The sequence below is a fragment of the Ranitomeya imitator genome, chromosome 4, assembly GCF_032444005.1.
Source record: "Ranitomeya imitator isolate aRanImi1 chromosome 4, aRanImi1.pri, whole genome shotgun sequence".
Lineage (NCBI taxonomy): Eukaryota > Metazoa > Chordata > Amphibia > Anura > Dendrobatidae > Ranitomeya > Ranitomeya imitator.
In genome coordinates, this window is record NC_091285.1 from 193,823,509 (window position 1) to 193,895,597 (window position 72,089).

The 72,089-nt window shown below is 46.5% G+C and overlaps 1 protein-coding gene across 1 annotated transcript; it reads left to right on the forward strand.

Moving 5' to 3' along the window:
• Positions 1-20,129: 20,129 nt before the first annotated feature.
• TMED9 (transmembrane p24 trafficking protein 9) lies at positions 20,130-43,717 on the forward strand. The gene is made up of 5 exons (XM_069764211.1): positions 20,130-20,291; positions 24,774-24,874; positions 24,950-25,075; positions 29,104-29,250; positions 42,722-43,717. The coding sequence occupies exons 1-5, from the start codon at positions 20,165-20,167 to the stop codon at positions 42,869-42,871; spliced, it is 651 nt and encodes a 216-aa protein (XP_069620312.1). The 5' UTR covers positions 20,130-20,164; the 3' UTR covers positions 42,872-43,717.
• Positions 43,718-72,089: the final 28,372 nt, after the last annotated feature.

The window sequence follows — 72,089 nt, forward strand, 5'->3', positions numbered from 1 at the left end:
ATGACAATCATGGTCACTGCATTTCTTTGAGCAATAGAGATATATACCGCTGGGAAGGGGTACGTTGTTACTGCAATAGCAGTCACCTAGAGGCTGTGTTCTGTCTCCGCCATCTAATATTGTTGCCCTGATTATTTGCTTGCATAATTGCAGTTTCCTCAGTATACAGTATTGATATATTCATGCCTTTATTCATCTGTGATGCTTTGGCTCCCTCTAGCGGTCAGAGTTATGTTGGCAGTTCAATCTTGTTTTTGTATTATCCATGTCTGATTCTCCTCCTCCTTTGCAATGCATTATGGTAGCTCAGCCTCCATTTCCCTCCATTTTTCCTTTCACTTTCTTCAGTTTGCCTTCAAGGAAAGATGCTTCACTTCATCCCCCTTGCGATTGCATTGCCGGTATGTCTTTATGCTTCCTATAGATATTCCTGCTCTATATTAGCTTAGTTTAACCAGTTGTACTCCCAGTTTAGTCACTAGCTTTCTAAATGTTATGCATAATGTATATCATGTGTATTATGTATCTGTTCTATGCCATGCACTGATTCTATGTATATCATTGTTCACAGTTTCACCGCATCAATATACCACTACGTTTAATAAAGCACAGACTCAACCACAGTCTCCTTATTGGACCCCGGTATAGCGGTTTAGCTGACTGTATAGCTACGTATGAGCCTGCCTCAGCTAGTGAGGACAGAACAGTGAAACGGCAATGCATCCAACTAGTGGGATTCAAGTCACCGGGTTAGAGCTTTGTGCCGCAGTCTTAGCCGTTGAGTTAGCGGAGTTCATCGCATCCAAAATGGATATCGACCTGACACAAGCCAAGTTCTACTCAGACAGCAAAGTAGTCCTGGGATATATCCACAACGAAACCAGGCGATTCTACGTTTATGTCAATAACAGAGTGCTACGAATCAGGAGATCAGTTCACCCACAGCAGTGGCATTACATACCCACAGACCAGAATCCCGCAGATCATGCAACTAGAGCAGTTGACGCAAGTCGACTAGGAAGCACAACGTGGCTCTCTGGACCAAAACTATTGTACATTGAGGAATGTTTTCCAGACACCTTCGAACTTGTAGGAGAGGACTCAGATGCTGAAATCCGCCCTCAGGTGTCTACACTACATACAATGACCTCTGTTATCCAGCTTGGATCTTGCAGGTTCGACAGATTCTCAAATTGTAAGTCACTTACTCGAGCCATTACCTGCCTGACTCATATAGCTCGCTAATTCAGGACCACCAGAACTCGTGACATGGAAAAATGTAAAGGAGCAGCAAGGCTTACCCACGAAAGCCTAATCACCTTCATGGCTGAAGCTGCAGCTATAATCAATGCAAGACCCCTGGTTCCAGTTCCTAACGACCCTGAGGAGCTCTTATTATTGACTCCAGCTACTCTACTTACCCAGAAAACAGGACTGTCCAGTGCCCCTCCAGGAGGATTCGACGCTAAGGACCTCTACAAGCGCCAATGGAGACAGGTACAAAGTCTTGCAAATACTTTCTGGGACAGGTGGCGCAAACTATATTTGTCTACCCTGAAGCCACGTACGAAGTGGCAATCTACTAAACCTAATCTGAACATAGGTGACCTTGTTCTTGTGAAAGACTGTCAGATTCACCGGAACCAGTGGCCACTTGGTCTAGTTACCGCAACGTTCCCGAGCAAGGACGGCAACGTCCGCAAAGTTGAGCTAAGGATGACCAAAGAGAATGAACCTAAGACATTTTCCAGACCGGTATCTGAACTGGTCCTATTGTTGCCTTCGGAAGAAAGGAGTAGTGACATCCGTTGATGCCAGACGGGGAGTGTTCTGTCTCCGCCATCTAATATTGTTGCCCTGATTATTTGCTTGCATAATTGCAGTTTCCTCAGTATACAGTATTGATATATTCATGCCTTTATTCATCTGTGATGCTTTGGCTCCCTCTAGCGGTCAGAGTTATGTTGGCAGTTCAATCTTGTTTTTGTATTATCCATGTCTGATTCTCCTCCTCCTTTGCAATGCATTATGGTAGCTCAGCCTCCATTTCCCTCCATTTTTCCTTTCACTTTCTTCAGTTTGCCTTCAAGGAAAGACGCTTCACTTCATCCCCCTTGCGATTGCATTGCCGGTATGTCTTTATGCTTCCTATAGATATTCCTGCTCTATATTAGCTTAGTTTAACCAGTTGTACTCCCAGTTTAGTCACTAGCTTTCTAAATGTTATGCATAATGTATATCATGTGTATTATGTATCTGTTCTATGCCATGCACTGATTCTATGTATATCATTGTTCACAGTTTCACCGCATCAACATACCACTACGTTTAATAAAGCACAGACTCAACCACAGTCTTCTTATTGGACCCCGGTATAGCGGTTTAGCTGACTGTATAGCTACGTATGAGCCTGTTTCAGCTAGTGAGGACAGAACAGGCTGATAAGTGATTATAAACATAGCCTGCTGGGGCGTTATCCTGCCTGTTGATCACAGTTGTGGTATAGAGTCGTGAGATCTAGAGGTTTACGGATTCATAGTCTCTAGCCTGTTTCTGTTTAAAAACACTAACGTATGTTTTACATACCAAATAGTGTTTTACTGCGCGGTTATATGCTCATATGTTTTTATATGTGTCTCCATGTTGGTACGTATGCACTTTGCACTTTTGTCAGCACTATATGTTTGCACCTTTTTTTAATGGTCCAGAATTAAAAGTTATATTTTAATTATATTTAGGAACCGGCTTGTTTCAATTCAGTTATATTTGGTTCTTTTTTGATTACTTGAGCCTAGCTTGGTTCTATTTAGATAAAGGAATGTATTTATTGGAACACTATATATATAGGGACGTCACAGTAAAGTGACAGATCGCTGATCTGACACTTTGCTGTCCACTGTGTCAGATCAGCGATCTGACGTGCACAGCAGGGAGGCTTCCCGGCGCCTCCCTGCAGGACGCGGAATGAGCCCCGCGGCCATTTTGAATCCGGGGCCTGCAGGGAGAAGAAGGTACGAGATCCTCAGAGCAATGCGATCACATCGCATTGCTTCGAGAGTCTCAAGGAAGCACGCAGTGAGCCCCCTCCCTGCGCGATGCTTCCCTATACCGCTGGAAAACTGCGATCATGTTTGATCGCAGTGTGCCAGGGGTTAATGTGCCGGGGGCGGTCCGTGACCGCTCCTGGCACATAGTGCCGGATGTCAGCTGCAATAGTCAGCTGACACCCGGCCGCAATGGGCTGAGCTCCCCCGTGAGCGCAGCCGATTGTTATGATAACCTCGATGGGATAGTACGTCTAATGTCAGAAAGGGGTTAAGCATCCTATTTATTAGAATGCAATCCGCATTTGTTGTGCACATGCTGCGTTTTTTTCCACGGCGGAATCGCATTCTGGAAAAAAACTCAGCATGTTCATTTTTTGTGCGGAATCGCGGGGATTCCACACACATAGGAATGCATTGATCCGCTTACTTTCCGCATGTGGCGGTGCCCACCATGCAGGAAGTAAGCGGATCATGTGCGGATGGTACCCAGGGTGGAGGAGAGGAGACTGCCCTCCAGGCCCTGGAAACCATATAATTGTAAAAAAAAAAAAGAGAATTAAAATAAAAAATGATATTCTCACCTTACAGCGTCCCCGGCAGCCTTCCCGCTCCTCGCGATGCGATGCTTGAATTCTGAACCCTGCCTCCTGCTTTCCGTCTGTTACTACGTTTCCCATCTGGCTTTGACTCTTTGGCTCGTACCCCGACTACGTCTTCTGTCTCACGTTTTGGATCCCCGCTCCCGTCTGGTTCTGATTTCTGGCTTGTCTCTGACCACGTGCATTGCTGTGACTTCTGGTACTTCGTCTTCCTGTTTGTTGCTGACCGGCCTGTCTGACTACTCTGCCGCCTCCTAGCGCCTCGCTTTGATCTGTGGAGCTACACGGCGAGTGCTACCTTTTTCCCCTTACCTGCGCCCCCTGGTGGAGGTTGCATGCAACTGCCTTGCAGTTACATTACAGGTAGATCTGAGTATCATCAGCGTATAGGTGATACTGAAAGCCATGGGACTTTATGAGTTGTCCCAGGCCAAAAGTATAAATTGAAAAGAGTAGGGGTCCCAGGACAGAGCATTGCGGGACCCCGACCGAAAGAAGGCTGCATGAGGAAGTAGCGTGGGAGATGCTAAATGTGTGGATAGAGAGGTATTAGGAGATCCAGGAGAGGGCAAGGTGTTTGATACCAAGAGAGGATTTGTAATAGAAGGGAGTGATCAACTGTGTTGAAGGCAGAGGGCAGGTCTAGAAGTAGGAGTGTAGAGAGTTGTCTGTTAGCTTTGGCAGTAAGTCGTTAGTAAGTTTGGTCAGGGCAGATTCAGTGGAGTGGTGGGGACAGAAGCCGGATTGTAGGTCAAAGAATGAGTTACATGAGAGATGGGAGGAAAGTTCACCATGGACATGCTGTTGGAGGAGTTTGGAGGTGAACAAGAGCAGCAATATAAGCCGATAGCAGGATGATGTTAGCAATAGGTTGAAGAGATGGGTTAGGGCCAGGATAATCTTGCTTGGAGGCATTGGCTGACAGACAAAAAAGAGGCCCAGTGTAAGAACAATATATGGGCCCTTTGCAGTCCAATAGTTCCTCATAATGCATAATTTCACCTGCTTTGGAGGTAGAAGCACCAATGGAGTACTTGTGAACACAGTCTTTTACCTCTACAGTCAGGATATGTGCACACGTTCAGGATTTTTCACGTTTTTTTCGCAATAAAAAAGCATAAAAAACGCATACATATGCATCCTATCATTTAAAATGCATTCTGCATTTTTTTGTGCACATGATGCGTTTTTTTTCCGCGAAAAAAACGCATCGCGGTAAAAAAGCAGCATGCTCATTAACTTGGCACTTATCTCACACATTGTTAGCATTGATCCCAATTTATTTATTGTAATAATTTCATTGAGTTTCTCTGCTTCCCGCAAATAGGAGTTAGATGTATGGATACCCATTAGATATATGCACTTCTACATTTTGAGTCTATAATAAGAGGACTATGTGCTTTCTATAGGTTATACAAATCTGTATCATGGCTTTGGTTTGATATTATTATCCATGGGTCTCAGAGATACTATTTATTATAAAAGGGAACCAGTTACCATTTGTTAATTAATTGCGGATATCCAATGTGTTTAATGAGATCAGTAGCCGCATAGTCCCTCACATCTAAGGTATTGGTGAATTAGTTTGTATGGTTGTCAAGTTTATATCTTTAATTTTCTAATAAAAAAGGATTTTATTATGAAGTGAGGATGTTGTGCTTTTTCTGTTCACCTTCCACGGGCATGTATGGTGAAACGGACGGAATTAGATGTTGTTGATAGCACATTATTATTGCTGGATCACTTGGTTGATTAGTATGTTCATTAATTTTGCGGATTTTTTGCATTTTTCCCGCTATTTAATGCATTGGGAAAAAAAAAACATGCAAAAAATGCATGTGGATTTCTGGCAGAAATGTCCGGTTTTTGTCAGGAAATTTCTGCAATAAATCCTGATGTGTGCACATAGCCTAAACCTTGCTCTGAAAGCATATCTACCCATGTGTTTAGGATAGCTATTAGTAAAAAGATGTGCTCCCTTGTGCACTGGGCAGTCCCAAACATCCCTACCTACTATTATCCAGCAGGCTTACTTTCCCGCTGGCCGCAATATTGTCTTGAATTTGATTAGGTTTCCTCCGCAGTACACGACTGCGCAATGCAATCTCGCCTTGCGCACGCGCAGTATGCTTTGCCCATCTGCGGGCAAAGCTGAAAAGCATTAGTGTGCATGCAGCGACGCAGTATTTCGCTGTGTTCTGTGAATTGTGGCCAGCGCGAAAGGAAAGGGTGCATGAAAGAACAGAAAACACCGCCCATCGGACCGTTAACAGAGCTCGCCAAATTCAGGTGACAGGTTCCCTTTAATAATGGCCCCATAAGATGCTCCATAAAGATATTTGCCCCATATAGTGCTGCACAAACATTGATTATGGCCCCATACAGACACTTGCCCCATATAATGCTGCACAAACTTTATGGCCCCATAAGATGCTCCATATAGACATTTGCCCCATTTGCTGTTGCTGCGATAAAAAAATAAAAAAATCACATACTCACACCTCCGTCGCTCAGGCCCCCGGCACTTTCAATATTCGCCTGACTTCGTTCCGGCTCCGCTCCATCTTCACGGTCTTCTGCACTGACGTTCAGGCAGAGGGCGCGCACTAACTACGTAATCGCGCCCTCTGACCTGAGCGTCACTGCTGAAGACGCTGAAGAAGCGGCGCCGGAACGAGGAGCAGGTGAATATCGCGCAGCGCTGCGCTCCTCTCCCTGTTATACTCACCTGCTCCTGGCGCTGTGCAGTCCCTGCTTCCCCGGCGCTGCTGCTTCTCCCTGTACTGAGCAGTCACCATTACCGCTCATTACAGTAATGAATATGCGGCTCCACCCCTATGGGAGGTGGAGCCGCATATTCATTACTGTAATGAGCAGTACCATGTGACCGCTCAGTACAGGAAGAAGCTGGGGCGCCGGGCAGCCAGGTACTGCGCCAGGAGCAGGTGAGTATAATTAGACAGCCCCCGCTCCCCCTCCCCTGCCGACCCCTGAGTATGACTCGAGAATAAGCCGAGAGGGGGACTTTCAGCCCAAAAAAATGAGCTGAAAATCTCGGCTTATACTCGAGTAAATACGGTACGTCTGTTAGCCAGCTTGATTACATGTGGGGATTCCCTAGCAACCAGGCAACCCCCACATGAACTTATGCTGGCTAGTAGCTGTAAATGATTCAGCTGCGGCGATGAAAACTAAATCTCCGAGCACTAAAAAAAATACTCGGAGGACCCCCGATGGTGCTCGAGAAATCTCAAGTAACGAGTATATTCGCTCATCACTAATAGAGACGTTACAAACGTTTCTGTCCTAGAGGCTGATAGACAGCTTCTCTGTAAACTAATTCTGAAACCAGATATAGTGACTTTACACAGGTGCAACATTTTTTACAAAACCCAATTACAAAAATTATTTTTCCCATATATACCGGCATTTAGCACCACCACCCCAGCATTTTTTTTATTTTACCACTGGAGTGGTGTTAGTACTGCACGTTCCCTGCCCTTGGTAACATACTTACCAGCTGCCATCCTCTGTTCTCGGTGCAGCGCCGGTCATCTGCTGCAATCTGTGACCTGCCGGATCGCTCCAGTGTCTGCTGGGTGAGCCGGAAGTCACTACTCAATGTAAGTCTATGAGCAGGGGCGGATTATAATGAGGTCAATCTGGGCAGTATCCCAGGGCCCAGTGGTGTGGGGGGCCCTGGGCTACCGCTCAGATTGACCGCCGCCATCAGGGCATTACTGCCCTGACTGGCGTATTGGCCCGGTGGGCAGAGGGGGCCTGCATCGGGCCCCATCACATCTGCTCACTGGGCCCCTACCGGCCTGGTTTTTTTTTCATCTTTTGACAAGCACTTGCTTATTACTGTGATTTTTTTTACAACAGAGTATTTTTGACCTCACTGTGCTTTTTTGTGTCTTCAAGTTTTTTGGTGATGTGAACAGGTTCCTACAGACTTGTTCAGTGTGCAAGTAGCCCATGTGTTTTTGGTTCTATAACTGTATACTGTATACAGAGCTCCTGTGTGTGTCACCAGTGATCACTATTTCCTCTACACAGACACTGCATACTAAGTACAGATCTCCTGTGCATAATGGCACTTATAGTGATAGTATTGTGTTTTATTTTTATTACTGATCAGTATTGTAGTATTCAGTCACTATGTGGTGGTAATATGTGGTCTGGTCATGGTGTTGCGATATTTATCCCTTGTATGTGCTATTTGGTCAGTTTGTGGTGGTAATATGTGGTCTGGTCATGGTGCGGTGGTATTTGTTCTTTGTATGTGATATTATTCAGTCACTGGTGGTAATATGTGGTCTGGTCATGGTGTTGTATTTGTTCCTTGTATGGAATATTTGTCATTTTAAAAATTGAAAAATAAATAAAAATATACCTAAATTGTCTTGCATATTTTAAGAAATATTTAATAGGTTACAGTAGCGTAGGAAAAACAAAAGGGGAGAAGCCAGCGCTGCTAGTGGTCAGAACGCAATACTAAAAATGCACATGCACATATTAATTTCTGACTGTATATCAAAATGAGACATTTAGCAAACAATTGATCAATTCTTTGAGCCACCCCGCCACGGCATTCTCTTGGGGCAGTCCTGCTCTACGATTTTTATATTCGCTGTGCCATTACGGCCTCCTTAATATGTTAGGAGAAAGACCACATTAGTCCCACTCTACGTTTTTTTGTTTTATTCACTGTGCCATTACGGAGTCCTAAATGTGTTAAAAGTGGGACCATATAAAATGCAAACCGTACCTGTAGGTTTTCTGAATCACTCCCACGGCGCCAGAAAGGTTATGCGACAATAACGGTCGACCAGGTCCAAGCATGGACATTTCAGATCTGACCTCCACAATGCCTGACCAGAACCATGGATAAAGAGAGACAGGCCCAGGCACACTAATTAAAACAGAGCCCGGGGCAGGGCAGGGCTGCTGCATGTATGTATGTACAGCAGCCTAGATCAATCACAATGAAAACAGAAAGAATGGCGTAAATGACCAAGTGCGCACGGCAACAGTGGTGGTCAGCCACAAACCAATACAAAAACAAAAGGGAAGAAGCCAGCGCTGCTAGTGGTCAGAACGCAATACTAAAAATGCACATGCACCTATTAATTTCTGACTGTATATCAAAATGATAGACGGTCGACCAGGTCTAAGCATGGACATTTCAGATCTGACCTCCACAATGCCTGACCAGAACCATGGATAAAGAGAGACAGGCCCAGGCACACTAATTAAAACAGAGCCCGGGGCAGGGCAGGGCTGCTGTAAAGGTACTGTCACACTAGACGATATCGCTAGCGATCCGTGACGTTGCAGCGTCCTCGCTAGCGATATCGTCCAGTGTGACAGGCAGCAGCGATCAGGCCCCTGCTGGGAGATCGCTGGTCGGGGAAGAAAGTCCAGAACTTTATTTCGTCGCTGGACTCCCCGTAGACATCGCTGAATCGGCGTGTGTGACACCGATTCAGCGATGTCTTTGCTGGTAACCAGGGTAAACATCGGGTAACTAAGCGCAGGGCCGCGCTTAGTAACCCGATGTTTACCCTGGTTACCATCCTAAAAGTAAAAAAACAAACGCTACATACTTACCTACCGCTGTCTGTCCTCCAGCGCTGTGCTCTGCACTCCTCCTGCTCTGGCTGTGAGCGTCGGTCAGCCGGAAAGCAGAGCGGTGACGTCACCGCTCTGCTTTCTGGCTGCCCGGCGCTCACAGCCAGACCAGAGAAGCAGAGCGCCGAGGACAGACGGCTGTAGGTAAGTATGTAGCGTTTGTTTTTTTACTTTTTAGGATGGTAACCAGGGTAAACATCGGGTTACTAAGCGCGGCCCTGCGCTTAGTTACCCGATGTTTACCCTGGTTACCGGGGACCTCGGGATTGTTGGTCGCTGGAGAGCTGTCTGTGTGACAGCTCTCCAGCGACCAAACAGCGACGCTGCAGCGATCCGGATCGTTGTCGGTATCGCTGCAGCGTCGCTATGTGTGACGGTACCTTAAGTGTGTACAGCAGCCTAGATCAATCACAATGAAAACAGAAAGAACGGCGTAAATGACCAAGCGCGCACGGCAACAGTGGTGGTCAGCCACGAACCAATGTCAAAATATAAAAGGGGAGAAGCCAGCGCTGCCTATGGTCAGAACGCAATACATAAAGTGCACATGCACATATTAATTTCTGACTGTATATCAAAATGAGACATTTAGCAAACAATTGATCAATTCTTTGAGCCACCCCGCCACGTCACAGCATTCTCTTGGGGCAGTCCTGCTCTACGATTTTTATATTCGCTGTACACAGGGGTGGATTAAGGGTAGCCAGGGCCCCGGGCTGTTCAGACACTGTGGCCCCCCCCCCCCCCGGTCATGTGACGGGGGTCATGTGATAGGGGTCATGTGACGGGGGTCATGTGATACCCGAACCAGATTCTTCCAGAAAAATGGCCGGGCCCTACTCTACTGTAACCTATTAAATATTTGGTAGAATCTGCAATAAAATTTAGGTAGATTTTGACCAATAATATCACATACAAGGAACAAATACCACCTCAACATGACCAGACCACAAATTACAACCACAGTGATCGAATAATATCACATACAAGGAACAAATACCACCGCACCATGTCAAGACCACATATTACCACCACTTGGAGACCAAATATCACATACAAGGGACAAATACCACAACACCATTTCCAGACCAAATATTACCACCACATAGTGACTGAATACTACAATACTGATCAGTAAAAAACAACAACACAATACTATCACCATAAGTGCCAGTATTCACAGGAGATCTGTACTTAGTATGCAGTGTCTGTGTAGAGGTAATACAGAGATCACTGGTGACATTATACACAGGACCTCTATATAGTATACAGTGTATGTTACGACCGCCGCACATACTTGCCCGGCTTCTCTCATCCCTCGGCGCACCAGCGATCCTGTCCCGCGCCGCTCTGCTTCCTCCTTCGCCGGCTCACGGCGTCCGGTCTCACTGCGCATGCGCGGTCGCGTCTCCTCCATCGCAGAGCCTTCTGGGAGGTCGCGACCCGGTGGCTCCGCCCCAACATGGCGGCGCCCATCGGGTATTTCTTCCCGGCGTCTTCCTAGGTAAGACGCCTTTGCTTTGTAGGTGCACTGTCTGCCGTCAGTGTCCCTATGTCCTAGGCTCCCCTATTCTGATATCTTTTCCCTGCTCAGTGTTCGCTTTGTTTCAGTGCTGTGTCCTGCCTAGTTCCGTGTTCCTGCTGTGTCCTGCCAAGTTCCGTGTTCCTGCTGTGTCCTGCCTAGTTCCGTGTTCCTGCTGTGTCCTGCCAAGTTCCGTGTTCCTGCTGTGTCCTGCCAAGTTCCGTGTTCCTGCTGTGTCCTGCCAAGTTCCGTGTTCCTGCTGTGTCCTGCCAAGTTCCGTGTACCTGCTGTGCCCTGCCGAGTTTCGTGTTCCTGTCTCCCGCCAAGTTCCGTCTTCCTGCTGTGTGTCCTACCCAGTTCCGTGTTCCTGCCGTCTCCTGCCAAGTCCTGTGGTCCTGCCGTGTTCTACATCGTCTGTGTTCCTGTCATCTTCAGTTAAGTCCTGTTTTCCTTTTATGCCCCGCCACTCTAATAGCTCTGTAGTCTCCATCTATCTTGGGTCATCCCTTTGGCTCTAGCTGTTGTGTCTCCATTCCCCCGAGGTCCTGCTCCTAACGCTCCCTGTATAGGGGGTGATTCCATCTGGTCCGCTCGACCCCGGGGGCTCCAGAGTCACGACCCAGAGGGTCCACTCTCGGATTTCTGTCCGAATCCCTACAGTAAGCAAAGGCCATGGACCCCGCTGGGGCCTCTGCTGCGCAAAAAGAGCTGCTCTTTTTGCGGGAGAATCAGTCCCGTATAATGTCCTTTTTGAAATCTATGGATTCTCGCTTGTCTTCGCTCCTGCCCTCTGATCCTGGCAACGCTGCTCTACTCGTTGGCGTACAGCAAGAGTTAGCTCAGCAGCGTGACACCCAGGCCCATATTCTTAGTTATTTGTCTTCAATAGACGATCGGCTGCTTTCTATCCAGACAGCCACTTCTACATCTGCTCCTGCTTCCCACCCTCCACCCCGCTTGGCTAAACCGCCTCGGTACAATGGGGATCCTAAATCCTGCCGTGGATTTTTAAACCAATGCCGTCTTCACTTTGAGCTTCTGCCCCAGCATTACCCAACGGATCGGTCCAAGGTTGCTTTTTTGATTTCCCATCTGGAGGGTGACGCCTTGGCATGGGTTAATCCACTCTGGGAGCGAAACGATCCTCTAGTCTCCCGGTTGTCTGAATTTTTGGAGACTTTCCGTCTTGTCTTTGACGAACCTGGACGTCTGGCCTTTACTACTGAAGCTCTATTTTCTCTCCATCAGGGATCGCTATCCGTAGGCCAGTACGCTATTCAGTTCCGCACCCTCTCCTCTGATTTGGGCTGGAACAATGAGGCGTTGGTGGGTGCTTTCTGGCGGGGTCTCTCTGGGCGCATAAAAGATGAGTTAGCTGGTCGGGACACCCCTACAGTTTTGGAGGAATTAATTTCCTTAGCTACCCGTATTGACCTTCGGTTCCAAGAACGCACCCGCGAGCGGAGATCTCTTCGTCCTTCTCCTGCCACCCGAAAGCCACTCAGCCCACAGCCTAGAATTTCTTCTCAGGCGTCCGCACCGGAACCTATGCAGGTGGACCGTCTTAAGATGTCCGAACAACATCGTAAAGAGAGGCGCACTCAGGGGTTATGTTTTTACTGCGGGAGTGCTGCTCATTTATTGCGCTCATGCCCTGAACGTCCGGAAAACTCCTCCGCCTAGGTCAGGTAAGAGAGGCCTCCCTAGGTGTGTGTGATCCCTCTCAACCCCTTACCTTGTCCGTTCTTTTGCATGTTGCGGGCAAGGGCATTTCTTTGGATGCGTATGTGGATTCGGGCGCAGCAGGGAATTTTATCAGGTTGGAAGAGGTTTTGAAATTCTCCGTTCCAGTCAAAACCTTAGAGGCTCCTGTGATTCTTGCATCTGTGGATGGTAAACCTTTACAGGAGACCATTACTCAAGTAACACTTGAGGTGGAACTTCAAGTTGGGGCTCTGCACAAGGAGAGAATTGCATTTTATGTTTTAGCTGGCCTGTCTCATCCTATGCTCTTAGGTCTTCCTTGGTTACGGAACCACGAGCCCATTTTAGATTGGCGCAATGGCAATATCTTGCGCTGGGGTGAGTTTTGTCGGGAACGTTGTCTGCTGCCGGTGCGTCCTGTGGGGTTTTCCTCTAATTCTTCTCCTTTCTCTTCTCTTCCCGCCTTACCCTGTGTCTACAGCTCTTTTTCTGATGTCTTCAACAAGAAGGAGGCTGAGGGTCTTCCGCCTCACCGTCCCTATGATTGTCCCATAGATCTCGTGCCTGGAAGTAACCCGCCCAGGGGCAGAATCTATCCTCTCTCTCCTGCTGAGACTCAAGCTATGTCTGAGTACATTCAAGAAAATCTTGCTAAGGGATTCATTCGCAAGTCTTCTTCTCCGGCCGGAGCAGGGTTTTTTTTCGTGAAGAAGAAAGACAGTTCTCTCCGTCCCTGCATTGATTATCGAGGCCTAAACAACATCACGGTGAAGAACAAATATCCTCTGCCACTCATTCCGGAACTCTTCGACCGTCTTCGGGGTGCGCAAATTTTTACCAAATTAGATTTACGTGGCGCATACAATTTGGTTCGTATTCGTGCAGGCGATGAGTGGAAGACTGCCTTCAATACTCGTGACGGTCACTACGAATACTTGGTTATGCCGTTTGGTCTCTGCAACGCCCCCGCGGTTTTTCAGGAATTTGTGAACGATGTATTTCGGGATCTTCTCTACTCCTCAGTCGTAGTTTACCTTGACGACATTCTCATCTTTTCTCCGGATCTCTCCACTCACAGGCGAGATGTCCGTCGTGTTCTGCAAAGGCTAAGAGAGAATCATCTGTTCGCTAAGATTGAGAAGTGCGTCTTTGAACAATCTTCCCTTCCCTTCCTTGGATATATGGTCTCAAGATCTGGCTTAGAGATGGATCCAGAGAAGGTTTCTGCTGTCCTGAATTGGCCTCGTCCTCTTGGAACAAAAGCCATCCAACGTTTTCTTGGCTTTGCCAATTACTATAGACAATTTATTCCTCATTTTTCTTCCTTGACCAAGCCTATCTCTGCCCTAGTTCGCAAGGGAGTCAACTCCAGTCTTTGGACCCCTGAGGCTGAAGAGTCCTTTCTGTCCCTCAAACAAAGTTTCGCCACGGCCCCTGTGCTTCATCGTCCTGATGCTAATAGACCGTTTGTCCTTGAGGTCGACGCATCCTCAATTGGAGCTGGAGCTGTACTTCTGCAAAAATCTTCGTCCGGACGTTTGGTGACCTGTGTTTTTTTTTCTAAAACCTTTTCCGCCCCTGAGCGTAACTACTCTATAGGGGACAAAGAACTATTGGCTATCAAGCTAGCCTTGGAAGAATGGCGTTATCTTCTTGAGGGGTCTCTTCATCCATTCACCATTTACACAGACCACAAGAATCTGGCCTATATTCACTCTGCCCAAAGACTAAATCCACGACAAGCCAGATGGTCTTTATTCTTCGGACGATTTGAATTTGAACTTCATTTCCGACCCGGAAATAAGAATGTCAAAGCAGATGCTCTTTCGAGATCCTTTCTGCCTCTGGACATTGAGGATTCTTCGGCTCACTTCATTGATCCTGCGAAGATCGTCACTCTTGCTCCGCTTAGAGTGATTTCAACTCCTCCTGGCAAGACTCTTGTGGCTAATCAAGACAAGGAGAGAGTTTTACGTTGGGGTCACTCCTCCAAAATTGCAGGACATGTAGGAGTCAAGAAGACACTTTCTCTTGTCTCTCGGCACTACTGGTGGCCATCTCTCCGACAAGACGTCACCAACTTCATCGCCTCTTGTCCTTCTTGTGCCAAGAATAAAGTCCCTAGGCAGCTTCCTTCCGGTCTCCTGCATCCTCTGCCTGTGCCTTCCGTCCCTTGGAGTCATATAGCTATGGACTTCATCACTGATCTACCGTGTTCCTCGAATTGCTCTGTCATCTTGGTTGTTGTAGATCGGTTCTCTAAGATGTCTCACTTCATCGCATTGCCTGGTCTGCCTTCCGCTCCAGAGTTGACAAAGATCTTTTTACACCAAGTCTTCCGTCTTCATGGTTTTCCACATCATATCGTCTCAGACCGTGGAGTACAATTTACCTCACATTTTTGGAGAGCTCTCTGCAGTCTATTAAAGGTTAACTTGGATTTCTCTTCCGCCTATCACCCTCAGTCCAACGGACAAGTGGAGCGAGTTAATCAAGTTCTAACTACATATCTGCGACATTTCTCCAACGCACACCAAGATGACTGGGTCTCTCTTCTCCCCTGGGCCGAATTCTCATATAACAATCTTCCCAGCGAGTCTTCCTCTAAAACTCCTTTTTTTGTAGTCTTTGGTCAACATCCGAACATTCCTCTTCCTGTTTCTCTTTCCTCGGGGGTACCGGCAGCGGATTTCTTGTCCCGGGAATTCTCTACGATTTGGAATGAGACCAAAGTGGCTCTTGAGAGAGCTAGCCTTAATATGAAAAAGTTTGCTGACAAGAGGCATTTGGATGCTCCGCCATATTCTCCGGGTGATAAAGTTTGGCTCTCCTCTCGCTATATCAAGCTTAAAATTCCCTCTTGCAAACTGGGTCCTCGCTATATTGGTCCTTTTCCTATCTTGAGTCGCATTAATGATGTCTCTTATAAGTTGAAGCTACCTGCCTCTTTGCGCATTCCCAATGCCTTCCATGTGTCTCTTCTCAAACCCGCAGTCTTTAATCATTTTCACTCCGCTACCTCTCCCTCTCCTCAGCTCTGTACTTCTGATGGAATCTTTAATGTTAAAGATATTCTTGCTAAAAAGGTGGTTAGGGGTAAGACTTATTTTTTGATTGATTGGGAGGGATTTGGTCCTGAGGAGAGGTCCTGGGAGCCTCGAGAGAACATCAACGCTCCTCTTATCATGAAAAGATTCCTTTCCAGCCTTAAAAAGAGGGGGGACTTAGTATGCAGTGTCTGTGTAGAGGTAATACAGAGATCACTGGTGACATTATACACAGGACCTCTATATAGTATACAGTGTATGTTACGACCGCCGCACATACTTACCCGGCTTCTCTCATCCCTCGGCGCACCAGCGATCCTGTCCCGCGCCGCTCTGCTTCCTCCTTCGCCGGCTCACGGCGTCCGGTCTCACTGCGCATGCGCGGTCACGTCTCCTCCATCGCAGAGCCTTCTGGGAGGTCGCGACCCGGTGGCTCCGCCCCAACATGGCGGCGCCCATCGGGTATTTCTTCCCGGCGTCTTCCTAGGTAAGACGCCTTTGCTTTGTAGGTGCACTGTCTGCCGTCAGTGTCCCTATGTCCTAGGCTCCCCTATTCTGATATCTTTTCCCTGCTCAGTGTTCACTTTGTTTCAGTGCTGTGTCCTGCCTAGTTCCGTGTTCCTGCTGTGTCCTGCCAAGTTCCGTGTTCCTGCTGTGTCCTGCCTAGTTCCGTGTTCCTGCTGTGTCCTGCCAAGTTCCGTGTACCTGCTGTGCCCTGCCGAGTTTCGTGTTCCTGCTGTCTCCCGCCAAGTTCCGTCTTCCTGCTGTGTGTCCTACCCAGTTCCGTGTTCCTGCCGTCTCCTGCCAAGTCCTGTGGTCCTGCCGTGTTCTACATCGTCTGTGTTCCTGTCATCTTCAGTTAAGTCCTGTTTTCCTTTTAGGCCCCGCAACTCTAATAGCTCTGTAGTCTCCATCTATCTTGGGTCGTCCCTTTGGCTCTAGCTGTTGTGTCTCCATTCCCCCGAGGTCCTGCTCCTAACGCTCCCTGTATAGGGGGTGATTCCATCTGGTCCGCTCGACCCCGGGGGCTCTAGAGTCACGACCCAGAGGGTCCACTCTCGGATTTCTGTCCGAATCCCTACAGTGTGTAGTGTCAGTGTATAGGTAACACTGACTCACCAGTGACGTCTCTAGGTGAAGTCCTTCATCTTTCATCCAGCACAGACCGCCATCATTTCTTCCAGCCAGGACTCGTTTCTGCAGGAAATAACACAGTTATCTCGAGCTCCGCTTGTAGAACACATTACTTAATTTTTCACAACTTCTACATTACACCACATGAAGAAAAAAAGGCGATATAGTGTCACTCTGCACAGTAACATGACCGACCCCCATTTAAAACAGTGTACTCAAAAAATAAAATAAATACATCACTGCAGTAATAATATCCCTTAATTAGCCCCTATGGTAATAATATTCCACATCCTGGCCCCGTGTGTCTCATTCCTGGCTCCAGCCATATGTTCTCGCATCCTGCCCTCATGAGTATCCATTCTACCCCATTTGATCTCCACATCCTGCCCCATATGTCTCCATCGTATCCATCCTGCCCCATGATCCAATCCTGCCCCATGTCTTTCATTCTGCCCCGCGTCTCCAATCATGCCCCGTGTCTACATTCTGCCCATGCCTCCAGTCCTGCCCCCAGTGTGTCCAGCAATCTGCCCCAGTATGTCCAGCATATTGCCCCCAGTGTGTCCAGCATTGCCCCCAGACAGTGTGTCCAGCAATCTGCCCCAGTGTGTCCAGCATATTGCCTCCAGACAGTGTGTCCAGCAATCTGCCCCAGTGTCTCCAGCATATTGCCCCCAGTGTGTCCAGCATTGCCCCCAGACAGTGTGTCCAGCAATCTGCCCCAGTGTGTCCAGCATATTGCCTCCAGTGTGTCCAGCAATCTGCCCCAGTGCGTCCAGCATTGCCCCCAGACAGTGTGTCCAGAATATTACCGTGTGTCCAGCAATCTGCCCCAGTATGTCCAGCATTTCCCCCAGTGTCTCCAGCATTGCCCCAGTGTCTCCAGCAATCTGCCCCAGTGTCCTCCAGCCATCTGCCCCAGTGTCCTCCAGCATTGCCCCAGTGTCCTCCAGCATTGCCCCAGTGTCCTCCAGCAATCTGCCCCAGTGTCCTCCAGCCATCTGCCCCAGTGTCCTCCAGCATTGCCCCAGTGTCCTCCAGCAATCTGCCCCAGTGTCCTCCAGCAATCTGCCCCAGTGTCCTCCAGCATTGCCCCAGTGTCCTCCAGCATTGCCCCAGTGTCCTCCAGCATTGCTCCAGTGTCCTCCAGCAATCTGCCCCAGTGTCCTCCAGCATTGCTCGTGTCCTCCAGCAATCTGCCCCAGTGTCCTCCAGCAATCTGCCCCAGTGTCCTCCAGCAATCTGCCCCAGTGTCCTCCAGCAATCTGCCCCAGTGTCCTCCAGCATTGCTCCAGTGTCCTCCAGCCATCTGCCCCAGTGTCCTCCAGCCATCTGCCCCAGTGTCCTCCAGCAATCTGCCCCAGTGTCCTCCAGCATTGCCCCAGTGTCCTCCAGCAATCTGCCCCAGTGTCCTCCAGCCATCTGCCCCAGTGTCCTCCAGCCATCTGCCCCAGTGTCCTCCAGCCATCTGCCCCAGTGTCCTCCAGCATTGCCCCAGTGTCCTCCAGCCATCTGCCCCAGTGTCCTCCAGCCATCTGCCCCAGTGTCCTCCAGCAATCTGCCCGTGTCCTCCAGCATTGCCCCAGTGTCCTCCAGCCATCTGCCCCAGTGTCCTCCAGCCATCTGCCCCAGTGTCCTCCAGCCATCTGCCCCAGTGTCCTCCAGCATTGCCCCAGTGTCCTCCAGCATTGCCCTCAGTGTGTCCACCGTTATAAAAAAAAAAAACAAGCAGTCTCCTCACCTGTCCGCGCTCCAGGCGGCGAGCTCCCTGCAGCAGAGCACACTCGCCGGCGACTGACAATGCGCCTGCGGCCAACATCAGCCGCCAGCCTCCAATTGGCTGGCGGCTGTTAACTATTGACGTGCGGGAGCGCGCCCGCACGTCAATAGGAAACCGCCGCAGCACCGGAAGGGGCCCGATGCGGGCCCCCTCTCTCTGCCCACCGGGTACGGCGGGGGGGCACATAAATGCCGGCGGCGGCCGCCGGCATTCACGGATGATTATCAGAGGGTCAATCTGTGCGGTAGCCCAGGGCCCCCCCAGACCACTGGGCCCTGGGCTACCGCCCATATTGACCTTCTGATAATCCGACCCTGGCTGTACAGTAGCATAGGGCCCGGCCAAAAGTGTCTACCGTGTTATGGTGGTGGCTTGAAAAATCTTTTGGCCAAAAGAAAAGCTGCCGTTTATATGCGTGATCTGGTGATGGGAACAGATAGGTGAGAAGTGGAGTTTCACTCAGCAACTATTTTTCTGGAATAATCTGGTTCAGGTATATGATGACCCCGTCACATGACCGGGGGGCCTACAGAGTCTGAACAGCCCGGGCCCTGGCTACCCTTAATCCATCCGTCTATGAGAGCCCGAACGAGGCCAGAACCAGACTCTCAGAGACTTATAGTGAGAGCTTGTGAGTTCCGGTCAGTCAGAAGCTGCGGTCACAAGAGCGGCGCTGGGAGGAGCAGAAGATGGCGGCTGGAGAGTGTATTACTGGGGGCAGGGAACATGGATGAGTAACACCAGTGGGGAGATGAAATTTAAATAATGCTGGAGTACTGCTTTTAAGTAAGAAAAAAAATTGTCCCCAAAAGTAGAAACCCCCTTTAAAAAGCAAAGAATCAGGTGTGGAGTCATTGCAAAATTCTGTCACATATTTACAGCAGCGAATCACTGTCATAAAATGACAAGCCGTAAACGCTAAAGGGGCGCTACACGCACACCATGGTACATGGCAGCCCACCCTTGTATCCCCAGCTTTACCTTTCCCGTCCTAGTCAGCGCCAATAGCTGATTATTGGTCACGTAATGGCGGCGGACACATTATCCCACATCTGTGGCATCTTTAGGTTTAGGCTGTGTGCACACGTTGCTGATTTTTCACGTTTTTTGCTATAAAAACCGCAAAAAAACAGCATAAATTGTGCATCCCATCATTTAGAATGAATTCCGTAATTTTTGTGCACATGATGCTTTTTTTTTTCGCGAAAAAAACGCATTGCGGTAAAAAACGCAGCATGTTCATTAATTTTGCGAATTTTTTTGCGGATTTCCCACTATATAATGCATTGAAAAATGTCCGGAAAAATCTGCAAAAAAACGCACCAAAAACGCGCACAAAAAACGCATGCAGATTTCTTACAGAAAATTTCAGGTTTTTCTGCAAGAAATCCTGAACGTGTGCACATAGCCTAGTCTCAGTGTTATTAGCAGCCCAGCCCACACCCCACAGTGGCAATGTCTATGGCGCCCACGCCTCCTTCCTCAGCCATGCGCCTCACTCCCACGTCCTCAGTGTTCCGCTCGCTCTGCTCCCAGCTCCCCCGCTAAACTCGCGCTGCCGACATGACGTCAGCAGTGCCGGGGAGCATGCAGACTACAACTCCCAGAAGCGTTTGCGGCCCAGCCTCTGATTGGTGGACGTGGCAGCCGGTTTGATGCTACCTCAGCTTCCGGTGAGGTGCTGGTCTTCCAGGAAGATGGCTGCTGCCTGGCTGCTCTTGCTCGCCGCCTGTATGGGCCCGGCCACCTCCCTCTACTTCCATATAGGCGAGACCGAGAAGAAATGTTTTATAGAGGAGATTCCGGACGAAACCATGGTGATAGGTAAATTTCGGGGGGAGTGGACAGTTCCTCACGTCTCGTGTTGCCCCTCTCCCTGCTCCTTCAGTAGCTCCTCAGCCTCAGACATGCTGTCCATTGCTATAGTGTTCTGCCATGACACTTCCCTTCCACTGTCCCCTATAATGGGAGGCTGCTGACAAGCCCCTGCCAGGAGAGGCCATTGTGGGGAGGGGGCTGCAGGTCTGACTTCTCCTCTAACACTCTGGCATGTCACTGCTCTTTGGGGGCTCTTAGTCAGGTGACATTTCCATGCTACTAAGGGGGAGGCACTGATGCCATCTTCTGCTACGTCTTCATGGCAAAGTAAAAGGATAAAGCAAACTATGGCCACGGTGACAGCCGCATTTACCTCACGATGCAAGGACCACCACTAACCCCACAGTCCTCTGGTTACATACAGACCCCTGTTGCCCCATTATGGACCCCTAACCTCGTACTGTTCTGTCCTAACAACTGGTAGCACTCGAGGGTCCAAGTCTGAGGAGTCCGGGTGAGCCGTGGCGTCATTGGCGGGAGGTCAGGATCTGTCACTATAAGCCAGGTCGGGCGGTATTTAGGAGACGACTTATGACAGGCTGTATTCTGCTGTACCGCTTACCAGCCCCTCCTGAGATAAATGGCACCAACCATACAGTGCACACCTAAACACTCAATAATGGGGTCTGGCTTTTGGCAGTGGCGCAGATTGCACAGCCTGAGATCACTGGATGTCGCTGCTATAATGCAGCTGTGTGCAAATGTACGGGGTCTCATTGTGACCCCCAAGATACCAAGAGAAACCAGTGGAACCAGTTGAATTTTTTTCTGACATGCCTGTTGCAGTACTTTGCAGCTCATTCACTTGCACTTTGCTGCTACGTAGCAGTGGCATGTAAGCCTGTGTCGTGGCCACTGTCTCCTGGAATCCCTACCTTAAGGTACCTTCACACTGAACAACGATAACGATAACGATCTGTGACGTTGCAGCGTCCTTGATAGCGATCTCGTTGTGTTTGACACGCAGCAGCGATCAGGATCCTGCTGTGACATCGCTGATCGGAGCTAGAAGGCCAGAACTTTATTTTGTCGCTGGATCGCCCGCTGACATCGCTGAATCGGCGTGTGTGACGCCAATCCAGCGATGTGTTCACTGGTAACCAGGGTAAATATCGGGTTACTAAGCGCAGGGCCGCGCTTAGTAACCTGATGTTTACCCTGGTTACCATTGTAAATGTAAAAAAACCAAAAACAATACTCACATTCCGGTGCCTGTCACGTCCCAGGCGTCCGCTTCCCTGCACTCCTCCTGTGTCAGTGCAGGCCGGCGGTAAAGCAGAGCACAGTGGTGATGTCACCGCTCTGTTTTATGGCCGGCGCTTACACAGGATGCAGGAGGAGTGCAGGGAAGCAGACGCCAGGGACGTGACAGGCACCGGAATGTGAGTATGTAGTTGGAAAGTTGCTGAGTGTGACGGTACCTTTACTTGGGACAGTAAAGAGCTTACAGGGAAGCCATCATCTGAAAATGACCTATTGAATACACCAGGCTTTTGTTACATGTATTTTGTTTTGTTTTAGCAATTTTGTTTTTTTTCATATGATTATAATTATAAAATGAAAAAAACTAACTAGCAACCTTGCAATCTTCCCACTGGCCACTGCGAGTTTTCAGAACCCGTTTCGAGAATAATAATTTTCTTTCTATAGCGCCAACATATTCCGCAGCACTTTACCTTATAGAGGGGACATGTACAGACAATAGATATAGCAGAATAACAATAGTCGCATAGATCAAAAGAGCTACCAAGAGGAATGAGGGCCCTGCTCAAAAGCTTACAATCGGAGTAGGATTCTGATGTCTATACACAGCTGATAACACAGGATCCACTATTCACGATAGGTGATGTCATTAATGACCCTGCTCCCCTTTCCTCACAATGACTGTTGCACAGGCTCATTACACAATTTAATAGAAAACGATAAGGCAAGGGTCCAAGCATTGTGGCTACTGCGCATGTGTTATTTCCTGAAACAATTGGAAGTTTGACTCTGGAGGTATGTGCACATTGGGGGTATATTTATTTTTTTGGCTGAGTTTTTGTAGCAGAAACTACTAGTTTTTGAGGAGGATTTAGGCTATGTGCCCATGTTGCAGAATTGAAGCAGTAAGATTTGTGATGTATGGGTCACCACAGCTAGTCACCCCCCAGTTCTGCTCCTGCACCCCTACTTTGCCAGAGCTAGGTGAAACTGGTATGAAAAAGCCAATAGTTGCAAAAATGTCATGACTTCTCAGTGATTTATGCCAGAATTCTGGCATAATTGTTTTGCTGAATCAGGCCCACAGTGTGCACATATCCTAAAAAAGGTAACTAGTGATGAGTGAACGTGCTCGGATAATGTGTTCTTGGAGCACGCTCGGGTCTGAGTGTCTTTGACGTGCTCGAATAATATGTTCATGTTTCCACGGCTGCATGTCTAGCGGCTGTTTGACAGCCACAACACATGCAGGAATTGTCTAATAAACATGTAATTCATACATGTCAGGTGCAGGGACTCAAGCCTGCTTGGATAACACCTTATCTGAGCACATTCGCTCATCGCTAAAGGTAACTGAAAAAAATGAACACGAGTACAACTTGGTATGCAAAACATAAGAGCGTATTCACAATGGGCATCAAACAGACAACACCTAGACAGAAAGAAAAAGTAATGTATACCTTGCTGGAAGTAAATCATACAATAAATAGTGTATATAAATAACGTATTGTACTTGGTGAACACGTTTGTTTGTTTTTTTTTGTAAAAAAAAAAAAAAAGCATAAAAGCTATCCCACCAACGTCAAGATGTACCAAAATCAGGATGGTACGAACCCTTAGTATTAAAACTTTACCATGTGTCAAAATGACATCAATGTGAATAGAGGCCGAGCAGGACTGGGTCCCGAATACAGACACCCAGCAGCTGTATAAATGTAATGTGCAGCTCAAAGGAAGGGAGGCCACACTCTTGCACTAAGTGCAAAAACCGATTTGGGTATACCTTGGTGCTGGTGGGATGGCCTTTATGCCAGTGTTTACGAAGTACCCTGTTATTTGTATGCACTATAGCTTTTACTTGCAGCAGGGTATATGTTCACTTTGTTTCTATCTTAGTTTTCATGTCTTGAGGCAAGTATGAAAGTTGCTCGGACAGACAGGCGGCTCAGCAGTGCATTAGTGTACAGCCGTCACTCTCAGTGCTATGAGTGGTGATTGTAATTGTTCTGGGCACGCCAGCATGACTGAAAGCCGGCAGTTACCAAGAGAAATAGTGTGACTGACGGGCACCTTCATAATGCTATCAACCTGCAGCGTCTGACTTGACAGGTTCTCTTTAACAGATTGTCATGTGGAAAAATTTTAAAAATCTAAAACTAATATAAACAGTGGTTCATTTTTTTTTATAGTCCCTTTAACTATGGATTATTAATTTCCAAAATCAATATATCCTATTCTACAAAAACCTTGTAAAAATGAAATCCACGATGCCGATATGTACAGCCTACTTTATGAATGTGCTGAGAAAGCCGTGCGGTTTACAACTATACCGTTTGTCTTTCTGTGATCTTCGTGAAGCATGTAGTATGGACTGACATCCTAATTTGCATTCTTTTAGTCTGGTTTTTACTTTTTTTGTGACCACAAAGCACCACTAAAATGCATTTTGAAACTGTTTACTTTCCGTAACAATTATTTTTATGTATCGGACACTTTTTTTTTTTTTTTTTTTTTTTTTTTTACAGGTGCTGGGTTAGTTACATTAATTTGGACTGGCAGCAACTTTATTTTTTCCTGCTTTTATCTATTTCTTATTCATTTATTTCACACATTGAGCCACCCATAAAGTTAAAAGATAACATTTGGGGACATTTCAACATTTTGAATACTTTTCTTTCTTTTTTTTTTTGATTTGCACTGTAACTGGGTCTGGTATATTAGCGCCAGTTACAGGGAAAATGAAGGCTCTTGCCTACATAGCCGAGCTGACTGGGTCTCTAAGGATCCAGCAGCAACTGCTCCATCCCTATACCCAGTGATCATATGTTCGCAGGTGCTTTACTGTGCAGTGTTTTTTTTTTCGTTTTTTTTTTTAATAATGTCACTGCAGAGTACTATGTGGACCACTCAGATGTTGATGGTCTATGGGCAGTGCGGAAATAGTAAAGCTGGCTATGCAACACCTATGTAGGGGTTACAGTATCTACTATCGATACTAAATGACCGGGCTTATTAGGATTCTCTGCTATGAGGGAAAATTAGGAAGACCTCATGTTTTGGGTTGTCAGCTGTCTTTATTTACCTATGTGTATAATATTCTAAAACAAAGGCTGTACAGTACTGCTTGATAATGCTGGTCTCTACAATGATAATTACACACAAGGTAAATAAATGACATGTGGAAGTGATGTTTATTCTAGGTTTTTACCCTTCCTTCTTTTACAGGTAATTACCGCACCCAGCTATATGACAAGCAGAGGGAGGAGTATTTACCCGCTACACCTGGCCTTGGCATGTTTGTAGAAGTGAAGGATCCAGATGATAAAGTAAGTGCATAATTCATATAATACAGATATTTATCTTCTTAATGTTACTAACATATACATGCTTCCTCTGTGTAGGTCATTCTTTCTCGTCAGTATGGATCAGAGGGACGCTTCACCTTCACTTCCCACACCCCAGGAGAGCACCAGATTTGTCTCCATTCAAACTCCACTAAGTTTTCTCTCTTTGCTGGAGGGATGTTGGTAAGTTAATAGTTGGGTGAATCTAAGTATGTTTGGACCACCAGGTATTATTATTATTATTATTATTTATTTATATAGCACCATTGATTCCATGGTGCTGTACATGAGAAGGGGTTACATACAAGTTACAAATATCACATACAGTAAACAAACTAACAATGACGGACTGATACAGAGGGGCGAGGACCCTGCCCTTGCGGGCTTACATTCTACAGGATTATGGGGAAGGAGACAGTAGGTTGAGGGTTGCAGGAGCTCCGGTGTTGGTGAGGCGGTAGCTCCGGTGTTGGTGAGGCAGTAGCTTCGTTGGTGATGAGGCAGCAGCGGTGTCAGTGCAGGCTGTAGGCTTTCCTGAAGAGATGAGTTTTCAGGTTCCGTCTGAAGGATCCGACTGTGGTTGATAGTCGGACGTGTTGGGGCAGAGAGTTCCAGAGGATGGGGGATATTCGGGAGAAGTCTTGGAGGCGATTGGATGAGGAGCAAATAAGTGTGGAGGAGAGAAGGAGGTCTTGGGAGGACCGGAGGTCACGTGAGGGAAGATATCGAGAGATTAGTTCAGAGATGTATGGAGGAGACAGGTTGTGGATGGCTTTGTAGGTCAGTATTAGCAATTTGAACTGGATACGCTGAGGGAATGGGAGCCAGTGAAGAGATTTGCAGAGGGGGGAAGCGGAGGAGTAGCGAGGAGAGAGATGGATTAGTCGGGCAGCAGAGTTAAGGATGGACTGGAGAGGTGCAAGGGTGTTAGCAGGGAGGCCACAGAAAAGGATGTTGCAGTAGTCAAGGCGGGAAATGATGAGGGCGTGCACAAGCATTTTAGTAGATTGGGGGTTGAGGAAAGGACGGATCCTGGAGATATTTTTGAGCTGGAGGCGACAGGAGGTGGAAAGAGCTTGGATGTGTGGTTTGAAGGACAGGGCAGAGTCGAAGGTTACTCCGAGGCAGCGGCCTTCGGGTACAGGGGAAAGCATGATGTCTTTGACTGCGATAGATAGGTCAAGTAAGGAAGATTTGTGGGATGGAGGAAAGATGATGAGTTCAGATTTGTCCACATTGAGTTTGAGGAAGCGAGAGGAGAAGAAGGAGGATATGGCTGATAGGCACTCTGGGATTCTGGACAGCAGAGCGGTGACGTCTGGGCCAGAGAGGTAGATCGGAGTGTCATCAGCATAGAGGTGGTACTGGAATCCATGGGACTTTATGAGTTGTCCCAAGCCAAGTGTATAGATTGAGAAGAGTAGGGGTCCTAGAACAGAGCCTTGGGGGACTCCAACAGAGAGAGGGTGGGATGAGGAGGTAGTATGGGAGTGGGAAACGCTGAATGTGCGGTTGGAAAGGTACGAGGCGATCCAGGATAGGGCGAGGTCTTTGATGCCAAAGGAGGAGAGGATCTGTAGTAGGAGGCAGTGGTCAACTGTGTCGAAAGCAGAGGACAGGTCTAGAAGGAGGAGTACAGAGTATTGTCCAGTAGCTTTGGCGGTAAGTAGGTCGTTAGTGATTTTGGTCAGGGCAGTCTCAGTTGAGTGATGGGGGCGGAAACCAGATTGTAGATTGTCGTACAACAAGTTAGATGAGAGGTGGGAGGAGAGTTCAGCATGGACGTGCTGCTCCAGGAGTTTGGAAGCAAATGGGAGCAGCGATATTGGGCGATAGCTGGACATAGCAGTTGGATCGAGGGTTGGCTTTTTAAGGATAGGCGTGATTGTGGCATGTTTGAACGCAGAGGGGAAGGTGCCAGAAGTTAGTGATAGGTTGAAGAGGTGGGTTAGGGATGGGATAAGTGTGGTGGTGAGGTTGGGGAGGAGGTGGGATGGGGTCGAGCGCACAGGTGGTGAGGTGGGATTTGGAGAGGAGACAATTAAGTCCCCCTTCAGTGATGTTGGATAGGGAGGTTATGGGGTTTGGGCATTGGTCTGGTATACAAAGGGGTTGTGGTGGTTGAACAATAAAGTCTTGCCTTGTCTGGTCGATCTTATTTTTAAAGTGTGTGGCAAAGTCCTCAGCAGAGATGAGGGAGGTTGGAGGGGGCAGTGGGGGGCGGAGGAGGGAGTTAAATGTTTTGAATAACTGTTTGGGGTTGTGGGATAGGGAAGATACGAGGTTTGTGAAGTAGGCCTGTTTAGCAGAGGTGAGTGCAGATTTAAAAGCGAGTGTTGCTTGTTTGAATACAGTGAAGTCGTCTTGCGAGTGTGTTCTCTTCCAACGCCGCTCCGCAACCCTGGACACTTGCCTTAGCTTTTTGGTGGTGTTATTATGCCAGGTATCTTATGTGGTTAAGAGGGGGTGCTATATGGTGCTCAAAGTAGAGCTAGCTCATATGCTTCTTTAAAAACAAAATAATAATAATTAGCTCCATGAAGATCAAGGAGATCTCCAAACAAGTCATAGACAATGTTGTTGAGAAGAACAAGTCAGGCTTGGGTTATTAATAGTGATGAGCGAATATACTTGTTACTCGAGATTTCTCGAGCATGCTCGGGGGTCCTCCGAGTATTTTTTAGTGCTCAGAGTTTTAGGTTTTCTTGCCGCAGCTGAATGATTTACATCTGATAGCCAGCATAAGTACATGTGGGGGTTGCTAGTGAATCCCCACATGTATTTATGCTGGCTAACAGATGTAAATCATTCAGCTACGGCAAGAAAACCTAAAACTCTGAGCACTAAAAAATACTCTTAGGACCCCCGAGCATGCTCGAGAAATCTCGAGTAACGAGTATATTCGCTCATCACTAGTTATTAAAAAACAAAAAATCCTAATCTCTGATGATTCCTCTGAGCATCATCAAATCCATTATCATGAAATGGAAATAACATGGTACCACAACAAACCTGCCGAGAGATGACTGCCACCACAACTCTCAGCCAGGGCAATGCGGGTATTAATCAGAGTCAGCACAAAGGCCAAATGTAACTGAAGGAGCTGCAGCGTTCCCAAGCAGAGACTGGAGTATCTGTCTGTACGACCACAATAAGCCATACACTCCATAGAGGTGGCCTTTATAGAAGAGGAGGCAGAAAAAAAGACACAAATTGTAAGTTGTTTAGAGTTTACCAAAAGATGGGGGAGACTCCCCAAATGTATGGAGGAAGGTGCTGTGGTCGAACGAGACCAAAATTGAACTGTTTGGCCACCAAGGTAAACGCTATGTCTGGCTCCAAACAAACACCGCTCGCTACTCCAAGAACACCATCCACACAGTGAAACATGGTGTTGGCAACATCATGCTGTGGGGATATTTTTCGGCAGCAGGGACAGGAAAAATGGTCCGAGTCGAGGTAAAGATGAATGGTGCAAAATACAGACTTATTCTTGAGCAAAACCTGTTTGTTGGTGATTTGAGACTGGGACAGCGGTTCAGCTTCCAACAACAGTGGTTTAAAGTTAACGTGTAAATGTTTTTGAGTGGCCTAGTCAAAGCCTCAGACCTTAATCCAATTGATAATCTGTGGACAGACTTGAAGATTGTTATTCATCAGAAGAAACCATCTAACTTGAAGGAGATGGGGCAGTTTTGCCTTGAGGAATGGGCAAAAATCCCAGTTGCAAGATGTGGAAAGCTCAGAGACTAATCCAAAGCGACTTGAAGCTGTAATTGCTGCAAAATGAGGCTCTACAAAATGCTGAATTTAGTGGGGTCAATAGTTATGCACACTGAAGTTTTCAGTTTTTCTCCTATTGTTTGCTTCACGATAAAAAGAAAAACAAATATTCACAGTTGTAGGCATGTTCTTTACATGAACTGATGAAAACCCAAAAAAACTGTGACATTCCAGGTTATGATGTAGAAAAAATGTGAAAAAATGCCAAGGGAATGAAGACTTTCGCAAGCCACTGTAATTGCCAAAAGCGCACTTTGGCTTGTATTGTATTCTGTGTGCGATGCTGATCTCTGTATAATATATTGTCCTATTTGATTAAACGCTGGCTTGTGTATCATATTTGCATGAATTTTCTTGGCTTATCCCCAGCCGTTTTTGCCCAGTCTACTAAATGATTTAGCTACCCAAAATGTGTGTTTGCTTAACAGAGGGTTCACCTTGACATCCAAGTTGGGGAGCATGCCAATAATTATGAAGAGATTGCTGCCAAGGACAAACTGAACACGCTACAGCTGCGCGTACGGCAACTGATCGAACAAGTGGAACAGATTCAGAAGGAACAAAACTACCAAAGGGTAAGAATACCAGTATTACTGCATTTGATATTGCATCCTGAAAAGTGATTGAATGGGTTATGAAATGCTGTCGTGCATGTGCCTAAAAAGAGTACGATCTGTTTAACCCCTCTCTTGGCATCACAATGTAACAGTACATCATGGAGTGGGCTCATGATCAGTGAATGGGTAGTGATGTACGGACTGGCCCTTGGTCTCATCTTGTACTCAACAGCCTCAGAGGCATGTATGTGGCTGTTGCGTTCTGGTGAGTTCAAATATCACTGTTCACACGCAGACGATGTGACATGGATATCTGAATTTGGCCTCACATGGAATATGCAATCTGTATGATACAACTGCCTTATGCCTGTATCGACAGCAATGGGAGATAGCTCCAATTGCAGCTGTTTAACACTTTAAAGGGAATGACGCCACATGTGACCTATCTAAGGCTACGTTCACACTAGCGTTGTGCGCCGCTGCGTCGGCAACGCACCGAAAAACGTGCGTCGTTTTTTGATGAAAATCGGACGCAAGAAAAATGCAACTTGTTGCGTTTTCTTGGTCCGACGCTAGCGTCAAAAAAGACGCACGTGTCGGAAAACGCAACAAGCAAAAACGCATGCGTCCCCCATGTTAAACATAGGGGCGCATGACGCGTGCGTCGCCGCTGCGTCGCCCGACGCTAGCGCGACGCACACTAGCCGAACGCTAGTGTGAACGTAGCCTAAGCTATTAATCTGGGTATATAGCTTGTAGACTGCTGGAAAAAGTCCTCTCTGTGTGTCTCATCATCAGATGCCTTGTTGAGAAATCATTGCGTATCACTTTATGTAAATTATCTCCTCCAGGCTATGGGGAGGTTGCTGCCTGGAAGATAACTCTGCCTCTTGAGATTATTTTACATGAAGGGGGAGTTACCAGTGAGACATGTAACTAACACAGAACAGGGGAAATTACATTAGTCTTCTTACAAACACATTTTTTGCATCTCTGTGAGCTGTGCTGTATTGTAACAATATTAGAACCCAATCTGTCTGTGAGCTGGAAGCTGAAGATGGGAGAACCTGCAGATGTGTCAGTTAGGCCGGAGTCACACTAGACCGTAATACGGCCGAGTGCAATGCGATAAAAAATCGCATAGCACTCGGCTCAATGTTAATCAATGGGGCAGCTCCTATTATCCGTTGTTTTCTCGGCCGTATTCAGGATCCGAGTGAAATCGCAGCATGCTGAGATTGACGGCGTATCTCGGCCGAGAATCGCCAATGAGAGTCTATAGGGGCGAGAAAAAAAATCGGATTACACACGGACCATCAGTATGACTTGCGAGAAATACGCACCGGTGTTCTATAGAAAAGGCGGCAATTCAGTGCGGTGTACAGGAAAATCAATTCAGTGCGGTGTACAGGAAAATCACACTGACAGAATAGGTAGACTAAATGTGTACACATAGTATAGGTAGATAGATATATATATATCTATATATATATATATATATATATATATATATATATATATATATATATAGAGTTATATATATATATATATATATATATATATATATATATATATATATATATATATATACATATACATATACATATACATATACATATACATATACATATACATATATATATATATATATATATATATATATATATATATATATATATATAACTCTATATATATACAGGTCCTTCTCAAAAAATTAGCATATAGTGTTAAATTTCATTATTTACCATAATGTAATGATTACAATTAAACTTTCATATATTATAGATTCATTATCCACCAACTGAAATTTGTCAGGTCTTTTATTGTTTTAATACTGATGATTTTGGCATACAACTCCTGATAACCCAAAAAACCTGTCTCAATAAATTAGCATATTTCACCCATCCAATCAAATAAAAGTGTTTTTTAATAACAAACAAAAAAAACATCAAATAATAATGTTCAGTTATGCACTCAATACTTGGTCGGGAATCCTTTGGCAGAAATGACTGCTTCAATGCGGCGTGGCATGGAGGCAATCAGCCTGTGACACTGCTGAGATGTTATGGAGGCCCAGGATGCTTCAATAGCGGCCTTAAGCTCATCCAGAGTGTTGGGTCTTGCGTCTCTCAACTTTCTCTTCACAATATCCCACAGATTCTCTATGGGGTTCAGGTCAGGAGAGTTGGCAGGCCAATTGAGCACAGTAATACCATGGTCAGTAAACCATTTACCAGTGGTTTTGGCACTGTGAGCAGGTGCCAGGTCATGCTGAAAAATGAAATCTTCATCTCCATAAAGCATTTCAGCCGATGGAAGCATGAAGTGCTCCAAAATCTCCTGATAGCTAGCTGCATTGACCCTGCCCTTGATGAAACACAGTGGACCAACACCAGCAGCTGACATGGCACCCCACACCATCACTGACTGTGGGTACTTGACACTGGACTTCAGGCATTTTGGCATTTCCTTCTCCCCAGTCTTCCTCCAGACTCTGGCACCTTGATTTCTGAATGACATGCAAAATTTGCTTTCATCAGAAAAAAGTACTTGGGACCACTTAGCAACAGTCCAGTGCTGCTTCTCTGTAGCTCAAAAGTGGCTTTACCTGGGGAATGCGGCACCTGTAGCCCATTTCCTGCACACGCCTGTGCACGGTGGCTCTGGGTGTTTCCACACCAGACTCAGTCCACTGCTTCCTCAGGTTCCCCAAGGTCTGGAATCGGTCCTTCTCCACAATCTTCCTCAGGGTCCGGTCTCCTCTTCTCGTTGTACAGCGTTTTCTGCCACATTGTTTCCTTCCAACAGACTTACCATTGAGGTGCCTTGATACAGCACTCTGGGAACAGCCTATTTGTTGAGAAATTTCTTTCTGGGTCTTACCCTCTTGCTTGAGGGTGTCAATGATGGCCTTCTTGACATCTGTCAGGTCGATAGTCTTACCCATGATGGGGGTTTTGAGTAATGAACCAGGCAGGGAGTTTATAAAAGCCTCAGGTATCTTTTGCATGTGTTTAGAGTTAATTAGTTGATTCAGAAGATTAGGGTAATAGGTCGTTTAGAGAACCTTTTCTTGATATGCTAATTTATTGAGACAGGTTTTTTGGGTTATCAGGAGTTGTATGCCAAAATCATCAGTATTAAAACAATAAAAGACCTGACAAATTTCAGTTGGTGGATAATGAATCTATAATATATGAAAGTTTAATTGTAATCATTACATTATGGTAAATAATGAAATTTAACACTATATGCTAATTTTTTGAGAAGGACCTGTATATATATATATATATATATATATATATATATATATATATATATATATATATATATATATATATATATATATATATATATATATATATATATATATATATATATATAATTATTCAGTGCAACATAGCAGAAAAGCCGGTAATTCAATTGCCGGCTTTTCCTATCTCCTTCCCAAACCCGACAGGATATGAGACATGGTTTCCATATAGTAAACCATCTCATATCCCTTCTTTTATTACATATTCCTCTTTACTAATGTAAGAAGTGTCTTTGTGACAAATTTGGGGTCTCTAGCTATTAAGTTAAATCGCGGAAAAAAATGGCGTGGGCTCCCGCGTAATTTTCTCATCCAGATTGGGAATGCCAGTGACTGAGGGCAGATATTAATAGCCTGGAGAGGGACCATGGTTATAGGACCCCCCCCTGGCTAAAAACATCTGCCCCCAGCCACCCCAGAAAAGGCACATCTGGAAGATGCGCCTATTCTGGCACTTGGCCACTCTCTTCCCATTCCCGTGTAGCGGTGGGCTATGGGGTAATGAAGGGTTAATGTCACTTTGCTATTGTAAGGTGACATTAAGCCAAATTAATAATGGAGAGGCGTCCATTATGACACCTATCCATTATTAATCCAATAGTACGAAATGGTTAATAAAACACACACACACACATTATTACAAAGTATTTTAATGAAATAAAGACACATGGTGTTTTAATATTTTATTATACTCTTAATCCACCTGAAGACCCTTGCCACCTGAAACAAAGTTTAAAAAAAACAAACAACAATATTCCATTCTCGCCCTACGGATGCCATACGGATGTCACACGGATAATTTGATGCGAGGAAATCGCATCCTCGCACTGCACACGGATCGCTGTTTTGTAAACATTTGTGCGATTCTCGTCCGTGTAAAACAGACCGTATTTTTATACGTTGTGTGTGTCCCTGGCCTTATAGTCACACACAGTTCTGCAGTGAGATCAGGGAAGCAGAGAGCGGCCATTACATGTCTCACACTGGTAACTCCCCCTTCATGTAAAATAAGCTCCGGAGGCAGAGTTATCTTCCAGGCAGCAACCTCCCTAGAGCCCAGAAGATGTAAATTATATAAAGTGATATCAGATGCTATGTTGTGGATAAATTATCTGATATGAGACACACAGATACGACTGTTTTCAGCAGTCTATAACTTTTATGCCCATGTTAACAGTTTAGATAGGTAAAATGTGACAGACTCTCTTTAAGTGTTGCTGTCAATCTGACAGCTGCATTGAAGTGATTCCGTCCTGTCTGGGCATTTATTGAGGCACCAATCAGCCACTCGTGACCTGATTGTGGATTGCTGATGGGTTGCCATGACAGCCTTTGTTTTCGGGGCTTGGTATGCTTGTGAAGCCTGAGCTTTGTAGGAGACTGTCCATTTCATTATATGCTGTAGTACCGTTTAGCGCAAGCAATCAAACATTTGCAGGTTCAATTCCCCCTAAGAGAGCTAACAAAATAAAGTGAAAATTAAAAAAACAACTTTTTTTCTCTATCGCCTTTCATTGGGGGACACAGAAACCATGGGTGTATGCTGCTGCCACTAGGAGGCTGACACTATGCAAATAAAAAAGTTAGCTCCTCCTCTGCAGTGTACACCCTACCGACAGGAAGTAGGATATTCAGTTTAGCTTAGTGTCAGTAGGAGGTGGACACGGGTCTTTCATTAGACCCTTATCTACCTCAATGTGCGTCGTTTCTTTTCAGATTTTTCCGGAGGGATACAGGGTGAACAGTCACACCTGTAGTCCCACTATGCGGACTATGAGTACGGCGTGTACTGCCACCCCGTATCCTCATAGATCCCTCTCCAGGACCAAGATCCTAGCACACCAGCGTGCTCAGAAGTCCGGTCCTGGCTCCGTCCCCCACCCACTCGCCCACCAGAGCCTGTCGGTTGGAGGAGACGAGGACGTCCATCACAGCTCCGTGGACGTCTGATACCTTCAGGTTAGTAACTGCGTGGGATGTTTAGGTGAGTATTTCCCCTAAATTTCCAGATCTTCCCCTTACTCTCTCACGGTGTGGGGGAGTAGTTGGCCCTAAATACGCTGCACTATCTTCTATGGCGGCGCTGATTTTATTTTAAAAGGGATCCTAGGGGCACCAAGACGAGCAGTGGCTCTGCACTACGGGCTATCCCCTTCATCGGGGCCGCAGTGCCCTCCCTGCGGCCGCACTGCGCAGCGGCCGCAATGTCACTTTTGTGGCGACGCCGGCACCGCTCCCCCCCTGCGGCCGCCCTGCGGGCTTCGGCGCCGCGATCCCCTTTCCAGCGGCGCCAGCCTCTAATTTAGGTCCCGGCTTCTGCCGGGGCCTACTTCGGCGCCACGTCCCGTTCTCCCTGCGGCTCTGGCAGGCTGCCGCGCTGCTCTGCGGCGCACTGTTCCGGGGCCGCGGTTTCTTTTCCAGCGGAGCCGGCCTCTCCTTTAGGTCCCGGCTTCAGCTGGGGCCTACTTCGGCGCCGCCTCCCGTCCCTGCGGTCCTGGCAGGCTGCCGCGCTGCTCTGCGGTGCACTGTTCCGGGGCCGCGGTCTCTTTTCCAGCGGCACCGGCCTTTCCTTTAGGTCCCGGCTTCTGCCGGGGCCTACTTCGGCGCCGCGTCCCGTCCCTGCGGTCCTGGCAGGCTGCCGCGCTGCTCTGCGGTGCACTGTTCCGGGGCCGCGGTCTCTTTTCCAGCGGCACCGGCCTCTAATTTAGGTCCCGGCTCCCGCCGGGGCCTACTTCCGGTACCGCGCTCCTTCACTTCCGCTTTCTTCGGGCGGGCTTTCTCCCGCCCGACAAACTGTGCCCTGCAAACTCCGCCCACCGGCGCCATGTGGGCTGTCTCCGCCCCTTCCCCCACGTCGCTGCTGAGCCAGGGCAGGAGATTCCAACGTGCCCGCATTTTCTCCTGGGGGCACAGCACATCATCTGCGCGGATCACACCAGAGGCTGCAGGGCAGCAGCTCCATCTTTCTGTTCCACTGCTGTTCTTCAGGCCTGCAGTAAGTTCCGGACAAGAGTGCCCCAGATGTGTCTACCTGTTCTCCTAGGGGCTATTGTTCCTGAGGAGCATCTTCCAAGCCGTGCAGCTTTCCATCTGGACACCGCAGCGCCTGCCGTGAGTACCTCTGCACCGCAGTTTGACTCAAACCCCTAATCTTCTGACATTTCCCTTAGGGGCCCGTTCGGTCTAATTTTAAGGGAGGTCGCTCCCGGCCTCCTACCTTTTCCTGTGTCTTAGTGAAACACTTTCAGGGTTCGCCTTGTAACCACAAGCTCCCTTCAGGCAGGCCTGCAGCAACCCACATTTTGTTCCTGCTGCTCCGCCTCAGAGCGAAGTCCCCACCCCAGGTTGGGCCTCCCCTCTGTCTCTCAGTAGCGGATCTCACACGGGTGTCCCAGACCCTTGTGTCCGTGCTCGATCGGTTGCCCCTGCAGCCTTCCGTAGTAGCCAGCAGGTCGCAGGAAGCCCTGTCCGAGTTTTCCAATACAGGCCGCGAAAGATTCAGTCGGGAACGCCAGTCTGAGTTATCTTCTCGGTCCATCTCGCCCCACGGTCTTTCTCTGTGGTCCCCCCCCCGGAGTCAGGCGAGGCTTTCTCTGATGTGCCTTCGGAGGATAATTTGGGGCCGGAGTCGAACCATATCTTATCATGAGGGATATGGTTCAAAGCCTCATTGGAGCGTCCAATCTGACTTGTGGCTACAAAGATTCCTCTACGAAACCCGCAGATCAGGCGGTTTCGTTTAGACGGTCTAAACTACCTCACAAGGGATTCGCTCCTCATCCTGAATCGAGGAGCTTCTGGCCAGAGAGAGAGCGAATTCGACCAGACGTTCTCAAAGAGGAAAGCGTCTTGGAGTCTCATATCTCTTTCCTCCGAATCTCATCGCCAATAGACTTGCCACCAACACAGTCCTCACGCTGTCCGGTGGGGCGACTCTGACAGGTTCCATCGATAGGATCATGGAATCCTTTGTGAATTCGGCTCTCGAACCTGCCGCATCATCCCTATGCCCGCTTGCACTTGGGTTTCGAAGTCGGTATCCGAAGGGGCTAAAACAACTCCGTTGGGGCATTCTAGCTGGAGCTCCACCAGACTGGCTGGCGGAAGTTACCACCCAGATTACTCATGCCGGGGAGTAATGTGTTCTCTGGACGTCGCGTCTTCTGCCGCTCAGACACCCGGTAATGTTATTGCCAGCCGTCGTTCTGTTTGGCTCAAGAGTCATCAAAGAAGTCCCTTACGAGCCTGGCTTTTTCAAGGATCACGTTCTTTCGGTTCCAAGCTGGACCAAATTATTAAGGACGCCACTGGCGGCACCAGTTCTCTTAGGCGGCAACTTCGGTCCTTTTCGGCCTTTTTTGCGTCGTTTCGCGGCATCAGATTCCTTTTCGCAACAGAGGCCACAGGCACGTTAAGAAAAGAAGGTATTCTTCGACTCACTCCTTCCTGGCGTCCCCGCTACTCCTAAGGTGGATTCTCCAGGTCCAGGACTGGAAGTTCCACCTAGGCATGACCCACGACTAGACTCTAGCCCGTTTCTCCTGTTCCTCAGGGACGTCTGGGTCTCCTCAGTAGAGGACGCATGGGCCAGGGCACTTGTATCCTCTAGATACAAAATCTTCATTTCACGGCCCTGGGATCGTTTTCTTCGAATCCCAACCTCCAAGAGACCCCGCTCTAGTCCCGGGTTTCTTTACAGCCATTGTTTCCCTCCTTAGATCCGGGGTAATCGTTCCCGTCCCAGAACAGGAACGGTTCAACGGTTCACAGGCTTCTCTTCGAATCAGAGGACGACAAGGTTCGTCCCAGTCCGGATCTCAATTTGCTGAACAGGAGGTTTCGTCGGAGACACTTCAGGATGATATTCCCTCGTTCAGTAGTCGCTTCCATGGAGGCTCAGGAATTTCGGTTTCAGGCTCCCGAATGTCTATCCATCTTCCCGACACTCTAGCCGTTGCGGGTGGCTCGTCAACAGGAAGAAGTTCCGTCTTGTTCAGCGCCTCGTATCTCCGGGCATGTTCTTCGACACTTGTCGGACCAGAGTCTTCCTTCCCGAAGACAGGATATCCCTCCTTTGTCAGGAAGTTTGCTTGCTCCAGGGTTTTCGGCTCCCCTCCTTTCCGATGGGCCTTAAAGGTCCTAAGGAGGTTGGTTGCAACATCGGGAGCAATTTTCCCTTCGCCCGTTTCATTCAAGACTTCTTCAGCAGGCTATTCTATCACAGGGGGACAGGTCTGTCTTCTCCCTGCATCGTCCGATCCGGTTTTCCCCCGGGTCAAACGGTTCCCCGACTGGTGGCCGAGGTCACTTCTCTTATCCCAGAGTAGATCCTTCACAGCATATCTTTCCTTTCAGTTCCCTGGCAGGTGGTGACGACGGACGTCAGCCCGCTCGGCGGAGGCGCGGGGCTTTGTCACCTGTTCTTTTCAGGGTTGTTGGTTGGTGCAGGAGTCCTCCTTGTCGATCAATGTCCTCGAGTTCCGGATCATCTTTCTGTCTTTCCTTCACTGGGTAAGGATTCTCAGCAGCCTAGACAGACAATGACACAGCAGTGGCATATATCTACCACCAGGGGTGGACTCGGCGGTCTCTGGCCTCGGCCGAGTTTCCAGGATCCTCCTTTGGACAAAGGTAACGGTCCTGGTGAGCTCCGCAGTGCATGTCCCCAGCGTGGACATTTAGGCCGCCGACTTCCTCGGCCGCGAGGGCCTTGTGGCAGGGGACTGGTACTTCAGGAGGTTTCCTATCGGATTGCTCTTCGATTGGGGGACTCCAGATGTGGACCTCATGGCGTCCCGATTGAATAGGAAGGTCCCTTGGGTCGGTCCAAGGTCCCGCGATCCTCTCACAGTAGTGTTAACACTCTGGCCAGTGGCCATTCCTTGGTTGCAGTTCGCGCTCCCCTATCGGTTCCCACTCCTTTCCCTTGCTTTCCAAGCTGTCGAAAAGATCAAGGCAGGATGGGTGTCGGTCATTCTGATCGTCCCGGATTGGCCCAGGAGGTCTTGGTTTGCGGACATCATCAATCTTCTCCCGGTCACCCCTGGTGCCTTCCAAACAGACCCGATCTGCTGTCTCAGGGTCCGATCTGCCACCCGAATTATCGGTCGCTCAGTTTAACGGCGTGGCTGTGGACTCCACAGTTCTAAGAGCGTCCGGTCTTTCGGCCCGGATGGGTCACGCTATAATCCAGGCTAGGAAGCCTTCGTCTTCTTTCAGGATCTACTATCGTACCTGAAAGGCTTACTTTCGTTGATGCGAGTCCAACCGCTTTTCACCTATGTCCTTTCCCTGCCTTCCATTTGGTTTTCCTTCAGGCAGGACTGGATTTGGGCTTCGCTCTCAGTTCCATAAAGGGCCAGGTTCCTGCGCTCTTCTTCCCTTTAAGAAGACGTTATCTTCTCAGCCACAGGTTAAGACCTTGCTTCAAGGAGTAGCCCACGCTGTCCCTCTGTACAGGGCCTCTGTGGATTCATGGGATTTAAAGGTTGTGCTGGTTATTCTCAGGGGTTCCCCCCTTTTGAGCCTCTCAGGGAGTTTTCCCTGTCAGTTCTATCTCGGAAGGTGGCTTTTCTCAAGTCCATCTCTTCGATCCGCCGCGTGTTTGAGTTGGCGGCCATTTCTTGCCGACCTCCTTTATGGTTTTTCCACCAGGACAAGGTGGTCCCAGGCCTCCGCCTTCCTTCTTTTCACGAGGTGGTTTTCATCTTTCCACCTCAGCGAGGACATCGTTCTACCTTCCTTTTGTCCAGCTCCGACTCATCCTCTGGAGCGATCGTTGTACAGGCTGGACCCCGTCAGGGCAGTGAGGATCTCCCTGGCTAGCACGGCCGCTTTCCGAAAGATGGATTCTCTTTTCGTCATCCTTGATGGCGTGCGTAGAGACCTGCTGGCTTCCAAGGCGACTATTGTTCGCTCGATCAGAACGGCAATTTTGGAAGCTTACCGGGTCAAGAACAGAGTGCCCCTCCTGAGATAAAGGCTCACTCTACCCGGGCAGTCGGCGCTTCCAGTGTGGTACGTCACAGGGGTTTTCGCCGACGGCTTTGCAAAGCGGCAACCTGGTCTTCCATCCACACGTTTCGCCGGACTACGGCGGACTCCAGCCTGGGCAGAAGGATCCTGCAGGCGGCAGTGGTGAGTCCTCGTACTTGATGGAAGTCTGTTTTTCCCACCCCAGGGACTGCTTTGGGACGTCCCATGGTTTCTGTGTCCCCCAATGAAAGGCGATAGAGAAAACAGGATTTTTGGTTGCTTACCGTAAAATCTGTTTCTCGGAGCCTTCATTGGGGGACACAGCTCCCTCCCAAGTTGAACAGCTCTGTTTACTGTATACGTTTGAGTTCTTTGAATACTCTTTGAGTGCTTGAAACTGTTAATCTATGGAGCGCCGTGGAATTTGTTGGCGCTATGTGGATAAAGTTTATTATGTTATTATTATTCTTTCTCTTTTACACGTTGCTTCTCCTACTGCTTTCTCACTAACTGAATATCCTACTTCCTGTCGGTAGGGTGTACACTGCAGAGGAGGAGCTAACTTTTTTATTTGCATAGTGTCAGCCTCCTAGTGGCAGCAGCATACACCCATGGTTTCTGTGTCCCCCAATGAAGGCTCCGAGAAACAGATTTTACGGTAAGCAACCAAAAATCCTGTTTTTTTTAATATAGTAAAAAAAAAAAAAAAATTGTCTCCTTCTTAAAGGTAAAAAAAATGAGTTATGAGTTTGACAATGACTTTTTTATATTTACTTTTTGCAAAGACTAAAATATCAGAATGCTATATAAGTTTGGTCTCGCCATAGTCATACTGTCCTGAAGAATAATGCTGCCCACTCATTGTTTACCACACAATAAATGCCATGAAAACAAAGGCGGAATTGTTTCCCCACCCTACCCGTTTCACCCTACTTGGTATATTTTTTTTCCTATTTTTCTGTACATAGTGTAATTGAAAACCACAAATTGTTCTGCATACAGTGATGCCAAAGGAAAAATTAAAGTTAGAACTCTCAGAAGTTGAGAAAAATAAAATGCAAAAGGACTACTTAAGGGGGTAAATAAAATTAAAAATGAGATGCAAAAGGATACCGTATATACTCGAGTATAAGCCGACCCGAGTATAAGCCGACCCCCCTAATTTTGCCACAAAAAACTGGGAAAACTTATTGACTCGAGTATAAGCCTAGGGTGGAAATGCAGCATTTACCGGTGAATTTCAAAAATAAAAATAGATCATTATTTCCCCATTGCTGTGCCATATAGTGCTCTGCACCGTTCATATTTCCCCATAGGTGTGAACCATATAGTGCTCTGCACCGTTCATTGTGCCCCCTAGCTGTGCCATATACGGTGCTCTGCACCGTTCATTGTGCCCCATAGATGTGCCATATACGGTGCTCTGCACCGTTCACTGTGCCCCATAGCTGTGCCATATACGGTGCTCTGCACCGTTCACTGTGCCCCATAGCTGTGCTGTGCCATATACGGTGCTCTGCACCGTTCACTGTGCCCCATAGCTGTGCCATATACGGTGCTCTGCACCGTTCACTGTGCCCCATAGCTGTGCTGTGCCATATACGGTGCTCTGCACCGTTCACTGTGCCCCATACATAGCTGTGCTGTGCCATATACGGTGCTCTGCACCGTTCACTGTGCCCCATAGCTGTGCTGTGCCATATACGGTGCTCTGCACCGTTCACTGTGCCCCATAGCTGTGCTGTGCCATATACGGTGCTCTGCACCGTTCACTGTGCCCCATAGCTGTGCTGTGCCATATACGGTGCTCTGCACCGTTCACTGTGCCCCATAGCTGTGCTGTGCCATATACGGTGCTCTGCACCGTTCACTGTGCCCCATACATAGCTGTGCTGTGCCATATACGGTGCTCTGCACCGTTCACTGTGCCCCATAGCTGTGCTGTGCCATATACGGTGCTCTGCACCGTTCACTGTGCCCCATACATAGCTGTGCTGTGCCATATACGGTGCTCCGCACCGTTCACTGTGCCCCATAGCTGTGCCATATACGGTGCTCTGCACCGTTCACTGTGCCCCATAGATGTTCCACATAAATTTGTGCCGCCGCTGCCGCAATAAAGAAAAAAAACCACATACTCACCTCCCTTGATTGCAGCTCCCGGCGTCTCGTTCCGGCGCCTCCATCTTCCCGGCGTCTCTGCTCTGACTGATCAGGCAGAGGGCGCCGCGCACACTATATGCGTCATCGCGCCCTCTGCCTGATCAGTCAGAGAGCAGAGACGCCGGGAAGATGGAGGCGCCGGCCGGGAAGATGGATCGGCGGCTGGAACGAGGACAGGTGAATATGCTATACTCACCTAGTCCTGGCGATCCTCGCGCTGTCCCCTCCTGTCTTCGGTGCCGCAGCTTCTTTCTCTATCAGCGGTCACCGGCACCGCTGATTAGAGAAATGAATAAGCGGCTCCGCCCCTATGGGAGGTGGAGCCGCTTATTCATTTCTGTAATGAGCGGTCCCACGTGACCGCTGAAGAGAGGAAGAAACTGCAGCGCCGAAGCCCGTGGGACGGCAGGGACAGCGCGAGGATCGCTGGGACTAGGTAAGTATGCCTCAGCGCCCTCACCCCCTCACCCGCCGACCCCACCGCTACCGTGACTCGAGTATAAGCCGAGGGGGGCACTTTCAGCCCAAAAATTTGGGCTGAAAATCTCGGCTTATACTCGAGTATATACGGTACCTTAAGAGGTTAATTTGAGGAATCATTTATCTTATTGATGTTAAATGTTATCATCATTGGTTAAGTATCAAACTCTTGAGTTGAATATTTCTACTAGTGATGAGCGAATATACTCATTGCTCGAGATTTCCCGAGCACTCTCGGGTGTCTTCCGAGTATTTTTTAGTGCTCGGAGTTTGTTTTTCTTGCTGCAGCTGAATGATTTACATCTTAGCCAGCTTATTACATGTGAGGATTCCCTTACAACCAGGCACCCCCACATGTACTTGTGCTGGCTAACAGATGTAAATCATTCAACTGAGGCAAGAAAAACTAAACCTCAGAAGGCTAAAAAATATTCAGAGGACCCCCGAGCGTGCTCGAGAAATCTCAAGTAGCGAGTATATTCGCTCATCACTCATTTTTACCTGTTTATTTTCTGATATATTACATGACGTATTGATCAGTTATCCTGGTTCTTGCAGTGGCGGGAGGAGAGATTCCGACAGACAAGTGAAAGTACCAACCAGCGTGTCTTATGGTGGTCCATTGCTCAGACACTGATACTTGTGGCTATTGGGATCTGGCAGATGAGGCATCTGAAGAGTTTCTTTGAAGCAAAGAAATTGGTGTAAACTGTAAAAAAGAGAGTAGCAGTGTCTGCTTTACCAGAAGTGTTGGATCCATCCCCTGCTAGGTGTCTTCCACCATTAAAATCAATTAGATGGAACTGTTACACGGTGACTCCAGCATGTGGGACCAGAACACTCTACTTGGATCACCATTGTCAGATAGATATGTCCCTGTCAAGCCAGCGGGACTTGTCCTAAAATACTGAATGATTTGTTCTTAATATTCAGTTTTTGCATTTTTTTTTTTAAATACATTTTTTTCTATTGAACTAGAACTTGTCCCAAAATGCACCAAAATAAGCTTTGGTTTTTTTTTCCTCATTTTTTCCATTATTGCAGAAATCAGGGAAATTATACTTGCAGTAAAAATAAAGGATTTTTTTTTTTCTTTTTTCAGAATTGTTTTTATGGTGAAGCGGTTTTTGGGTTAATTTTATGTGCTTTTATCATTACTGATGGTTATAGATTTTTCTTTCTATAGAGGTGGATACAAAATATGAATACTGCTCCTGGCCTAGGCTGGCACTGCACTGGAGGAAACTGCCACAGTGGCTAGCAGATTTTTGTTCTGTGACTGACAAAGGTTTGTAGGACAGAATATGACTTCGCTGCTGTTGTACCGTCATGAGATTTTATTCTATCACGTTTTGAGATTGAATTAGCACTTGCCAAAAATGTGCACACCACCTGCAGTACTGATCTCTAAGAGACTGTCATTAAATTGGCTCCCTTCTTTATTCAGGGATTTAAGCCACTAGGATCCAAGATTATAAGGGTCCTGAAGTTACTGATTTTGATTGTCTGGATATTTTCATGTTTTGCTTTAAATAAAAACAAAATTTCCCTTTATCTCGGTCTTAATTTTCTCTCTTTACTCGCTATACTTGTGGCTCCAGTGCTTTTTGTTGCATGTATTAGAAAACCCGCTGTGCACAAGCTTTATATTGCATTTTGTACAATACTTATCGCTATTAATAATCTCTCAACACAGGATAACGACGCAAGAAAACCAGACAGTAAACCTGGTAGTCCCCCAGTCCCCCCTTCCCCCCCGTTACCCCTGTGACCCCCAGTCTGTTTTCACCTTCCAGACCAACCCAAATTTTTCAATTCTGACCAGCACCGTTGTCAATTTGAGGTAGTGACTCTAGAACGCTTCAACGGATCCCACTGATTGTGAGATTTTATTTTTTTTTGTGACGCATTGTACTTTGTTAGTGATACATTTAGGTCAATATTATTAGCGTTCATTTCTAAAAATATCAAATTTTACAAAAAAAATCTGAACTTTGCCATTTTCAAACTCTTTATTTTTATGCCCTTAAGCCAGATATACCACAGAAAATAGATAATAAATAACATTTACCACGTCTCCTTTACATCTGCATCTTTTTTTTTTTAGGATGTTATTTAGCAATTATTAATTTTTCCAACTTTATAACTGTACAACTATACTTTTGAGGGGCATGTGTGACAGAAAATACCCAAAAGTGACACCATACACCATTTTAGAATTTGCACCCCCTCAAAGTTCCCAAAACCACATTCAGAACATGTATTAACCCTTTAGGTGCTTCACAGGAATTAAAGCAGTGTGGAAGGAAAAAATGAATGTTAAGCTTCTTCCCACAAAAATGTTGCCTTAGCCCCACATTTTTCATTTTTACAAGGGGGAGAAACAGAAGAAAATGAACCATAATTTTTTTTTTGTGTAGTCTGAGTACACAGATACCTAATATGTGGTGGAAAACCACTATTTGGCCATATGGCAGGGCTTGGAAGGGAAGGAGCATCGCTTTTCTTTTGGAGCATAAAATTGACCATGTCGCATTTGCAGAGCCCCTGATGTGCCTGAACAGTGGATTACCTTCCCCCACAATTGACTCCATTTTGGAAACTACACCTCTCAAGAACTTCATCTAGTCATGTAGTGATCATTTTTTACCCTCAGGCAATTCACAGAATTGTATAGCATTGGGGTGAATAAATGAAAAATTACCATTTTTTTTTCCACTAAAATGTTGCTTACTGTAATAGGAGTTTAGATTTTGCTGAAATGGTTTGAGGGTGCCATGTCACATTGTCAGAGCACGTGAGGTGCCAGAACAGCAGAAGTCCTTTATAAGTGATCCCATTTTACAAACTACACCCTCAAATGAATTCATCTAGGAGTGGAGTGAGCATGTTGACACCACATGTGCCTCACAGAATTATATACCATTGGGCAGTTAAGGAAGAGTAATTACATTTTATCTATCCCCCATGACAGCACCATGGAGAGGGGATCAGCCCTTCAGGGACAGGAAACCTACAGATAAAAGGGCGGCACCTCTCCCACGCATCAGTTGGTTTCCTGTCCCTGATGGGGAACTTGCAGTTTTGCGGTACCTGAATGGATGTCGGAAGAAGATTCCAGGGCTGGCCAGTCCGGGTTCTGGCAGCGGAGAGGCCCCTGCTACGGCTGGTGCGGTGCCTGAGGCCGCCTAGCTGGGACCGAGGAGTCTTGCAGGGGGAAGCGCGGCCGCCGCTCCAGAGATGAGTCTGGGGCTTCCGGGTTACACGCGGGCACACGTGCGGGCAGCATGCGCTCTGAAGGAGTACAAAGATGTCCGCCGCTCCGTAAGTAAAGCGGTGTTTCCGGAGCGGCGGACATATGCAGCTGAGGCGCTCCCCGGTGACGCGGCTGTGGGGGTACGGGGGGGGGGGGGGGATTGGGCTGAAAGTGAGCGCCCGGCACCAAATTTAAAAGCGGAAATAGGCAGAGGCTCCCTGCTGCATTCAGTCCCTGTGAATCATAGAGGACAGTGACCAGCAGCACCAGCAACCTAAAGGGCGCAGGCTAAGAGATATCCTTCAAGTTGCAAGCGATGTGGGCGGTCTAGCAGCCACTCCAAACAGCGTGGCAGAAATTCTGGCACGATGGACAAGACACCGTCTCCCAAAATCCTTTTACTGGAACTTCTGCCCCCCTCTGGAACCGATACCTGCGGCTGCGTCTGATGGGTGAGTGATCTTCGTGAAAGTTCACCATTATAACTGGGGTTCCCTTCTCTTCCTTTTTTTTTTTTGTTAGGGAAGAAAGAGATTGGGAAAGATGAAGCACAGATGTTGCCCAATGTGCGATAAAGCATTACCTGAGGCCTGGGATAAGAAGCTGTGTCATTCTTGCATAGAACAGGTCCTGTGTGAGGAAATCCCAGAATTCGCCTCCGAACTGAGATCGTAATCAAAATGGAGGTTGAAAGCGCCTTTAAGTACATCAAATGGGGATAAGGTTAGGAAGAGGGAAACCACAATTGACTCCCAGTCTGATTCCTCTAGCTCTGGAGGTATAGGCTCAGATGTATCGGACTCCTCCTTGTCCTCGGATGATGAAAAGGGGGGGCGTCACTGTTTTCCCCTAGATGAAGTATACACCTTAGGGCAGTCCCACACGTCCATATAATTCCGGTACCGGAAAAAATCTGTACAGGAATTATCCGTGTCCGTGTGCCGCTGCGTTTCTGTGGCACATCAGTGTGGCACTGGGTACCACACGGACAATGCAGGAGACAGCGCTAAAGTTTAGCGCTGTCCCCTGCATCGTGCTGAAACCGCGATTCATATATTCTGTGCAGCAGCATTTGCTGCAGAGAAGATATGAATAATCCTTTTTTTTTTTTACGTTTATCGTGTATAAAATAAAGGTCCATGTCCCCACCCCCTGTGCTGTCCTGGCCGCACCTACTGTATGCAGTCACGTGGGGCCGCCGATTACAGTCATGAATATGCGGCTCCAACACCCATAGGGGTGGAGCCGCATATTCATTACTGTAAATGAGCGGCCCCATGTGACCGCATACAGTAGAAGGTGCGGCCAGGACAGGAAGCAGCGACAGCCAACGAGGGAGCTGGGTGAGTATTTTCAGAACAGCGGGGGGGGAGCACACAAGGGGTGGGAGGGGGTGGTCACATAGATCTTTATTTTAAACGCTGCTGCACAGAAGATATGAATCGCGGCTTCAGCACCAGTGGGGGGGACAGCGCTTACTGTAGCGCTGTCTCCTGCACGGCACACGGACAACGTCCGTGTGCAGTACGTGTTTTACACGGACCCATTGACTTTAATGGGTCCGTGTAATACGTGCGCTCCCACGAACACTGACATGTCTCCGTGTTTGGCACACGGAGACACGGTCCGCAAAAAATCAATGACATCTGCACAGATGCATTGATTTTTATGTGTCTACGTGCGTCACCACACAGAACTAGCGGTGGACACCGCGTTCCTCACCATCATCCGTCCTGGAACAGGAACATATTCCTGCTCCATTTCTATGGTCCGCATATAGCTACTACCGATTCTGGGCAAGAGGTGTTCTTTGGTCCACCTGTTAGATCCATACAACACACTTGTTTGGTCCATATTTAGCTACTGCCGATCCTGGTTTCAGTTCTACTTACCATAGTCAAGAGCCACCATTGGATTTTCCCTACACATGACCCTCATTGTGACTTGTATACGGGATCTACATTAGGACCTTCCCTGTAAACTTACACTAGGACCTTATCTACATTTTGAGCCACACTCTCGCTACCTTTGACTATAAGTACACTGAAGAAGGTCAATAATACTGACCGAAACGTCTGTACGAGTGGCTGCTAATAAAATTTACGACATACTTAAGTTGAGTGCCAAAGTTTATTTTTAATAGTTACTGGTTTGGGAACCTTCTTTGTGCACCTTACAGCTGTGCCACGTTGCTCCATAATATACGTGTGTCAGTGGCTCCAATACGTGAGGAAACTGTCACCTCACGTACCAGAGCCACTGACGTGTGAAACCGGCCTTAGTAAAAGCTGTGAGATCTACCATGGGGGTAATTGACCCCCGCCCTGACAAAACGGTGCAGGACATAATGTTTGGGGGATTAGGCCAGAGTAGGCGTAAAGTTTTTTCCCCTGAACGAAAATATCTGGGCCCTAATTAAAAAGGAATGGGAGAAGCCTGATGAGAAAAACTTGTCGGTACCTTCCCTTAAGAGAAAATACCACTTTGAGGATGAAGCATCTACATCACGGGATAAGGCCCCTAAACTAGATGTTGGAGTAGCCAAAGCTTCTAAAAAATTTGCTCTTCCCTTTGAGGACAGGGGTACTTCGAAAGACCCCTTAGATAAAAAAAAGCTGACATCTTCCTTAAAGGGGCATGGAAAGCGGCAAGGGGTTATCTTGGGCCCGCCATAGCAGCCACCTGTACCACCAGATCCCTTATGATATGGGTGGATCAGTTAGAGAAACCGCTGCGAGACGGGGTACCCAGAAGTAAGGTTCTGGAATTCATTTCTTTAATTTGGGGTTGATATAGAAGGGTTAATAGTTTGCCTTTAAGTGCCTTTTGCCTTTAATTGCTAGAATTTCTAGAATCTGTTGATGCAGTAGTTTGATGGTCTCCTCTTATCATGTATGTTTTCAATAGTCAGCCACAACATGTTCTGGGTGCGTGGTAAATAAGGTATAACCCTGGGTAATGGTGGGGGTTACATGAGTTATATTTGTTGTAAATGGTATAAAATACTGCCTCTTGCTGCATTACATCAGATAAAAGTGACTTTGCTCACAGAACGTGTGCGATTTCCTTTTTTCTCCAAGCACTTGTAAATGAAGGGCGTAACCTCCTGATTTGGCCTCACTGGTGATCTGGCATGTCTGACATTGGGTCAGAACGTAAACAGCTACAACAGGTGCGGACAATTTTTTTTTTTAGCTGACTCATCAGCCGATTCAGTTAGGTTAACATCCAAGTCTGCAGCCCGTAGAGCGCTCTGGCTCAAATGCTGGCCGGGAGATTTACAGACTGAACAGAAATTATGCTCGATCCCATGTGAGGGAGAATTTTTGTTTGGGGAAACACTAGACGATATCCTCCAGAAGGCAGGGGACAAAAAGAAAGGATTCCCTAATCTGCCCCTTCCCCCCCCCTCCTCACTTAAACGGTCATTTCGGAGCCAAAAAAATTTCTGTAGAAGGCCCCTCGGAAATCCCTCTGAAATAAATCCTCCAAATGACGTTTTTCCCCTGGTGGGGGGAAGATTATCCAGTTTCCTTCCTGCCTGGGAAAATATCTCAAACAACCCCTGGATACTAAATCTGGTCGGGGCGGGCCTTCGGATAGACTTCCACTCCCTCCCTCCCCAGAATTTTGTAAATAAGTCCCCTATGGTCCTCTCCAAAAGAACAAACAGCCCTGGAATGCGAGGTTATGGAACTCTTAAAGAAAGCCGTTCTTCAGGAAGTTCCTCCTCAAGAAAGGGGGAATGGATTCTCCTCGCCTCTGTTTCTGGTGTCCAAACCAGATGGGTCTTACTGGACAATCATAAACTTGCAGAAACTAAACGGCTATATAAAAAAAAATGAGAAATTCAAGATGGAATCAATAAAATCGACCATCAAAATACTGTTTCCGAATTGTTTCATGACTGGATTTAAGTGATGCTTACTATCATGTCACCATTCACAGGGAGTCCATAGATTTCTCAGGCTAGCGGTTTCCCTAAAAGAGGAAATAATGGAGTTTCAGTACAAGGCCCTTCCCTTCGGATTATCAACAGCCCCTCGGGTGTTTACCAAACTAGTGGCAGAAATCATGGCACATGTGATGGAACAGGACATTTTGATAGTCACCTATCTGGACGACATTTTGATAGCGGCCGACTCGGCTGAACACTGCAGAGAGCAGCTAAGCAGAGTAATACCCTAGTAGATCTGGGTTGGATCCTGAACCTGAAAAAGTCAAGATTATAGCCAAGCACGGCACAGGAATTCCTGGGACTAATTCTTGACTCTCTAAAACAGGAATGCAATCTCCCAGTCCAGAAAAAAAGGGAAGATTATGGACAGGGTATCAAAAGCTTCACAGCGCCCTTCCATGTCTTTGAGGAAAGCCATGTCCCTGCTGGGCTCCCTCTCTGCTTTTTTACCAGCAGTTCAGTGGGCACAGATACACACCACGGATCTCCAGTGGGACATACTGAGAAACCAGACCTTGTTAAAGGGTCACTTAGAGGGCCACATGACTCTGTCTTTAACCGCTATTCGTTCCCTAGATTGGTGGAGAGATGTCAGCAATCTATCCAAAGGGATTCCCTGGGTAACAAAGGTGTCTCGGGTGGTTACCACCGATGCAGCCCCATGGGGTGGGGGGGTTCACCTGGATGACATGATTACTCAAGGGATGTGGAGAAGCCAAGAGTTAGTGGCGTCATCAAACCAAAAAGAACTATTAGTAGTAGGTCACGCACTGACACATTTCCTGAATATTTTATGGGGACATCATGTTCGGGTGTTTTCAGACAACCAGGTGGTAGTGACATATCTGAACCATCGGGGGAACCAGGTCCCAGACCTTAATGGACACAACATCCCAGATTTTCGGATTAGCAGAGACCGACCTGTCCCTTTCTGTTTTGCACTTTCTCGGGATAGAGAACCAGAAGGTAGATTTTTTGAGCCACACTCAGCTGAGACGGGGCGAATGGTTTAGAGCAGATTGTAAGCATGTGGGGGGCCCCGGTCATAGATCTGTTTGCCAATGTCAACAAGAGAAAGATGGAAACTTTTTGTTCTCTAGATCCCAGGGGGAATCTCAGGCCCTGGATGCCTTCATGATTCCATGGAATCTGAGCCTAGCATATGCTTTCTTCCCAATTGTCCTCATTCCAGCGGTTCTATGAAAGGTCAGGGAGGCCAAATCGAGACTAAAATTAATATCTCCCTTCTGGCCAAAAAGCACTTGGTTTTTCTGGCTGAGAATGTTGTCGGTCACCGATCCTTGGGTCTTACTCGGAACTCCTGGACCTTCTTTCTCAGGGACCGGTGTTCCACCCTCAGGCAGCGAATCTTCATTTGACAGCGTGGAATTTGAGGGTTGCACAGTTGAGGGAAAGAGGATTTTCGCAAAATTTGGTTTCTACACCACTAAAGAGTAGGAAAATTGTGACCACGAGAGCTTATAATAATAATAATAATAATCTTTATTTTTATATAGCGCTAACATATTCTGCAGCGCTTTACATACATTATCACGTTCCCCGTTGGGGCTCACAATCTAAATTCCCTATCCGTATGTCTTTGGAATCTGGGAGGAAACCGGAGAACCCGGAGGAAACCCACGCAACCACGGAGAGAACATACAAACTCTTTGCAGATGTTGTCCTTGGTGGGGTTTGAACCCAGGACTCCAGCGCTGCAAGGCTGCTGTGCTAACCACTGCGCCACCGTGCTGCCCGTGGTAAGACCTGGAGAAAGTTCCTGTCCACTTATGGGGTAAGGGTTCAGGATGGGGTTCCAATCTGAGATCCTGGAGTTTCTCCAGAAGGGACTAGAATGAGGCCTAGCAGTTAGCACCTTAAAGGTACAGGTAGCAGCCCTTGGAGAGTTATATAACCAGGATATAGCGGGTAATCCATGGGTGGCACATTTTATCAAGGCCTCTGCACGATCTAGGCCAATAACCAGCCAGAAGCTACCACCTTGGGATTTAAATCTTGTCTTATCAGCTCTAACAGGTCCTCCTTTCGAACCTCTAGACTCAGTCCCTCTCAAGGTCCTATCTTTTAAAACTGTTCTCCTTGTGGCTCTAACATCAGCCAGGAGAGTCAGCGACATCCAGGCCTTATCTGCAGGTCCTCCCTTCACCAAGATTCTAGATGATAGGATTATTCTAAAACCTGACCTGGCCTATTTACCGAAGGTAGCCTCTCACTTCCATAGATCCCAAGAGGTAGTCCTTCCTTCCTTTTGCTCTAACCCTAAGAATAGGGAAGAAGAAAGATTCCACAACTTAGACATTAGGAGATGTCTGATTCAGTACCTAGAGTCCACCCAGAGGTGTAGTAAGGAAGGCTCTTTGTGTGTTTTCAGGGTCCTAGGAAGGGTCTCAAGGACTCCAAGAGTACCCTGGCAAGATGGATAAGAGATGCTATAGCCTTGGCCTATTCTAGTGGGAATGTCGTGCCAGAGGGACCGAAAGTTCATTCTACGAAAGCAATGGCAACCTCCTGGGCAGAAAGATCGGAGGTATCAATAGAACAGATCTGCAAGGCCGCCACTTGGTCATCACGTTCCACCTTTTTTAAACACTGTCGACTGGACCTAGTCTCTTCGTCTGACTTAACCTTCGGGAGAAGGGTTCTTCAGACTGTGGTCACTCCCCAAGTTACAAATCTCTGTAATTCTCTCCGTGGTGCTGTCATGGGGGATAGAGAAAGACGTAGTTACTTACCGGTAACAGGATTTCTCAGAGCACATGACAGCACCTGTTATTCCCTCCCATCACATGTGTGGTGAGCACATTTTACCTGTTAGTAGTGTGTTTATGTATAGTCACGGTGTTTTTTCTGATAAGCTGTACGATAGATATTTTTGGTTGTCATTAACCTGGAGGCCCTCCGATGCTCTGTAAACCAACTGATGCGAGGGAGAGGTGCCGCCCTTTCATCTGTAGGTTTCCTGTCCCTGAAGGTTGGATCCCCTCTCTTCGTGGTGCTGTCATGGTCTCTGAGAAATCTCGTTACCGGTAAGTAACTATGTCCTTTACCACTAAAATGTTTTCGGCCTAAGTTATTAACTTTTATAAGTGATGATGGGAAAAAACAGACATCTGTTTGTTGTGCAATTTCTCCTGAGTGCGCCATTACCCAACATGTAATCAAGAACTACATTTCAGGCACAGTGCAAAACTTATTATATTATAGTGCAGATTTTACTGTCCTGGTTAGTGGGTGCCATGACCCACCAAAAGAGCTCCTGAAGAGCCAGAGCAGCAGAACTCTCCATAAGTAATCCCATTATACAAAGTACACCTCTCAATGAATTCATCTAGGGGTGCAGTGATCATATTGACACCACAGGTGTCACACAATATTATACTAGGCAGTAAAGAAAAAATAATAACATTTTCACTACAATAAAAAAAAATCTGTTTTAGCCTCAGATTTTACATTGGGGGAAATGGGCAAAATGTGTAACAAAATTTGTTAGTTTTTGCTGAACATGGCAATACCCCATACTTGGCTCTGCAGTATTGCTTAGCCACAAAGCGAGACTCATGAGGGAAGGAGTGCTATTTGACTCTTGGAAAACAAATTATGATAGAATGGTTTGCCGGCTCCATATACAGAGCTCAGTGCCAGAAGAGCAGAATACATGATAGTCCTCACTAAAGTTCTATGCATTCTGGAGCACATCCTCCATAGTCCAGCACAAGGTATTTGCCATGATCAACTCCCATTTGACATCCTTCATATAGGGCTCAAACAGGAACAAACTGAAACTGACAACTCTTCAGAAGCCCAGGGATGAGGTAGGTGTTGCACTCCCAGACTTCTTATACTACTTAGCTGGCCAACTTTGCTTTCCACAACACTGGCTAGCAGATAATTTGCCTAATTCTGAACACCACCTTGCCCACTGTTTGTGTCAATGGGGTGCCTTAGAGGCACCAGAGCAATATTATTTTTATTTATTTATATAGCACCATTGATTCCATGGTGCTGTACATGAGAAGGTGATACATACAAATTACAGTAAACAAACTAACAATCACAGACTGATACAGAGGGGCGAGGATCCTGCCCTTGCGGGCTTACATTCTACAGGATGGTGGAGAAGGAGACAATGGGTTGGTGGGTTGCTGCAGCTCCAGTGTTGGTGAGGCCGTAGCTCCGGTAATGATGAGGAGGCAGTGGAGTCATTGCAGGCTGTAGGCTTTCTTGAAGAGGTGGGTTTTCAGGTTCCGTCTGAAGGATCCGAATGTGGTTGATAGTCGGACGTGTTGGGGCACAGAATTCCAGAGGATGGGAGATATACTCGTGCATTTTCTTGCCAATTCACAGACTTGCGATTCAAGTAGACGAGTCCCCCTTATGGCATAACAGCGCTCTTTCCGAATTGCTAGAATCCTGAGATTCACAATTTTAGTCAAACTTACAGGTCAAGACTCTGGCACAGGTATATTTCCAATGTGTTTTTGTTTCTGTCGATCAATGTCAACAGCTCTATGAAGTCTCCAGACATGCTTTCTTTAGGTTAGGTATTCACAACTAGTTCATGCCCTAAATACCCAGTTCCCTGACATTGGAATTTTTTTCATATCCTCATACCCCCAGATATGGATTCTAAGGAACCAGGGTCCCAAGGAGTTGATCTCCTTTTTATACACACAGTTAAAATCAGGAAATGCTCCTCTTCACTATTGATGGTTGAGGCCAAATGGAGGACAGTAATACCCTCCCCATCAGAGAACTATATGAGTGGACCTTGACCTCCCAACAATATGTTTCACTGGCAATTAAAACAAGCTAGCTCAAATGTATATGGTGCATCAAAGCTACTTGACACATAGCTGGTTATATTAAATGGGTAGATCTACCACTGCAGATTGCCATAGGTTTGGGGAAGAGGTGGCAGATTGTATACACTTGATGGTGGTATAGCCCTACTATTGCAGACTTTTGGTAAAGGTCTTCACTATCCTTATCGAGATCATACATCCCCCTGTACCACTCTTTCATAAATTGTGTTTATTAGGAATTCTTAATTAAGAGACTTGGCCACACTAGCCTCCCACTCTTCTCAGGTAAACATTATTATTCGCTCACAAGGCTGTTGTCAGAAGATGGATAGATATAAGATCCCAGCAAATTTCACACTTGGCCAATATTATAAATTCTGTAGACTCCTATGAGAGGGTGGTATATAAAAATAGATAATGCTTAAAAATTTGATAAAGTATGGAAGCCTTTATTTTAATTCCCTTTTGACTCACATTAGTCCCGAGACAATGAGAAGTATTCTCTAGTGATTAAAGTAAGTGATATGTGGTGCCTGACATGGGTGTTTTATGCTTTTGGTTAATATATTAGACCCATGGTATGTTAAGGGCAAGGTTAAATTTACCAGAAAGTATTTTTGAGCAATGAGAAATGTTTTGTTCTCTTGTTCTATGATGTATTCTTGATATGTTTATATAACACAAAATCCAAAAAGTCATATAAACCTTCAATTAATATTACAAAACACAATTCCCCATATATACAGGGGAAAGAAAAGGCATACAAAAAGATGTAAAATTGAAAACTTTATTAACAATAACCATAAAAATTACCAAAAAACCATGAAAATAAACAAACAGGGAAAATCTCTATTAAAAACAGAGCAAACACCAGGCAGATGTAATATATCAGACAAAAAAGGCATGCATTATTTTTGAAAAACAATTCAATATGGCTTTTATGTGAAACCCAATCAATGCAGTCTAAAAACCATAGTCTGTATTGTATACTATGTTAATAAGTATCGATATGTAAATCTCATATAGCAAATGTGCCAGAAAACTGGCTGAAAAAATACAGCACCATATATGGTGTAGCGACTACTATAAGATTAGGTTCACATAGCCTGTATAAAAAACAATGCGTGTAATAAGCAATCACACTGACCCAAAAAGTAATGGTGACCATTAGCCCTATATGGGTATATGGGTCACATCTATCTAGTTCTTTACAACTTCAGCATACGGTATATTCCAGTTCTTGTTTTACCAATTTCGGTCTCAGGCTACGTTCACATTAGCATTCCGCTAATGTGCGTCGCTGTTGCGTCGGCGACGCAGCGGCGACGCGCCCCTATGTTTAACATAGGGGACGCGTGCGTTTTTTGGGTGGCGTTTTTCGACACGTGCGTCGTTTCCGACGCTAGCGTCGGACGCAAGAAAATGCAACAAGTTGCATTTTTCGTGCGTCCGATTTTCGTCAAAAAACGACGCACGCGTCGCAAAACGCAGCGTTTTTGCGCGCGTTTTGCGCGAGTTTTTTGTGCGTCGTGCGTTGCGTCGCAACGCTAATGTGAACGTAGCCTTACATATGTAGCACTTTTTTGATTGCTTATTACACGCATTGTTTTTTTATACAGGCTATGTGAACCTAATCTTATAGTAGTCGCTACACCATATATGGTGCTGTATTTTTTCAGCCAGTTTTCTGGCACATTTGCTATATGAGATTTACATATCGATACTTATTAACATAGTATACAATACAGACTATGGTTTTTAGACTGCATTGATTGGGTTTCACATAAAAGCCGTATTGAATTGTTTTTCAAAAATAATGCATGCCTTTTTTGTCTGGTATATTACATCTGCCTGGTGTTTGCTCTGTTTTTAATAGAGATTTTCCCTGTTTGTTTATTTTCATGGTTTTTTTGGTAATTTTTATGGTTATTGTTAATAAAGTTGTTTTCAATTTTACATCTTTTTGTATGCCTTTTCTTTCCCCTGTATATATGGGGAATTGTGTTTTGTACTTCTTGGTATGTTGTATAATCTTCAATAAAACAAGTTTTAAAAAAAATCAAAACATTTCAATGCTAAATGTGGATTAGGCACACTGGGGCTCAGAATACAGAGGGAAATTTTGGATTTGGGAGAGCAGAATTCGCTGGATTTTTTGGGGGGGACGAGGAGCCATAGTGTCACTGGTTTGAAAAGAGGAGCCAGAAGACCGCAGCGTCTAATTACTCCTACTCCTGCACTGAATACAAGCACTTCACCTTCATAATAAACGGTGTAAATTTATTTTGGTAGTGCAGGGTATAATCTATGTTGAGAGCTCCTGGAGCGTTTAGGCTCTCAGATGTGCACTGTTAGCCAATTCCATCTCTTATATAAACTGGGTCCTGGCTACTCATTGTCAGACCTAGCTTTTGCTGCATGACTGGTGGTTGTTATTGGAAAAAGCATTTAGTGGATTTATCTGTGACTTTTGCTAGGTAAGGAGTGTGTGATAATTTCCTTTCTTTTTCTACTTTGGTTTAACCCCATCCTCCACTCCCCGGTCATTACCTCTGTTTTTTTATATGTGTATATTTGTATGATTGATATTTTCCTTTATCCCCGTTTGTATCACCTTGTTAGTCTGGTTGGTGTATTACAATACACTACTACTCTCCTTTTCCCTGGGTGAGGGAAGGCTACAGACTGAGGGCGGATTCAGGATCTAAGTTAAGGTTGTGGCTCCCGCGTCTTCACCATCAGAAGTAATCCAGGGAACAGGGCAAGCTAGGGCTCTCCTAGCATTAGGGACAGGGAAGGAGCCCCTTGGTCCTTAGACATCCGAGTCGTGACACGCAGTGCTTTTCCAGAGCCTTTGTACTACCAGTAACTTGTATATTTCCATTGACAAATGATGGACCTGAGTGGACCCTTTCTTTTTTGTGGCTTCAATTGAAAATTTTATTGAGGACATTTTACATAACATTTAGGATCACATTTATCCTGCCCTCTACGCTGCGCACGTACATCGGGGTTTCTAACTAAATCTCCGAATGACATGATTAAGATGAAACCCCTGAGGGATCTGATCACCATAACGAGACAGCAGAGTTGCACTAGACTCCGTCTGGCCTCTGTTCAGCTGTGTCCTTTTTTTCAGAAGAGCACAAAACGGTGGATGACTGCGTTTTTATGCACACTTAAAAAGATGCACACTACCGGATCATAGGGCAGACAACATCCACAGTGTTTCCATTGGCCTCATTATAGGGAATCTTCTGCTGTTGGTTTCATCTGAATCACATATTTCAAAGATTTATATGGAAATCCTGGTGTAAGCAGGAGACAGAATGAACAGATCAACAGCAGTTGAAGAATTGGTTTTATTTATTTTTTTGCACGGTTCACAGTGTGGTAATAGTAATAAGATGACTTACTTTTTGGGTCAGTGTGATTACAGCGATACCTCATTTGTATAATTTTTTTTTTAGTGTTTAACCACTTTTACACAATAGAGAATCTATCTAAATTATTAATATGGCTGAAACCAGTTCTGCTTCTGTGTCTCATATCAGATGTGTTGTTGCTGAGAAATCCTCTTTCATCACTCTATGTACAGTAAATGACCTCTCCCAGGATTTAAAGATTTTTTTTTTTTTTGCAAAACAATACCGGATGTCACGAACACAGCGACAAAAAAACAAAAAATTTGAACATCAATAACACTGTGACATCCATTACTCTAACTAGCTAAAAAAAAGAAAAAGTGCCTTGGTGCAGACTCTGATCAGCTGTAATACTGATCAGAGCGCTGCGGCCACAAAAAGAGCACGAATACTCAGCACACACTCAGACACCTCGCACACTAAAAAAGTGCGCAAAAAATACTGGATTTGTGATTTACCCCATATAGATTGATATGAATGCCATCTATAAAAGATAGCACTACATAGTCATAACCAATCTGAGAATGAGGGGTACTGTCTTTTGATCTGAAATTGGGAAGAAGGCAATATTTACAGTGTCTTGTGAAAGTATTCGATCCCCTGGAACTGTTCAAACTTTTCCCACGTATCATGCTTCAAACCTAAAGATACCAAATGTAAATTTTTGGTGAAGAATCAACAAGTGGAACACAATTGTGAAGTTGAATGACATTTATTGGTTATTTTACATTTTTGTGGAAATTCAAAAACTGAAAAATGGGGCGTGCAATATTATTCGGCCCCTTTACTTTCAGTACAGCAAACTCACTGCAGAAGTTCATTGTGGATCTCTGAATGATCCAATGTTGTCCTAAATGCCTAATGATGATAAATATCCACCTGTGTGAAATCAAGTCTCTGTATAAATGCACTTGCTCTGTAATAGTCTCAAGGTTCTGTTTGAAGCACAGAGAGCATCATGAAGACCAAGGAACACAACAGGCAGGTCTGTGATACTGTTGTGGAGAAGTTTAAAGTCGGATTTGGATACAAAATGATTTCCAAAACTTTAAATATGCCAAGGAGCACTGTGCAAGCGATCATATTGAAATGGAAGGAGTATCATACCACTGCAAATCTACCAAGACCCGACCGTCCCTCTAAACTTTCATCTCAAACAAGGAGAAGACTGATCAGAGATGCAGCCAAGAGGCCCATGATCACTCTGGATGAACTGCAGAGATCTACAGCTGAGGTTGGACAGTCTGTCCATAGGACAACAATCAGTCATACACTGCACAAATCTGGCCATTATGGAAGAGTGGCAGGAAGAAAGCCATTTCTCAAAGATAGCCATAAAAAGTCTTGTTTATAGTTTGCAACAAGCCACCTGGGAGGCACACCAAACATGTGGAAGATGGTGCTCTGGTCAGATGAAACCAAAATCCAAACTTTTTGGCAACAATGCCAAACGATATGTTTGGCGTAAAGGCAACACAGCTCATCACCCTGAACACACCATCCCTGTTGTGAATTCTGTTGTCGAACTCCCTCCTGTGGTCATGAATGGTACTTCGGCGAGTTCTGTCTATGGGCTCCCTCTGGTGGCTATGAGTGAAGCTGCTGCTTCTGAGGTTCCTTACACAGGTGACGTGGTTTATCCTTTGGTTAGCTTCTCTATTTAACTCCACTCTGATCGTTACTCCATGCCAGCTGTCAATGTTTTAGCATTGGTTCAGTTCGCTCCTGGATCTGCCTGGTGACCTGTCTTCTCCTGCAGAAGCTAAGTTCCTTATTGTTATTTTTGCTCATTGTTTCTTTGTCCAGCTGGTTATCCTGATTTTGTCTTGCTAGCTGGAAGCTCTGGGATGCAGAGTGGCACCCCTGTTATGACCTGGTGGTCAGGACAATAATGGACCTGGTGGTTAAGAGCACACGGAATGACCTGATAGTTACTGATAATATAGGACAAGCTCTGGGACGTGGGAACTCTGCTGACCGCAATCCCTAATCCTATCAACCACACTAGAAATAGCCGTGGATTGCTCCTAACGCTCCCTATGCAACTCGGCACAGCCTAAGGAACTAGCTAGCCCTAAAGATAGAAAAATAAAGCCTACCTTGCCTCAGAGAAATTCCCCAATGGAAAAGACAGCCCCCCACATATAATGACTGTGAGTAAAGATGAAAATACAAACACAGAGATGAAATAGATTAAGCAAAGTGAGGCCCGACTTACTGAACAGACTGAGGATAGGAAAGGTAGCTTTGCGGTCAGCACAAAAACCTACAAAAAGACCACGCAGAGGGCGCAAAAAGACCCTCCGCTGTTGTGAATTCTGTGGCCAAGCTCCCTCCTGTGGTCGTGAGTGGTACTTCGGCTGGTTCTGTCTATGAGCTTCCTTTGGTGGATGAGAGTGGTACTGCGGCTTCTGAGTTTCCTTCCTCAGGTGATGAGGTTAAGTCGTTAGGTGCTGCTCTATTTAACTCCACCTGGTGCTTTGATCCTGGCCTCCAGTCAATGTTCTAGTATTGGTCTTGCTTCCTCCTGGATCGTTCCTGTGGCCTGTCTATCCTGCATAAGCTAAGTTCTGCTTGTGTTACTTTTGTTTGCTATATTTTCTGTCCAGCTTGCTATATTGGTTTTTCTTGCTTGCTGGAAGCTCTGAGACGCAGAGGGAGCACCTCCGTACCGTTAGTGGGTGCGGAGGGTCTTTTTTCCCCTCTGCGTGGTTGTTTGTAGGTTTTTGTGTTGACCGCAAAGCTATCTTTCCTATCCTCGGTCTATTCAGTAAGTCGGGCCTCACTTTGCTAAATCTATTTCATCTCTGTGTTTGTATTTTCATCTTTACTCACAGTCATTATATGTGGGGGGCTGCCTTTTCCTTTGGGGAATTTCTCTGAGGCAAGGTAGGCTTATTTTTCTTTCTTCAGGGCTAGTTAGTTTCTCAGGCTGTGCCGAGTTGCATAGGGAGCGTTAGGCGCAATCCACGGCTACCTCTAGTGTGGTGTGATAGGATTAGGGATTGCGGTCAGCAGAGTTCCCACGTCTCAGAGCTCGTCCTATGTTTTTGGTAAATGTCAGGTCACTTTTTGTGCTCTGAACTTCAAGGTCCATTGTGGTTCTGAATTACCTGTTCATAACACTCCGCACCGACTCACGGTGCGGAGGCGCTCCCTCTGCGTCCCAGAGCTTCCAGCAAGCAAGACAACAATCAAATAGCAAGCTGGACAGAAAAATAGCAAACCAGAGAAAAACAAGCAGTCACTTAGCAGGTCACAAGAACGATCCAGGAGTGAACTAGACCAATACTTGAACATTGACAGGTGGCATGGAGCAAAGATCTAAGTGGAGTTAAATAGAGCAGCCAGCTAACGAATTAACCTCGTCACCTGTGGAAGGAAACTCAGAAACACCCACAGCCACCAGAGAAAGTTCATGGACAGAACCAGCCGAAGTACCATTCATGACCACAGGAGGGAACCCGACAACAGAATTCACAACACTCCCCGCACCGTGAGTCGGTGCGGAGGACCCTTTTGCCCACTCTGCGTGGTCTTTTGTAGGTTTTTGTGCTGACCGCAAAGATTCCTTTCCTATCCTCTGTCTATTTAGTAAGTCTGGCCTCCCTTTGCTGAAACCTATTTCATTTCTGTGTTTGTGACTTTCATCTTTACTCACAGTCATTATATGTGGGGGGCTGCCTATTCCTTTGGGGAATTTCTCTGAGGCAAGGTAGGCTTTATTTTCTATCTCTAGGGCTAGCTAGCTCTGAGGCTGTGACGAGGCGCCTAGGGAGCGTCAGGAGAGCTCCACGGCTATTTTTAGTGTGTGCGATAGGATTAGGGCTTGCGGTCAGCAGAGCTCCCACATCCCAGAGCTCGTCCTGTATGAGTTTAACTATCAGGTCGGGTGCTCCTAACCACCAGGTCATAACAGTACAGCTGGCCAAAGTATTAATGCATCTCAATAGAGGGATAAGAGGACTTGGAGTTTGCCAGGCGCTGTGGTTTTTTCTTGGAGCCCTTGCAGTATCCTATTCCATTGAGAGGAATTGATGCTACGCCTTTGGCCAAGAATAAACCTCAGTACTGGACTCAATTGACCATGTGCATGGCTCCTGCACATCAGGAGGATATTCGCTTTTTGGTGTTGCATAATCTGCATAATGTGGTCGTTTTGGGGTTGCCATGGCTACAGGTCCATAATCCAGTGTTGGATTGGAAATCTATGTCTGTGTCCAGCTGGGGTTGTCAGGGGGTACATGGTGATGTTCCATTGCTGTCAATTTCGCCTTCCACTCCTTCTGAAGTCCCTGAGTTTTTATCAGATTACCGGGATGTATTTGAAGAGCCCAAATCTGGTGCCCTACCTCCTCATAGGGATTGCGACTGTGCTATTAATTTTATTCCGGGTAGTAAGTTTCCTAAGGGCCGTCTGTTTAATTTATCTGTGCCAGAGCACGCCGCTATGCGGAGGTATATAAAGGAATCCTTGGAGAAGGGTCATATTCGTCCATCGTCGTCACCATTGGGAGCAGGGTTCTTTTTTGTGGCCAAGAAGGATGGTTCTTTGAGACCTAGTATTGATTACCGCCTTCTTAATAAGATCACAGTCAAATTTCAGTATCCTTTGCCGCTGCTGTCTGATTTATTTGCTCGGATTAAGGGGGCTAGTTGGTTCACCAAGATAGATCTTCGAGGGGCGTATAATCTTGTGCGAACTAAACAGGGTGATGAATGGAAAACAGCATTTAATACGCCCGAGGGCCATTTTGAGTACCTGGTTATGCCATTCGGGCTTTCCAATGCTCCATCAGTATTTCAGTCCTTTATGCATGACATCTTCCGAGAGTACCTGGATAGATTTATGATTGTATATTTGGATGACATTTTGGTCTTTTCGGATGATTGGGAGTCTCATGTGAAGCAGGTCAGAATGGTGTTCCAGGTCCTTCATGCGAATTCCTTGTTTGTGAAGGGGTCAAAGTGTCTCTTTGGAGTTCAGAAGGTTTCATTTTTGGGTTTCATTTTTTTCCCCTTCTACTATCGAGATGGACCCTGTTAAAGTTCAGGCCATTTACGATTGGACTCAGCCGACATCTGTGAAGAGCTTGCAGAAGTTCCTGGGCTTTGCTAATTTTTATCGTCGCTTCATCGCTAACTTTTCCAGTATTTCTAAACCGTTGACTGATTTGACCAAGAAAGGTGCTGATGTGGTCAATTGGTCCTCTGCGGCTGTAGCGGCTTTTCAGGAGTTGAAGCGTCGTTTTGCTTCTGCCCCTGTGTTGTGCCAGCCAGATGTTTCGCTCCCTTTTCAGGTGGAGGTTGATGCTTCTGAAATTGGAGCAGGGGCTGTTTTGTCGCAAAGAAGTTCTGATGGCTCGGTGATGAAACACTGTGCCTTCTTTTCTAGAAAATTCTCGCCTGCTGAGCGCAATTATGATGTGGGCAATCGGGAGTTGTTGGCCATGAAGTGGGCATTCGAGGAGTGGCGACATTGGCTTGAAGGAGCTAAACATCACGTGGTGGTCTTGACGGATCACAAGAATTTGACTTATCTCGAGTCTGCCAAACGGTTGAATCCTAGACAGGCTCGATGGTCACTCTTTTTCTCCCGTTTTGATTTTGTGGTTTCATACCTTCCGGGATCTAAGAATGTGAAGGCTGATGACCTGTCAAGGAGTTTTGTGCCTGACTCTCCGGGTGTTCCGGAGCCGGCGGGTATTCTTAAAGAAGGGGTAATTTTGTCTGCCATTTCCCCTGATTGGCGGCGTGTGCTGCAAAAGTTTCAGGCTGATAGACCTGACCGTTGTCCTACGGAGAAACTGTTTGTCCCTGATAGATGGACTGGTAGAGTTATCTCGGAGATTCATTGCTCAGTATTGGCTGGTCATCCTGGAATCTTTGGTACCAGAGATTTGGTGGCTAGATCTTTTTGGTGGCCTTCTTTGTCACGGGATGTGCGTTCTTTTGTGCAGTCCTGTGGGATTTGTGCTCGGGCTAAGCCCTGCTGTTCTCGTGCCAGTGGGTTGCTTTTGCCCTTGCCGATTCCGAAGAGGCCCTGGACGCATATTTCCATGGATTTTATTTCTGATCTCCCTGTTTCTCAAAAGATGTCGGTCATTTGGGTGGTTTGTGATCGCTTCTCTAAGATGGTTCATTTGGTACCCTTATCTAAACTGCCTTCATCCTCTGATTTGGTGCCATTGTTTTTCCAGCATGTGGTTCGTTTGCATGGCATTCCGGAGAACATCGTCTCGGACAGAGGTTCCCAGTTTGTTTCGAGGTATTGGCGGTCCTTTTGCGCTAAGATGGGCATTGATTTGTCTTTTTCTTCGGCTTTCCATCCTCAGACTAATGGCCAAACCGAACGAACTAATCAGACTTTGGAGACATATCTGAGATGCTTTGTTTCTGCTGATCAGGATGATTGGGTGTCCTTCTTGCCTTTGGCTGAGTTCGCCCTTAATAATCGGGCCAGCTCGGCTACTTTAGTTTTTCCTTTTTTCTGCAATTCTGGTTTCCATCCTCGTTTTTCTTCAGGGCAGGTTGAGCCTTCGGACTGTCCTGGTGTAGATGCAGTGGTGGACAGGTTGCAGCAGATTTGGACTCATGTGGTGGACAATTTGACATTGTCCCAGGAGAAGGCTCAACGTTTCGCTAACCGCCGGCGTTGTGTTGGTCCCCGACTTCGTGTTCAGGATTTGGTTTGGTTGTCATCTCGTCACATTCCTATGAAGGTTTCCTCTCCTAAGTTTAAGCCTCGTTTCATTGGACCATATAAGATTTCTGAGGTTCTTAATCCTGTGTCATTTCGTTTGGACCTTCCAGCTTCTTTTGCCATCCATAATGTGTTCCATAGGTCGTTGTTGCGGAGATACGTGGCGCCTATGGTTCCCTCCGTTGATCCTCCTGCCCCGGTGTTGGTCGAGGGGGAGTTGGAGTATGTGGTGGAGAAGATTTTGGATTCTCGTGTTTCGAGACGGAAACTCCAGTACCTGGTCAAGTGGAAGGGTTATGGTCAAGAAGATAATTCCTGGGTTTTTGCCTCTGATGTTCATGCTGCCGATCTTGTTCGTGCCTTTCATTTGGCTCATCCTGATCGGCCTGGGGGCTCTGGTCAGGGTTCGGTGACCCCTCCTCAAGGGGGGGGGGGGTACTGTTGTGAATTCTGTTGTCGAACTCCCTCCTGTGGTCGTGAATGGTACTTCGGTGAGTTCTGTCTATGGGCTCCCTCTGGTGGCTATGAGTGAAGCTGCTGCTTCTGAGGTTCCTTACACAGGTGACGTGGTTTATCCTTTGGTTAGCTTCTCTATTTAACTCCACTCTGATCGTTACTCCATGCCAGCTGTCAATGTTTTAGCATTGGTTCAGTTCGCTCCTGGATCTGCCTGGTGACCTGTCTTCTCCTGCAGAAGCTAAGTTCCTTATTGTTATTTTTGCTCATTGTTTCTTTGTCCAGCTGGTTATCCTGATTTTGTCTTGCTAGCTGGAAGCTCTGGGATGCAGAGTGGCACCCCGCATCGTGAGTCGGTGCGGAGGACCCTTTTGCACACTCTGCGTGGTCTTTTGTAGGTTTTTGTGCTGACCGCAAAGATTCCTTTCCTATCCTCTGTCTATTTAGTAAGACTGGCCTCCCTTTGCTGAAACCCATTTCATTTCTGCGTTTGTGACTTTCATCTTTACTCACAGTCATTATATGTGGGGGGCTGCCTATTCCTTTGGGGAATTTCTCTGAGGCAAGGTAGGCTTTATTTTCTATCTCTAGGGCTAGCTAGCTCTGAGGCTGTGACGAGGTGCCTAAGGAGCGTCAGGAGCGCTCCACGGCAATTTTTAGTGTGTGCGATAGGATTAGGGCTTGCGGTCAGCAGAGCTCCCACATCCCAGAGCTCGTCCTGTATGAGTTTAACTATCAGGTCGGGTGCTCCTAACCACCAGGTCATAACACATCCCCACTGTCAAACATGGTGGTGGCAGCATCATGGTTTGGGCCTGCTTTTCTTCAGCAGTGACAGGGAAGATGGTTAAAATTGATGGGAAGATGGATGGAGCCAAATACAGGACCATTCTTGAAGAAAACCTGTTGGAGTCTGCAAAAGACCTAAGACTGGGACGGAGATTTGTCTCCCAACAAGACAATGATCCCAAACATAAAGCAAAATCTACAATGGAATGGTTCACAAATAAACATATTCAGGTGTTAGAATGGCCAAGTCAAAGTCCAGACCTCAATCCAATCGAGAATCTGTGGAAAGAGCTTAAAACTGCTTTTCACAAATGATCTCCATCAAACCTCACTGAGCTCGAGCTGTTTGCCAAGGAAGAATGGGCAAGAATTTCAGTCTCTCAATGTACAAAACTGATATAGACGTATCCCAAGCGACTTGCAGCTGTAATCGCAGCAAAAGGTGGCGCAACAAAGTGTTAAGTTAAAGGGGCCGAATAATATTGCACGCCCCACTTTTCAGTTTTTGAATTTCCACAAAAATTTTAAATAACCAATACATTTCATTCAACTTCACAATTGTGTTCCACTTGTTGATTGTTCACCAAAAATTTACATTTGGTATCTTTATGTTTGAAGCATGATATGTGGGAAAGGTTGAAAAGTTCCATCGGGGCGAATACTTTCGCAAGGCACTGTATATTGGGCTTGCTAGGGTGCAAGATCTTACAGCACTACCAATAAAAAGTTTTAAGTGAATATGACAGCTGATATATGATGCTGATCCACGGTCAGCATGTATCAGGCACTGGCTGTATGAACTCCGCAAGGTATGTTTGACTCTGAAACATTGCGGTTTTTCAGAGGAGAACATACTTTAAAACCTGCCGGGTACTGAGTCGCGTTGTAGACTAGTTGGACAGGTGGGTCCCCGGTGGCTTCTCCCCGTCTACTGCCCTGGATTGACAGGTCTGTGACTACGTGACATAGGATGAGATCTGTCACTCCAGGGCAGGTGGTGGGGAGAAGCCTTTGGGCAATCACCGGCCTGACTACTCTCCTGTGCGGCTCAGTTCCTGGTGCTTTTCTTTGAAACGCCGCAGCCTTCTAAAGTCAAGCATACAGTACCTGGCTGAGATCATACAGCCAGTGTCTGATATATGCTGCCCGTGGATGGAGCAACATGTATCAGCTGTCAGGTTCACTTTTGATGTACAATAAGAGAAATTAGAGTGAAATGACCTGTACATTGTATGGGATGATTTAGCATTTTTTCTTGGGTATTTCAGATGGTAATACTGTACCAGTTCCATGGTAGCTGTGTACCTGTATGCTTTGATCTAATGGCTAACTAGAATGGCGCCTTTCAGCTTTGCTGTAGGACTGCATTCTCTTTGTGACCATTAGGACAGGTCCTTCCTGTTTGCACATTATTTATTGCATAGCCCTTGGGCACGGCTGTTGGAATAAGATAAGGAGAGGTGTGCACATACTATTACGTAAGAAATTATTTCACATAGTACTTGCTAAAACTGTAATGTTGTTGCTGCTGGCTAGATGGAATAGACCCGAATGTGAGTACCAGCAATAGGTGAGCTTAGTTCTCTATCTACTATATATACATGCTAGCCACCTTAGGGAGAGACCCAAGTTGGGCTAAATGTAGCGGGACGAAAGAGACCGAAAAGCCCTCTACTCAAAGGAAATACATAGTGGATGCTTTCCTGAAACGGAAAGTACTTGCAAGCAGCATAATACAAAGAATAGCAGGTTTACCCAGAATCCTTTGCAGTAGGCGGAGCTATGCAAATCATCTCTTTCCACCCCTGTCTAATCCACAGCGCTTGGAACCGCCAAGCGTGCAATGCTGCGGATTAGTTTCTAAATTTACACAGCCAACCAATTCCTACCTGTGGACACGTGTTTCGGGCTTTAGGCCCTCATCAGCACAGGGCTGGAATTGGTTGGCTGTATGGAGTGGGGCTCGGTGAGCAAGCGATACATACATGCTAGCCACCTTAGGGAGAGACCCAAGTTGGGCTAAATGTAGCGGGACGAAAGAGACCGAAAAGCCCTCTACTCAAAGGAAATACATAGTGGATGCTTTCCTGAAACGGAAAGTACTTGCAAGCAGCATAATACAAAGAATAGCAGGTTTACCCAGAATCCTTTGCAGTAGGCGGAGCTATGCAAATCATCTCTTTCCACCCCTGTCTAATCCACAGCGCTTGGAACCGCCAAGCGTGCAATGCTGCGGATTAGTTTCTAAATTTACACAGCTCCGCCTACTGCAAAGGATTCTGGGTAAACCTGCTATTCTTTGTATTATGCTGCTTGCAAGTACTTTCCGTTTCAGGAAAGCATCCACTATGTATTTCCTTTGAGTAGAGGGCTTTTCGGTCTCTTTCGTCCCGCTACATTTAGCCCAACTTGGGTCTCTCCCTAAGGTGGCTAGCATGTATGTATCGCTTGCTCACCGAGCCCCACTCCATACAGCCAACCAATTCCAGCCCTGTGCTGATGAGGGCCTAAAGCCCGAAACACGTGTCCACAGGTAGGAATTGGTTGGCTGTGTAAATTTAGAAACTAATCCGCAGCATTGCACGCTTGGCGGTTCCAAGCGCTGTGGATTAGACAGGGGTGGAAAGAGATGATTTGCATAGCTCCGCCTACTGCAAAGGATTCTGGGTAAACCTGCTATTCTTTGTATTATGCTGCTTGCAAGTACTTTCCGTTTCAGGAAAGCATCCACTATGTATTTCCTTTGAGTAGAGGGCTTTTCGGTCTCTTTCGTCCCGCTACATTTAGCCCAACTTGGGTCTCTCCCTAAGGTGGCTAGCATGTATGTATCGCTTGCTCACCGAGCCCCACTCCATACAGCCAACCAATTCCAGCCCTGTGCTGATGAGGGCCTAAAGCCCGAAACACGTGTCCACAGGTAGGAATTGGTTGGCTGTGTAAATTTAGAAACTAATCCGCAGCATTGCACGCTTGGCGGTTCCAAGCGCTGTGGATTAGACAGGGGTGGAAAGAGATGATTTGCATAGCTCCGCCTACTGCAAAGGATTCTGGGTAAACCTGCTATTCTTTGTATTATGCTGCTTGCAAGTACTTTCCGTTTCAGGAAAGCATCCACTATGTATTTCCTTTGAGTAGAGGGCTTTTCGGTCTCTTTCGTCCCGCTACATTTAGCCCAACTTGGGTCTCTCCCTAAGGTGGCTAGCATGTATGTATCGCTTGCTCACCGAGCCCCACTCCATACAGCCAACCAATTCCAGCCCTGTGCTGATGAGGGCCTAAAGCCCGAAACACGTGTCCACAGGTAGGAATTGGTTGGCTGTGTAAATTTAGAAACTAATCCGCAGCATTGCACGCTTGGCGGTTCCAAGCGCTGTGGATTAGACAGGGGTGGAAAGAGATGATTTGCATAGCTCCGCCTACTGCAAAGGATTCTGGGTAAACTTGCTATTCTTTGTATTATGCTGCTTGCAAGTACTTTCCGTTTCAGGAAAGCATCCACTATGTATTTCCTTTGAGTAGAGGGCTTTTCGGTCTCTTTCGTCCCGCTACATTTAGCCCAACTTGGGTCTCTCCCTAAGGTGGCTAGCATGTATGTATCGCTTGCTCACCGAGCCCCACTCCATACAGCCAACCAATTCCAGCCCTGTGCTGATGAGGGCCTAAAGCCCGAAACACGTGTCCACAGGTAGGAATTGGTTGGCTGTGTAAATTTAGAAACTAATCCGCAGCATTGCACGCTTGGCGGTTCCAAGCGCTGTGGATTAGACAGGGGTGGAAAGAGATGATTTGCATAGCTCCGCCTACTGCAAAGGATTCTGGGTAAACCTGCTATTCTTTGTATTATGCTGCTTGCAAGTACTTTCCGTTTCAGGAAAGCATCCACTATGTATTTCCTTTGAGTAGAGGGCTTTTCGGTCTCTTTCGTCCCGCTACATTTAGCCCAACTTGGGTCTCTCCCTAAGGTGGCTAGCATGTATGTATCGCTTGCTCACCGAGCCCCACTCCATACAGCCAACCAATTCCAGCCCTGTGCTGATGAGGGCCTAAAGCCCGAAACACGTGTCCACAGGTAGGAATTGGTTGGCTGTGTAAATTTAGAAACTAATCCGCAGCATTGCACGCTTGGCGGTTCCAAGCGCTGTGGATTAGACAGGGGTGGAAAGAGATGATTTGCATAGCTCCGCCTACTGCAAAGGATTCTGGGTAAACCTGCTATTCTTTGTATTATGCTGCTTGCAAGTACTTTCCGTTTCAGGAAAGCATCCACTATGTATTTCCTTTGAGTAGAGGGCTTTTCGGTCTCTTTCGTCCCGCTACATTTAGCCCAACTTGGGTCTCTCCCTAAGGTGGCTAGCATGTATGTATCGCTTGCTCACCGAGCCCCACTCCATACAGCCAACCAATTCCAGCCCTGTGCTGATGAGGGCCTAAAGCCCGAAACACGTGTCCACAGGTAGGAATTGGTTGGCTGTGTAAATTTAGAAACTAATCCGCAGCATTGCACGCTTGGCGGTTCCAAGCGCTGTGGATTAGACAGGGGTGGAAAGAGATGATTTGCATAGCTCCGCCTACTGCAAAGGATTCTGGGTAAACCTGCTATTCTTTGTATTATGCTGCTTGCAAGTACTTTCCGTTTCAGGAAAGCATCCACTATGTATTTCCTTTGAGTAGAGGGCTTTTCGGTCTCTTTCGTCCCGCTACATTTAGCCCAACTTGGGTCTCTCCCTAAGGTGGCTAGCATGTATGTATCGCTTGCTCACCGAGCCCCACTCCATACAGCCAACCAATTCCAGCCCTGTGCTGATGAGGGCCTAAAGCCCGAAACACGTGTCCACAGGTAGGAATTGGTTGGCTGTGTAAATTTAGAAACTAATCCGCAGCATTGCACGCTTGGCGGTTCCAAGCGCTGTGGATTAGACAGGGGTGGAAAGAGATGATTTGCATAGCTCCGCCTACTGCAAAGGATTCTGGGTAAACCTGCTATTCTTTGTATTATGCTGCTTGCAAGTACTTTCCGTTTCAGGAAAGCATCCACTATATCTACTATATAGACATTTCTATTCCAGTGGTTATTGTGCACGTGTATTCATAGGGATATGATACATAGTTATGTCATGTACAGTCTGTACAAGGACTAGTTACTATGATAATGGCCGTTCTTTATCAGCATATGAGTGACCGCAATAAATCAATCTAATTCTGAGTGAAGCCATGATCGGTCCATATGGTGTCAGATGGACCCTACTGACTTATAATAGGATCTATCAAGCTTATTTTGCTTTTGAATGCAAGAATAACAATACACTGCCTGAAAAGTACTAAAGGAACTCCTGGCAGAGGCATGGAATGAAAGTGTTACCAGACCCAGTGAATAATGTAATTCCTAGATAATGCCATACATGTATGTCATGGTGACTTCTCGGACACAACAGCTGTGATTTTAAGAGCCACACTCCTGCAGTAAGGGCCAGAATCAGACAAAATGGAAGAGTAAGTTCTTAAGAGCTATACGCCCGTCAGTCAGATTGCTAACTTGGAGCCTTCCCTTAAGGCTATGCTCACATGTTGCATTTTTGCATGCAAATTTTAAGCTGTGTTTTACATTACCAACAAAGTCTATGAAATTTCAGAATTCTCATGCACACATACTGTTTTTATATTCCTGACTGATTTGGAAAACTGTTGCGTTTTTGCAAACTGCAGCATGTATTCTTTCAGTGTTTTTTTTTTCCAGTTTTTTTCAGCCTATTTGTAGTGTTTTTTCACCCATAAGAAACAATGGGTAAATGCAAAAACACAGGTATCAGTTTTTACTTCGTTTATGGTGTAAAAACCTACGGAAGTTAAATCATGCATTTTTTGGGGGGATACTAAACTTTACCAACATGCACAAGAGACAGCAAGAACGCAGCAATAAAAACGCAGGTAAAACGCAGCTTAAAGTTTGCATAAAAAAGTAGCAAAAATGCAACGTGTGAACATAACCTTCGTATCCTGTTGAGGGAACCCACTTCGGTCCCAGGCAGTAACGCTACCCTCAACCATATTAGCGGTCCAAGTGCTGACAGTGGAAAAAACTGACCTCACAGACAGCACTCGGATCAATCTTATTCAATCAAGATGTTCAGATGACTATTTATTTTATACTGATCAAATGTCCGCGTGAGAACATTGCAGCAGGCACAAGTCTCTTTAGTATTTTGGGTGAGACTCATTATTCAATTCTGAGTGCGCAGGAAAAAAAAACGGTTCCCATACGGATTACCTGTATACAATTTAATTTTTACTAATATATTGCCATTGGTAACGTAAAAACTGTTTTTGGCCTTGTACATTTTAATAATTGTAAATATATATAAACTAGATTGTGGCCCGATTCTAACGCATCGGGTATTCTAGAATATGCATGTCCCCGTAGTATATGGACAATGATGATTCCAGAATTCGCGGCAGACTGTGCCCGTCGCTGATTGGTCGAGGCAACCTTTATGACATCATCGTCGCCATGGCAACCAT

What these genes read in the sequence shown, in the direction of transcription:
- TMED9 (XM_069764211.1), top strand. Translation starts at nt 20,165, where the DNA reads ATGGCTGCTGCCTGGCTGCTCTTGCTCGCCGCCTGTATGGGCCCGGCC. An exon ending in GGACGAAACCATGGTGATAG is followed by an intron (nt 20,292 to 24,773) that starts GTAAATTTCGGG and finishes CTTCTTTTACAG; the next exon opens with GTAATTACCGCACCCAGCTA. An exon ending in TCTTTGCTGGAGGGATGTTG is followed by an intron (nt 25,076 to 29,103) that starts GTAAGTTAATAG and finishes TTTGCTTAACAG; the next exon opens with AGGGTTCACCTTGACATCCA.